Source organism: Silene latifolia, chromosome 7 (genome assembly GCF_048544455.1).
Source record: "Silene latifolia isolate original U9 population chromosome 7, ASM4854445v1, whole genome shotgun sequence".
NCBI lineage: Eukaryota > Viridiplantae > Streptophyta > Magnoliopsida > Caryophyllales > Caryophyllaceae > Silene > Silene latifolia.
Window position 1 is genome coordinate 31392823 of NC_133532.1, and position 72089 is coordinate 31464911.

General features: G+C 38.3%; 2 protein-coding genes and 1 non-coding gene across 3 annotated transcripts in view; 2 read left to right on the forward strand and 1 right to left on the reverse strand.

Annotated features, from left to right (window-relative positions):
- Positions 1–28909: 28909 nt before the first annotated feature.
- LOC141589928 (uncharacterized) lies at positions 28910–29702 on the reverse strand. Its single transcript, XM_074410548.1, has 3 exons — positions 29690–29702; positions 29203–29471; positions 28910–29119 (listed from the first exon to the last, which is right to left on the reverse strand). The coding sequence occupies exons 1-3, from the start codon at positions 29700–29702 to the stop codon at positions 28910–28912; spliced, it is 492 nt and encodes a 163-aa protein (XP_074266649.1).
- A 13273-nt stretch (positions 29703–42975) lies between these two features.
- Positions 42976–43082, forward strand: LOC141593595 (small nucleolar RNA R71). The gene has a single exon (XR_012521669.1). It is a non-coding gene; the product is annotated as a small nucleolar RNA R71 (small nucleolar RNA).
- A 28431-nt stretch (positions 43083–71513) lies between these two features.
- LOC141589929 (uncharacterized) overlaps positions 71514–72089 on the forward strand; it is a 2366-nt gene continuing 1790 nt past the window's right edge. The window contains exon 1 of the mRNA XM_074410549.1: positions 71514–72089. This exon is cut by the window's right edge and continues 185 nt beyond it. Coding sequence (XP_074266650.1) covers positions 71514–72089 — 576 coding nt within the window.

The window sequence follows — 72089 nt, forward strand, 5'->3', positions numbered from 1 at the left end:
GTTCTGATAGGGGCGTCCGGACCGGGTAAGGTGACCGATCTCTTTCGCCCGTTTCTCTTTATCTGGGACAAGGTAGACATCTTCAACATCGTCTCTCCAGATGCCGTTGATTTCAGGATATCGAAGGCACCTTGGAGGGGTATTCCTTGGTAAGTAGTTTTTGTGAGGGATATTCTTGTGAGGGTGATTTTTGTGGGGTTGATTATTGTGAGGTTGATTATTGTGAGGTGCATGCTAGAATGGTCGCGGGACTTTGGTGTGGGTAGTTTTGGGCGCTCGGGGGAGTTTCCCTCGGGCGTGGCGGTGGAGGATTGAAGATAAGTCGACGGTAGGCATCGTCAAGTCGGGTGATCCTTTCGGAGAGACTAACTATGGCTTCCTCAACCTGTTGGAACATAGTGAGCATAGTGACAGCACTGAACACAAATACCCCGTCCGAGGGATCTTTCTCCAAGGCATTCACCTCGTCATGAACTGGCAGGATGAGGTGAGAGCAGTCCAGAGTTGGCTCATCGTTGGAGATGGCGTGGATTCCCAGAGGGTTTATTTTTTTTGTTTGGCTTAGTCGGTGGGGGTAAAGGCAAATCTCCTTTCTCAATCATGTCTTGGATGATGTGTTTGAGTTTGAAGCAGGTTTCAGTATCATGCCCCTTCCCTTGATGGTACTGACAGTAGGCATTGGGGTTCCAAAAGCGGGATTTCTTAGCATCGGTCGGATCCGGGGTGGGTCCGATTGGTTGTAACTTTCCCTGGTCCATGAGCCTCTTCAAAGCACTTGCGTAAGTCGACCCTATATTGGTGAACACTCTCTGGGGGCGCTCAGCTCTCTTTGCAGATGGTTCAACGAGGTTGACCTCATCGATTTTGTTTGTCTGGCTGTAAGGGTGAGATCTGGTTGAGGTGGATCCTTAGTAGCCTCTGCCAGTAGTCTTGGCCAAGACACCCTTCCGGAGGTCATCTTCAATGCGCGTCCCCAGAATTTGCAGATCCTGGAAGGTCTTGATATTTTGATACCTCAGTAAGTTGGCATACACTGGATGGAGATTGTTGACGAACTTTTCCACCAAAGTTGATTCACTCGGTTTACTGACCAATTGAGTACTCACCCTCCTCCAACGGGTTAAGAACTCGGTGAACCCTTCCTTATCATTCTGGGTTAGAACCTCAAGAGTACGGGTATTGGCTTGGATTTCAACATTTTCAGCATATTGTTTGGCGAATTCAACTGCGACCTCATCCCAAGTAGTAAGGTTTTTCGGGTCAAGGGAGTTGTACCACTGGCGAGGGATTGGTTCCAAAGAGGATGGAAATATCCGGGTGAAAAGTTTATGTTTGACCCCTTTAATGGCCATGTAGTCTTTGAAGCCACGGATATGATTGAGCGGGTCCTCCACTCCTTTGAACTTCGGCACATCAGTTAGGGTAAAGTTGTCAGGCAATTGGTCCCCAACAGGTTTGAACCTTCGGTTGTTCTCAAGATGGATATTGTTACCCCGGGCTAGGAGCTGTTCTTCCAAGAGCTTTAGCCTCTTCTCAGTTTCAGCCAGAGGTGAAGCATTATCTTCTCCAGTTTCCTTGTTCTCCAGGGCGTCAATACGGGTCTCGACGCGATCCAGGGTGACCTTAAGAGCGGTAAACAGGCTGGCTAGCTGATCAGTCGTGACATCTTTGTTTTTATCATTGTTGTTGTTGTTGACAGACGAAGTTGAAGACGGGGCCATGGCTCTGAGGCAGAAAAACGGCTCACATTATAACTCAATCCGACACGGTTCAAAGACTGAACACAGACAACGCAAAAGACGAGATAAAGATCAGACTCAACAAGACGAGGGTTACCATGTGTGGTTCCTCGGTGCTGACTCGATTTATGACGTGACGGTGTTGACCGAACTTTTGACACGAGTCCAACATGACGGCGCGACGCCATTGGACGGGTCTCGTGATGAGACGACTCATAAGTAAAGACCCATAAGTACGTTTGCTTTGACTCGATAGACACAAGGCGGAATTGGAATGGTGGACTAAAGGTTTCGAAAATAGAAATTTTCAAAAAGATTTATTTGTCGCTTTAATGGACGGCTTCCGAAGATAGAGATCTCCACAAGTCGATCAGTTGAAAGGGTTGTCTTAAGTATATTTGCAAAAGACGATTTTGAGTTTGAATCGGCTTGGAAAACAGTGTATTGTTCCCCAAGACGGTTTTGAAGTTCAAAATTGTATGTTTTGAAAATCGGGTTTGAAATGTTTGAAGAGGTATCGGGGACGGTTCATGGTCCTCGGGATCTCGAAAGTTTCTCGAGAAAAGGGTGTGTGCTTTTCTCGGGTTTTGAAAGAGCCATTGTCGGCGCGAAACGGGTTAAAATCCGTGTCTAGACGCGGCGATTATAACGGCGTAAAAAGGTGATTTGAAATGGTTGTGAAAAACCGGGTTTGAAAATCGTCATTACGACGGCCTAGAAAGGCGTGTTGAAATGGTTATAAAAACCAGGTTTGAAAGTCGTCATTACGATGGCCTAGAAAGGCGTGTTGAAATGGTTGTAAAAACCGGGTTTAAAAATTGTCATTAGGACGGCCTAGAAAGGCGTGTTGAAATGGTTATAAAAACCGGGTTTGAAAATCGTCATTACGACGGCCTAGAAAGGCGTGTTGAAATGGTTATAAAAACCGGGTTTGAAAATCGTCATTACGATGGCCTAGAAAGGCGTGCAACGGTCGGCGAAAGACCGAGGTTTGAAACGGCCATTATAGCGGCGCAAAAAGGTGTTTTTGAAAGTTTGAAAATGACACGGAAGGACTTATGATCAAATAGCACATAAGCACTCACAGTTCATTATATTATGCATTATGCTGATACGGGTTTTGGCTTAGAAGGGTGGGTTACACACCAAGCAATCAAACCCCGATTTGCAAGAGGGATACCAATCCAAACAAAATGTGTAAGGAGGGTGCCCTAGCCTCGTGCTCGAAAGTGATGAAAGCTCTTTGACGAAACAGAAATGTGTAACGTCAATGGTATGCTTGACTCAATCGGGATTCGAAACGCGGGGATGAGAAAACTCACGCCGACGAGACGAGCCAATTGGTCGAAAAGGGTTAGGTTGTGGGCCCGGACAAGGAAACCCGACCGTGACCGTAATATCAATTAATGCATTCCAACCAAGACCTCGTTCGACTCTCACCATCTAGGGATCACGAAGACGTAAGTGTCCTAGGTCTCCCCAGCGGAGTCGCCAAACTGTGGACGTGGGCCACGTCTCGGACTGTGAATTTGGGGGCTACCTACCGGTCTGTAGTCGCGGGCCATCTGCACGCCAGGCCTAATCTGTGGACGTGCAGCGGTCTTTTGAAAGCCACGCTCGGCGGCGTAAAAATGCTTTCGACCGGATCCTTTTATATCGGTCGGTTTCGTCTCGATAAGGGTCTCGAAACGATTAGAGATGTTCGGAGTAGCCACCAAGCATTTGTGGGATGCCTGGAACCCGTTCGAATTACACTTTATACCTTGGTCAAATCGAAGCACAAAGAAGCGTTTGACATAGGTACTAAAGATAAGGAAATCGTCCCTCTTTAGCATCCTATCTCTAGAATGACTCTCGTATGCCCTGGATAAGGTCGTCCACTATCCAAAGTTTCTGAGTAAGAGGTGAAGGTATGTATTGGGAAGCCCTTTAATCAGACACCCAATCCCGCCCGCGATAGCGGCCTCTACTGATCGATCTTGGTTGGTTGAATGCAAAAGTTGATAAAACGGTTTAAATGCATGAATGCGCATCCAATAATTTAAACCTAACATGTGATAGCTTTCTAAGTCGGTTGATTTAATCCAAGTATCAAGTATAAGATGTCGAGTTGGATTAATGATTGATTTTCATGCAAGACGGAAATCAAACATCCATTTACCGTATTATGTTTAGGGTGCATAACATGATCCATTTGTCTTAGTAAGGCATTTTGCAAATACGATTTCGAATGAAAAAATAGTCATCTGATCCGTCATATATCCGGCCTAACCGGAGTCGGGATCGTCCTGGACTAATGCTGGAAAGGGAACAGGCCCTGTACCAGACGGCTACATGAGGCGCGAGCCAGCCGGCGGTGTAAAGGGGCCTCCCCTGGTTCTGAAAATGAGAGAGAAAAGGCCTGCTTGAGGCGCGGGTCAGCCTACGGTTATATGCCGTGTTCTGACCTTTTGAAAACATTATGAAACGTATTGAAAAATGGGTGTTTGAACCCGATTTGGTTTGAAAGGGTCGTTTAGACCGCATTTGTTGATTTGAAGAACTGGACTCGAATAATCACCATTGTTTTGATCATATTCGGTGTCGGGTTCGACTTGACAAACTTGACATGAATAATTTTGAAAATAATTATGAACTAATTGTTTTAAGTGCATTTGAATATAATTAGTCGATACTCATCATCGTACCCGGGTTAAAATCCGACATGGTATGTAGAACGAAGGATGACTTTGTGTTGGTGACTAATATGTTTATTTTGAAAATGTAAAGAAATGATGAAAGGCTTTAAAATACCTTTTAAATGTTATTAACCAAATATTATCACCGAAACACGGATTTAACCGTCATGGTATGAGGAACCAAGGGTGAAAAATGTTTTATGGTTAAAACAAATGAAATAAAATAAAAAGGGTTTGAAAATATTTGAAATGGTAAAAACCGATTACAAATATGAAAATGAATTAAAGGGAAATGACGAGAACAAACACGGTTGATCTCTGACCTGGACACCCCATTTAGGCGCGGGCAAGCCGGCGAACCAAGGGGCTTCTGTCTCAGGCCAAAAATTAGTTTTGGCTCGTTTATCCCATGTTTTGGTTCATGTTATGCACGTTTTAGCATGTTATAGTCATGAAACAAACGAAAACATGATAAAAGAAGGATTTTTACACCCTCATACTTACATGTTTGGTTATGGCGAGTGACCGACGTAATTGTAACAACTCGTTTGGTCGGAAAAGACACGGTTTAAAACCGTTTTGGTAAGTAAAAAGAGTATTTTAAGTTTAGTGACGGTGTAGTGGTCGAAGTGGTCGGTCAAGTGATTTAATGCACGATGACGGTACCAAACAATGTGTAAGGCTTGTATTTACAATCGGTAGGTCGTAAATACGCGTCGGATTGTGACTTAAGAAGTCGAGTCGAGAATTTAAAGGGAGAAAAGAGAGGGCAGACACTCGCGTAACTCTCAAATGGGGGGAATTTGAGGGGTATTTATAGGGAAATGAGTGGTTGTGTGAGTTTTGAGCGACGTGGCCACCTGGGCTGCTCAAAGAGGCGCGAACCACGTCGCGGGTCTTCGAGGTGAGTTGTCGCTTTCACACAAACGCAATCATGATTTGTTCTATCCTAGGTTTTTTAGTCATATGTTTGGTACTGGACCAAACATAAATCCGGGAAAACTTAAGGTAGAAGGTTTGAAATGTTTTATTTTTGGTGGTTGACTCGGTTTGACTCATTGTTGGAGTCGAGATTTGAATTTTTGAGTCGGTTTTTGGTCCGGTATCGGTTTTAACTCTAGCTAGTGTCATTGCGACCCCGTCGTCGTGAATTAAACACTCCAGGTATTTTTGAAATGTTTTGAAATGTTTTATTTTCGAAATCGTTTTAAGTTTTCCGACGTAAAGTTGTACACAAACAGTCGATCAAACGCCGCGATTCCAAAACATGTTATAGTCCGATAATCATCGGGTGTTTGTTGGAGTCTCAGCAGATACTGGGTATCTACACACGAATACACGGTCAACCACGAGGTTGAGTAGGATAAAATACATTAAAACAACCAATCTCTCACAACTGTCAATATTCCAATCTCAATTGTTCACATGTCACATCTCGACATCACCGTCCAAGTTATCCACCAGAGACTAAGCCTGGGGCAGTCCAAATACTCACACACGTTATCCACTAGAGACTAAGCCTGGGGCCTTCCAATTAATCACACACGTTATCCACCAGAGACTAAGCCTGGGGCAGTCCAATCACCAATCACGTTATCCACCAGAGACTAAGCCTAGGGCAGTCCAATTCTCATAAACCATTCCACAATATAATCGTATAAAATATACACAACTTCAACAATTAACAAAGTTAATCACTCAATTAGCTTAATTAAATAAGCAATCATACACCAATCATCCTTTCAATACATTCTCGTATTAAACACGCAAACAAGATATAGTTGAGTATATTATACTACGTGATAAGCAAATATTCCGTAAACAACGCTCCAAGCAAAGCTAAGCAATCCAACACGTAGAAACCCAATAAAATCATCTCAACAACTCCGTCACCTAATAAAATAATGATTTATCCAATATTAATTTTTATACTTTATTTATAGTTTATTATCAATTATACATTAATTATTTACTATTAATTATAACATTACGATACTCCGAAATCAGATTAAATTACAAAAACCCGAGTCACCCAATCAACTCGTGTTAACCCCGTTACAACACAAACCCACGTCATATATCAAACACCCCACAACTCAAACACCGTTATCTAACGTGTTCCACCATCCCCCTTTAACCCGACCATAACGACATTACTAGACCACCACTCACACTACCCAACTCCGTCATCACCAGCCTGCAACACCACGACCCCCTTACGACCTCCAAACACCACCCCAATCGTCCCCTACCACTAACAAACCCATGCCCTAACAACCACCACACTACCAATTATCGAAAACACGTCAACTAACTTTCTAACACCAACCCCACCACCTCTTGCCACCACCGTTGTCACCAATGACCCACGGTGGTTCCAGAGGTGGTCCATCCTTCCCCTCGACTCAACACTGCCACCACAACAGCCCCTGAAACCGCCAGCAACAACAACAATCAACACATCCCCTATTCTCCTGTATTTTCGCGAAACCCGACCACCACCACCACAAACCACCACTTTAAACCACCCTAACACCACTACAATGGACGACCCACCTCCATTAACCCAACCAACCTAGGTTCGACTCAAGCAAACCTCAACAAGGAGTGTAAATCCGGTTTTTAATGTGTAAACAACAACCCATAACCACCTTCGAAAACACGACCACCCACCCATAAAGCCACCGCCTTTGCCACCATTAACCACCCACATAAGTTTACCGAACACAAGGAACCACCCTACCTCAAACCCAGGTCAGTCAAGCCTCGATTTTGGTTCGAAACCGTATAAAACGTGTAAAACAACCTAAACAACCACCCATAAAAACCCCCTTGAAACACCCCTCTCTCGACCGTCAATGGCGGTCAACGGTGGGTCATGTCACTCCCTGGTGGTCTACGACCAAGTTCATAGTCTCGGGTCAGTCAACGGTTGTCTATTTAACGAGTTATAGCATAGCAAAGAGTATACATGAGGCGGTCTTACCTCGAGTTAATTAGCAATATTAATCTTGTGAGTATTGAATGTCGATCCCAATTTTCTCCCTTTTGTGAATTCTTCAGATTTATTATGAATTATAAGGTCTATAGTTTCATCTATTTATATAGGTAGCTTAAGGTTATAAGAAATTAATTACGAAATATATAATTTGCCATATTAGTAATATTATACAATTACTCGTATTACTACTATTATAAAATTACATACATATACTATTATTATCTTTATTTTACCACACGAGCAACTAGCACACGGTCCAATTAACAAATCCCGAATCATTCATTATTTTTATCAATAATTATCATCTCATTTGCAATTATTAATATAAATACCTTTTTTAATTAATTATTCGAATTACATGAATTATTCCTATAAATAATTATCAATTTACGGGGTATTACAGTCTTCCCCCCAAAAATGAACTTCGTCCCGAAGTTCGCCCAGGAATACTATAAAATTCTCTATAAACAATTACCTATTCTAACTTATGATCATTGCAGCATGATTAACCATTTATTATTATCAAGCTATATCCATTTATTAGAATGCATAACAAAATAAAGTTTTAACACGGAAATCTATCTCAAAATAAACTCAAAACATGAGGTGTCACATTCTACCCTCCTAAAAATAAACTTCGTCCCGAAGTTTCGGAACTACTACTACGCTGAGGAAAGATGGTCTAACATTTTAAACATTCTATACTTATAATCAAAACAAGGTGTAGTCAATTGTATCCTATCTTACCTCTCCTTTGGTTCCCTTATCATCACTCCTACATCTCGACTATCATAGTTTAAGAATTGATAAAACATTTATATTAAACTTTTGATAAAACTTGCGTTTTCAAAAATCAAAGCTAAGCTGTAACTTTCAAAAATCACCATTAAATAACCGTTATATTCCACGTTGAGTTTTTATACTTTACAGAAAATATAAGGAGTTTTAAAACCATGATAAAAATAATCAAACTGAAATCTCCCCCAACCATTTTATAAAGATTTTTACAATCCAGTTGGTCCAAACAAAAACCAATCATCAATTTGTCAAAAATTAGAGTCAACTTGTAAAAATCACTATTAATAATCAAAAATTTACCTTGTAACATGGCTTATCAATTTGAAAACATTTTTTAATCTTTTAACCAGTGGATTTGGAATTAAACAAAAATCTTAAGTACAAACTAAATGAGAAATTTTACAAAATCGTTTGTCGAAAATATAACTGTACAGGAACATTCTGACCACTCCTCACTAATATATTTATTTCTCCCAAACCAGAAAACTTTTAAACGTGAAACCAACGACAATGGAAAGTTAACTCACCAGGTTATCACTCATAAAATATTCAACCTTAGACAATAAACAGGGGTCAAATGCCAACTAAATCAATTAGGAGTAAAATCTGACAAATAAGGTTCAGCTCTAGTTTCTTTTTACTAGCTCACAAACCCTCATTAACACCCTCCTATTCTTGTATCAACACAACTTTATCATCAAACTTTCAAATACGACTAATATCTATTCTAAATCATTTCTATTAAAAGTTCAATTATTTTCATAATTCATTTTAAATAACATGGTTTCGGGATTCACATAACCGCATATTGCTAGACATGATACTAATATAATCATCCAATCAAATAATTAATACCTATTCGACAACTACTTTCATGCTCTTGATCATAACATTTCAACATATCAAATCATTATTTAATCCGTCCTACTTTCCTTAAAATCAAGGTTACGTCCCGTAACCTCGATCATCAACGAAAACAATATACATCCAAGGCAACGATAACTCCTAAGAAAATAAACAATATTCATTTTAAATTACCCCACTCTTCATTATCTCTCAAGGTAACCGGTTCAAAACTGTAAGGGCCATGGTACGAATTAAGGCTAACTTCTTAACCGCACTAATAGGGGCTCCTAACAGTTCCTACCGGGGGTTTATTTTATTAGACACAACCTATGTTCATTATTGTCCATTGGTTAGGCCTGAGGATCGTTTTGCTCTGATACCACTTTGTAACACCCTCATTTATCCGAGAGCCTTTAGCTAAACATTCCCAAGTAAATGAGAGCATTACCATCTCGGTTTCCCGAGGTAGTGAATAACAAAGTCCAACTCACCAAAGTACTTTAAATTAAAACTTAATGATTACATATTTATTACAACTTAACCAACTAAAACTTAATATAAAATACAATATAACTCGCAGCGGAAATGAATAAGGTGATATAATTATTCTATGTGATCTAGACTTCAATTATGGTCCAAGTCGAGCTCTCATCCCAATGCTCCCGAGTCAACTAATCTTTGGTACCTATCAAATCTGCTCCCCATTATGGTTCATCACAGGTGTTCACGAATACACGGTCAACCACGAGGTTGAGTAAGATAAAATACATTAAAACAACCAATCTCTCACAACTGTCAATATTCCAATCTCAATTGTTCACATGTCACATCTCGACATCACCTTCCAAGTTATCCACCAGAGACTAAGCCCGGGGCAGTCCAAATACTCACACACGTTATCCACCAGAGACTAAGTGTAACGCCCCGTAATTTCGGATCGTTAGTATATTTCGGAAATAATTTGTTAATCAAATAAAATTTGATATTCAAGTATTTAAAGTAAAAATAATTCAAAGAAATATAATTTTATTATATTTTGAAGAAAAGTATTTATTTTGATAGTTTCGAAATGTTTAAAAATAGTTTAAACCGTGTAAAACTTTTTATTTTGAAATAAGGGCGTATCGGGGGGAAAATGACAATTCTTTTGAACATCGGGTAAACGAATTTGAAAATGGGTCGTATGAGTATTCAATTTTCTTGTAATCTCGTGTTTAAAAACTTTGGTCTTGTCGGAATTTGCATTTGACCTACGGTTTTAATTATTATAGAAACGAGTCAAAACCGACTCGAAAAATCCCGACTCAAACCCGCTCTTTCCTTTCTTTCTCTCCTTTCCCGCGGACCACACCCCCTTCATTTCCCTTTTTTCTGATTTTCTTACCTTCATCTTCCTCTATCTTCAAAAAAAATAAGAAAAACACTATTTTTACCAAATCAAAGCTCAATTTCACCATAACTTTTGCGTTTCTTATCGGATTTTCACGAAATTTACATTTCCGGAATCCCCTCGTCGAGATCTACAACCTTGTATGTTTTAATTTCAGTTTTCTTGAAGTTGTTTTAAGACGAATTTTGGGTAAATCTCGGTATTTGTGCTTATTTGTGTGTTTTTATTGTTTATTTAGGTGAAGAATTGGAGGACGAGTTTGGGGACTCGTATATTGTCGAGGATAGCGGCTAGTGCTTGTTAGGGTTTGAGTTTTAAGGTGCTAATTGCTCTTTTTCTAGCTTAAGGTAACATATTTCGAGTTACTCGACGAAAGATCGTCACATGCTTTGTTGTTTTTGGATGTTTTGTGATTTTTGGTTTGAGTAGAAATTTTCACATGTTAAAATTTGATGCATGCATGCTTAATTTATGCCTTTTGTTAGTTTAAGTTAACAAAGTTGAATTGGGAACGATTAATTAGTGTTCAGACGATGTTATAATGAACAAAAATGGAAAATAGAGAGGTGTAGGGGGGCGGCAGCAGGCCCGGCAGCAGCCCGGCAGGCCCACGGCTGGCCCAAGGCTGGCTCGGGTCGGCCCGTTGCTTGTTTCGCGGTTTTCCATGCATTGTTCGTCATTTTAGGCTCAGTAATGATATAATTAGAATAAGTAATGTATGGGTAAACTTTTGAATTAAATCAAATTAGTAGTAAAAATTATGTTAAAGGTAAAAATTATATTTATTTTGGTAGTTGCTCATGTTAGTATAGGTTAGAAAATGCAATTGTAAAGATTAGGCTCAGAATGAATTATATAGCGATAATTGTAATGTTTTGTTGATTGTCAAAATCGAGCCTTAGTCCCTTTGATCGATGCGATGTCGAGTTAATGGAGTGATTGGTCACCGCAATTTAACCCGTACTGTCGCAGTGGTCAGGGTTGCGGGTAAAAATTCGGTTGAATGAATTAGATAATCGGCCTTTTTCTTGCTTTAGGCCATTTATTATATCTCTATTTCACATGTGTAGTTAGTTGAATTTAAGTAGTTTCTTATATTGTAAAAACGGCCCTAGATTCCCCGAAGCCTTTAATATGGTTAATATTGTTAGAATTGGAAATTGGTATTGAGGATTTGTTGGTTTATCTATTTGAATAGACATTTATATAGCCTTTCACATGATAGAATGTTAGCATTTAGGTTGGTAAGTTGGATTTTTTGTCCTCTTATGGTTAAGTGGGTGTCTTACTTGTCTTGTGTGGTGTGGGCTAAAGTATTCAAGCTGGGACTAGCTGGGACTAGGTCCTAGGTGAGTATTTCGGCCTTCATCATAGATAGGTCTTTATAGTCTTTGACGAGTATATGTTCACTGCTTGATAGCCTTTGTGTTCCTGACTAGTGGATTTATATCCAAGTTGGGGCATGACCTCGTTACTTATTTTGATAGTAAGTGGTCAGCTTAAGTACTAGCCAACCCTTTGGGGGACTCCTTAGGGTACTCACTTTGTTTTAGAAAAATTGTGGGTCTTGGGTGCGGTGGTGTGTATCCGCATGTCTAGGTCTGCGCAGATTTTAGGCTAGGGTTGTGTTGTGTCTTGGCCATGTTTTATTAATATTAACCGCTGAGCCAAGATACCGGTTCGATTACCTTCCCTACCTCGTGGTATAGACTCGAGATTCTGAGTGACTATTGACGGTACTAAGAACTTATGCCTGTCTTTGATATATTGCCCTTTCTTGTTTGATGATTCTATGAATCATAGAAGGTGAGATGCAAGCCGGCTATGGTTGATAGAGTTTGAATTACAATTTGTATATGTTTCACATGATAGTTTAAATTGGTCAATTTAGTATTCATATGTTATAATACTTGGAAATTAGATTAATTATCATATTGTTTACATGTTTTACTACATGTTACATTAATTATGACGATTCGTGTACAGGAGGACTCGAAGTTACTCCCCACCTGAATTGTGGCTTTCGTGTTTGTATAAAATGCGATTGTGAGTTGTTGATGCTTTGTTGGGGTCACAGACGAGCTAGTGAGCATAAGGAACCTTGGACCTAGTTTTGGCTATTCTATTAGTAAACCTTTTAACTTTTGGTTTTGTATATAATTTGAAGGGACATATGTCTCCCTTTTCTATTTTGGGTTGTATCATTATGTATTTTCTTACCTTTAGCGGTGTTAAGTAAATTAGATTGTTAGCAATTGCAGGTTTTGGCACCCGCCTATTGGGAATGTTGGAGATGTTGTGATTGGTTTAGAAATTTTTTTGAAATTACAGGTTTTTATATAGTTGGACCAATTACAAACATATCCTACCAGTTTTTCCGTAGAATTTACGCCTTTATTTATCGTTAATTTTAAGGGTGTCACACTAAGCCTGGGGCCTTCCAATTAATCACACACTTTATCCACCAGAGACTAAGCCTGGGGCAGTCCAATCACCACTCACGTTATCCACCAGAGACTAAGCCTGGGGCAGTCCAATTCTCATAAACCATTCCACAATATAATCGTATAAAATATAAACAACTCCAACAATTAACAAAGTTAATCACTCAATTAGCTTAATTAAATAAGCAATCATACACCAATCATCCTTTCAATACATTCTCGTATTAAACACGCAAACCAGATTTAGTTGAGTAGATTATCCTGCCTGATAAGCAAATATTCCGTATACAACGCTCCAAGCAAAGCAAAGCAATCCAACACATAGAAACCCAATCAAATCGTCTCAACAACTCCGTCACCTAATAAAATAATGATTTATCCAATATTAATTTTTGTACCTTATTTATAGTTTATTATCCATTATACATTAATTATTTACTATTAATTATAACATTACGATACTCCAAAACCCGATTAAATTACAAAAACCCGAGTCACCAAATCAACTCGTGTTAACCCCGTTACAACACAAACCCACGTCATATATCAAACACCCCACAACTCAAACACCGTTATCAAACGTGTTCCACCATCCCCCTTTAACCCGACCATAACAACATTACTAGACCACCACTCACACTACCCAACTCCGTCATCACCAGCCTGCAACACCACGACCCCCTTACGACCTCCAAACACCACCCCAATCGTCCCCTACCACTCACAAACCCATGCCCTAACAACCACCACACTACCAATTACCGAAAACCCGTCAACTAACTTTGTATCACCAACCCCACCACCTCTGGCCACTACCATTATCACCAATGACCCATGGTGGTTCCAGGGGTTGTCCATCCTTCCCCTCGACTCAACACCGCCACCACAACAGCCCCTGAAACCGCCAGCAACAACAACAATCAACACTTCCCCTATTCTCCTCTGTTTTCGCGATACCCGATCACCACCACCACAAACCACCACCTTAAACCACCCTAACACCACTACAATAGACGACCCACCTCCATGAACCCAACCAACCTAGGTTCGACTCAAGCAAACCACAACAAGGAGTGTAAATCCGGTTTTTAATGTGTAAACAACAACCCATAACCACCTTCGAAAATACGACAACCAACCCATAAAGCCACCGCCTTTGCCACCCTTAACCACCCATATAAGTTTACCCAACACAAGGAACCACCCTACCTCAAACCCAGGTCAGTCAAGCCTCGATTTTGGTTCGAAACCGTATAAAACGTGTAAAACAACCTAAACAACCACCCATAAAAACCCCCTTCAAACACTCCTCTCTCGACGGTCAATGGCGGTCAACGGTGGGTCATGTCACTCCCTGGTGGTCTACGGCCAAGTTCATGGTATCGGGTTAGTCAACGGTTGTTTATTTAACGAGTTATAGCATAGCAAAGAGTATACATGAGACGGTCTTACCTCGAGTTAATTAGCAATATTAATCTTTTGAATATTGAATGTCGATCCCAATTTTCTCCCTTTTGTGAATTCTTCAGATTTATTATGAATTATAAGGTCTATAGTTTCATCTATTTATATAGGTAGCTTAAGATTATAAGAAATTAATTAGGAAATATGTAATTTGCCATATTAGTAATATTATACAATTACTCTTATTACTACTATTATACAATTACTTACAAATACTATTATTATCTTTATTTTACCACACGAGCAACTAGCACACGGTCCAATTAACAAATCCCGAATCATTTATTATTTTTATCATTATTTATCGTCTCATTTGCAATTATTAATATAAATACCTTTTTTAATTAATTATTCGAATTACATAAATTATTCCTATAAATAATTATCAATTTACGGGGTATTAGACCCACACCACCCGACACTACCGCCACCATCCAACACCCGCCTATGCTGCCTCACGGTTTTTTTTTGTTTAATTTTTTTTTTGTGATCTCCATTTTCAGATCTACTTTTAATATTTTGACTTTTTTTTATTTGTTTAATTTTTTATTTGGTGGTGGGGGCTACCGACAGTGGTAGTGGTGGTGAGTTGGACCGATGTTAGTGTTGGGCCGGGATAGAGGGACGTTGGGTGGTGGTGTTAATTTTTTTTCATATTTAGTATTTCTACATCGTCTTGTTTTATAATTTTTAAAATCTCGTGTTGTTTAAATTCGTTTTTTGGATCTAGTTATGAAAATAAAAATTGTGATCTAGAAATTATGAAAATAAAAATCGTGTTGTGTGCTCAAAACTTTCCATTATTATTACTATTTGTTTTATTTGTTTTGTTTGTCAAAGGTTCAGATCTACTTTTTAATTTTTTTTTTATTTATGTTTTTTGTGTGTTTTTCAGATTTGGTGTTATTATGAGTATAGTGTGATGTTTAAGTTTTAGATTTTGTTTTTATTTTTGAGTGTTGAGAGTCTCTTTTTTAGATCTTTCTTTTTATATATATTTTTTTTGTTGTATAAAATCTCTTGTTATAAATTCGTCTTGTTATGGTGTATAAAGTTAAAGTTACAGTTTTCTCTATTAAAGTTATATTTTTCTCTATTAAAGTTACATTTTTGTCTACTATTAAAGTTTCGGTTTTCTCTATTAAAGTTACACTTTTCATTGTTAAAGTTACATTTTTTTCTATTATTAAAGTTACACTTATCTCTATTAAACTTACAGTTTTTTATATTAAAGTTACATTTTTCTCTATTATAGTTACACTTATATCTATTAAAGTTACAGTTCTTTCTATTAAAGTTACACTTTTCTCCATTAAAATTACTCTTATCTCCATTAAAATTACATTTATCTCTATTATTAAAGTTTCAATTTTCTCTATTAAAGTTATACTTTTCTCTATTAAAGTAACACTTTTTGTTGTTAAAGTTACAGTTTTCTCTATTATTAAAGTTACACTTATCTCTATTAAAGTTACACTTATCTCCATTAAAGTTACACTTATCTCTATTAAGGTTACCCTCTCAATGACTAAAGTTATACTCTCAATGGACTAAAGTTACATTTTTAATATGGACTAAAGTTATACCCTCAAAGGACTAAAGTTACACTCCCAATGGAGTAAAGTTACACTTTTAATATGGACTAAAGATACACTCTCAATGGACTAAAGTTACACTTTTAATATGGACTAAAGATACACTCTCAATGCACAAAAGTTACACTTCCAAAAAATTAAAGTTACACTTTTCTTTGTTAAAATTACACTCGTAAAAGATTAAAGTTACAATACGTTGTGTTAAATTACAAAAATTCAAAATATTATTCGTCAAAATAACTCGAAAAAAGTCTAAAATTACACTCATAAAACGCAAAATTGTCGTAAATTTGCTTTAAAATTACAAATTTCAAAATAATATCAGTCAAAACCGCTTTGTAGTTTAAAGTTACACTTTTTTTCGTTAAAATTACACTCGTAGAAGTCTAAAGTTATATTTGTAAAATAGTAAAAATGTCATAAACTTTGTATAAGTTTTGAAGCATAAGAATACAAAAGGTAGAGTTAAGTGTGTATGATAATGAATTAGTGAATGTATAATTAAAGTTAGAGAGAGAAAGTGGGATTAATTAATGTAAAGGAAACTAATTAGTGTTAATTGTGTTTCTTGTCTTCAATCTCTACCATCCATCATGCATGATCTAGGGGGTGTGATGAGAACTTAGGGACTCAAAGTTTTTGGTGGACTCATAAGAACCCCAGTCTCTCTCTCTCTCTCTCTCTCTCTCTCCCCCCCCCCCTCTCTCTCTCTCTCTCTCTCTCTCTCTCTCTCTCTCTCTCTCTCTCTCTCTCTCGAGAGAGAGAGAGAGAGAGAGAGAGAGAGAGAGAGAGAGAGAGAGGTTCAATTGAGTCCCTAATATCAATAGAGTCCTTATGTCTTTATAAGGGCTCTTGGATGAATGAGATCAATGGTTGATATTAGAAGGTGAGGTAAGGTCTCTGGGCTACAAAAAAAAAGGAAAAAGCTAATATCATGAGAGAGCTTGCATGCTAGTACTATTGTTCTTCCTTATGCCTGTGTGATTTCCTCTTCTAACTTCTTCTAACCTACTCTTTCACTTTCTCTCATTCCTTCTTTCTTACACTTCCTTACCTCTCCATGATTTTCTTCTCAATTTCCGCCCAAAATCCCAAAAAATTTCCAGAAAAAATCTAAAAGATCAATATTTAGCAACAAAAAAAAATCACACTAACACAATCTTTACATATATTCGTAAAAAAAACGGATACGATAATGGCAGAAAAGCATATTGTAGAAGACAACAATGGTATTCTTTTACTTTTTCTTGTTTATTCGTACTTAATATTTTAGAGCTCTGACATGTTGTTATATTATCAAGATGTAGATAATTTTTTAATGAGTTTTCCAATTCACTCATCTTTATCACATTTTAGGGCATAGTATCGTTGTTATGCCATGAACAAAGCGTTAAATATCAATGAAAAATAATTTTATTTGCCACTGTAGTTTTAGTTACAGCTTTAAAGTAAAAATTTGGATTATAAAAGTGTAACTTTGAATTATAAAAGTATAACTTTGATGCCGTGCAAGTGAAACTTGAATATCATGGAATGGGTAACTTAATGTTTTTTCATGTTTAATTTTGAAAGTGTAACTTTCATATGATAGAAAGTGTAACTATTGATATTATACAAGTGTAACTCTATGGTGTTTTAATACTATTAATATTAAATAACTGTAACTTTGGTGTTTTTAAATAAGTCTAACTCTGAGTTTTTATAAGTATAACTATGACATTACAGAACTGTAACTTTGGTGTTTGAATATATTGTAATTTCTTAAATTTCCATGTGTAATTTTGAACCTGAAACTTTGATGTGATAGAAAGTGTAACTCTGATATAAGTGTAACTCTGACTTTATGGAAGTGTAACTCTGACATTGAAGAAGTGTAACTCTGATATAAGTGTAAGTTTGAACTTATATAAGTACAACTGTGACTTTACAGAACTGTAACTTTGGTGTTTTGAAATAGTGTAATTCCTGAAATTTCCATGTGTAATTTTAAAAGTGAATATTTGATGTGATAGAAAGTGTAACTCTGATATAAGTGTAACTTTAGCTTCTATAACTATAACTGTGACATTATAAAAGTGTAACTCTGATATAAGTGTAACTCTGACCTTGAAGAAGTATAACTCTAATATAAGTGTAAGTCTGAGGTTGTATAAGTATAGATGTGACCTTACAGAACTGTAACTTTGGTGTTTTGAAATAGTGTAATTTCTGAAATTTCCATGTGTAATTTTGAAAGTGAATATTTGATGTCATAAAAAGTGTAACTCTGATATAAGTGTAACTCTGACCTTACAGAAGTGTAAATCTGACCTTGAAGAAGTGTAACTCTGATATATGTGTACGTCTGAGCTTGTATAAGTGTATTTCTGAAAATTTCATGTAACTCTGAAAAATACAAAATTTCATGTCTAATTTTGTTGACCTTGTAGAAGTGTAACACTGATATAAGTATAACTCTGACTTTGAAGAAGTGTAACTCTGACCTTAAAGAAGTGTAACTCTTTAATAAGTGTAACTCTGACCTTGTATAAGTGTGACTTTAACCTTACAGAACTGTAACTTTGATATTTTTAATTTTGAATACAATGCAGGGACGAAGCCAAATGAGAATGACTTGTGTAGGGAAGTTGAAAAAAAGTTTAAGCCATACGTTGGGCAGGAGTTTTTGGAAATTGAGGATGTGGTTGCATTTTATAAGATATATGCGCTTGCATGTGGGTTTGATGTGCAGAGGTACACCACGAAGAAGTGGCGGGATGGACAGATAAAGTCAAAGCTGTTGGTTTGTAATCGTGAGGAGTTCAATCCTAAAAGCAAAAAAGTACATCCAGAAGGTGTTGGAGAGAGTTTATCTAGAAGAACAACAGTCAGAAGGGTGGGATGTAGAGCAAGGATTAAGTTATTCACGAAAAAATAGTCTGTTTAATAAGGGTCCCAACCACGACTGATGTGACTCCTATCTACGCACATTTAGTCCTCTAACTAGCAGTAGTATTAGGGTTGTTTCTTGTCTTTAGCCTCCTTCTATGCATCTTCTATGAGGTTTGGTGTCCTTTGTAGGAGAAGAGCGCTAACATGACTAGATGGAGTGAAGCAGAGCTAAATTGATAACATTTAATGACCAAGCACCAAAGAGAAGATCAATACTAAAGGCCTAAGTCAATAAAACAAGTAATTGGGCAATGACTAAGGATCCCCGACCACGACCCATGAAAGATCCCCACGGATTGGAAGGTAGCCATTACAAGAGGAAGTTGCTTGGAACCAAACCTAGAGTTTCTTGTTTGGCTCTGAAATTATTCTAGATGAAACGGCGTCGAAAATTCAAGTGGTCTAGGCTTTTGAATCACTCCAATAGGAGTCCGGATAAGGAAATGACGTTCGTTTTACCATCCGAGCTCAAATAGACAAGCTGGGCGTCGGGACGCCCGACCTGAGCATGAGGTCGCCCGACCTAAGACCCAGGACGATCGACCTGAGGAGAAGTCGGCAGGAAGGTTTCTCTGCAATGGGGAGTCATGGGGCTTCTCCTAGGACTTGCAAGGCTCTAATCCTCTTTCAAGGGGTTTAATCGTCATTTAAGCCCTTAGTTAACCTAATCCTTGTACTACTATATATATCCCTCTTGTATTTAGAGGAGATTAAGCCCTCTTAGTAGAGGCAAAGCTCTCATTAGGAGTAGATTAGAATAGATTAGTCTTTAATCTTTCCACAAAATTGCACTTTAATCTTTCCTTAATTATTGTCCAAGATTTCTTATTGGGTAATTGAAGACTACTGGGTTATTATTAGAGAATTGGCAAATCTTCATCAATCAATTAAGTTTTCTTCTATTATTCTTTGCTTATTATTTGGATCATTCTTAAGTTGGTATAATCTCTTTTACCTTTTGCTTAATTAATTATTGCTTTACTCATTCACCATGTTTAACCTTGTTAATATGATTGACACCCTTATTAGCATGTTTACCATGACCATGTGTGAGTAGTCTCCTAGCTAGGGTTAATGGGGGATTAGGGGAACTATAACATGGGGGTAGATTCATACTTAATCTAATATGTTATCATAAGATTGCTTGCTTGTTGTAGTGTTAACCTATGCACATGTTATGCTTGATAAAATGCTTGACTATGAAACCTTGCATATATACATCTCTTATCTATTCAACAAGACTTGTAAGATATAAATTAACTCGAGTCTTGTTAGACCATGCATAGAAGTGAATAGGAAGAAAGTAAGTCGACTTGTAGGTGTTGTACAGTCTTGACCGACTCGGCTCCGGGACCCTAATCTTCCTATGAATCGTAAGACATAAACTAACTCGATTCCACTACAACCATAATTTTCTTGCCACACCCTAGTATTGTTTATCACTTGTTTACATCTTTTGATTTATTGCTTATTCTACTTTATTGCTATCATTAGATTAGACTCAACAACTTCAAACCCCAACAAATTGTGACACTAGCATAAATTGAGATAGATAGACTTAGAACCCAAAGCACACCGTCACGTGGATCGACCTCGACTTAACCACTAACTAGTTGTTTGTTGAGATTATAAATTATGTTTGATGGATTAACGACAACATCAAAATGGCGTCGTTTCCGGGGACGGCGTTTTGTGATTAAGTTCTTATTTGTTTGTCTATTTTAATTTTGCTTTAACCTTGAGGAACTTGTTCCTCAAGGTCGTTCTTACCGTTTTTGTGTAGTTTCTTTAGTTGTAGTTGTTTCCTTGTCTTAGTTATGATGGCTCAAGACTTGACATATGGAGTTTGTGGTTGAGCTTTTGAGTATGACTATGGGTATGGGGAGTTTGAAGAGCAAGTCAACACAAACCTACCTTATACCTCATACAATGAAATTCTTAACTACTACGTCAACTTTCCCCACCAAAATCACCACATCCAATATCCACAACAACCACCCTCCCAATACCCACTTTACAACCAATTCCAATTGCCACAATACAACCAATCTCACACCCATCCACAACAAGAACATGAAGCCAACTTTGACATTTAAAATATGGTTCTCCTAATGATGTGAAATCAACAAAAATTCTTCAAACAAATGCTAGAAGAGAGCCAGAATAGAAACAATGTTCTTCAAAGCATTGTTCCACAAGGTGAGGAGTTGGCAATTCGAATTGCCCAAATGAAGGCAACCCAAGCAACAACCCAACCAAACACTCCCCACCAATCTTTGAGCATTGACCATGAATGTGAATTTGGGGTAATGACCTTTGATGAAGAAGATGTAAAGTGGGAAGAGCCAATCTCCTTGAACTCTTGTGAGTATGAAAGTGTGGTATTTGATGAACAAGACATGAGGTTGAGTAAGCCAAATACTCTTAGCCTTTGTGAGTATGAGGGTGTGTCATTTGATGTGAAGGTTTAGGTGTTGGAGAAAGTGTTAATGAAGAGGAGTGAAGCCCCTATCTATGATTCATATGGAGATAGCGATGGTGACAAGCCTATGGAAGAGGATTATGCGGAATATGTGTCTTGCAATAACTTATGGAATGAAGAAGAGGAATGGAGTTATGAGATTGCCTCACTTGAGGAGCCCATCTTTGAGAAGTTTGAGGCATGCTTCCATGGAGAAGATGAATGTCTCTTTCCTATTGACTATGAAGACCTTTTCGCACCCACCATGGAACCTATGATTGTTGGAGATCATATGGTAAACCTTCTCTAAGAGGTCAAATTGTCATATAAAAGGTACTTGGTGGAAAAGCTCAAGAACAAAGTTACGAATGAACATTGTGGAGACTTGGCACCCACATTCTCAATTCCTAAGCTAGCCCGTCATCAATGTTATGAGAATTCTCCTTCTATTCTTGAAGGATTGATAAATCCAAATGCTATCATCATCTCCATATTTGAGGGGGACGGGAGAGAATGGAAGCCTCCTGATAAGAATTCTAAGTTTGCTAGTTACAAGAATTAGGAAGGCCATCATGACAAAGCAAAGGAGAAAGGGAAAAAGTTTAAAGAGAGGCTCTTCATGAATTGGCCATACTCTATCTTGAAATTGTTCAAAACCTACTCATGCTTACTTGAGGACCATTCACAAGCCTTTGATCAACTATTGAGAGCATTGAGCTCCATGGATAATGGAATTTGCCATTTGACTTAGTTTGGTGGAGTCCTATCTCAAACCACCATTTGTAATATACTTTCATTTAGTATAATCTTGCATGCATTCATCGTATGAGAGATGAAAACGAGGGGTCTCATATTTTGTTTGAGCATTTCATAAGGAAATTGATGAAAATGAGAAGATAGGAAATGCAAAGAAATGAAGAAAATGAAGGATTCGTGCTTTGGGCCAATTCTTGCATCAATCCGTGGGGACCGAGGCCAACTCATGCGACTTGAAATCAAAGGAAAGAAAAAAATTCTTCCTGCCTGAGAATCCGGGCGGATTCCTATGAAAACGGGTGTCCCAAGCCTCTACTCGAGCGGATCAGAATTAAGTCGAGCGGGTTGACCCTGAAACTCATTTCTTTTCTCTCATTTGGCTCGTGACATGGCTATATATGAATCCTATCTACCATCTTCATCTTCTAAAATATACAAACCATTGAGATCGTGATTGTAAGAACCCTTTCTTTCCCTATCTCTCATGTATTATAGTTGCATTTATGTAGTTACCTCATGATTAAACCCCCTTCTTCCTATATTAGCAATGGTGTTTAAAATCGGTTTGGGGAGGTTAAACCATGAAGTAACATATATCTTAGTTGATCATTTAGAATAAACTTATATTTGTAAAATATTTCATATCACCCTTGCATATTAGTTAGTTCATATAGTATAGTTTGCATTGTAATATATCTCACACCATTCATGTAGTTAGGTGCATATAGACTTGAGTTCATGCATAGTCACTAATGACCCAACCTCATTTCTCCTACACTAGAAATAGTGCTTAAATCGGTTTGGGGAGGTTTGATCATAGGTGACCATAGCTTAATAGAGAACATGCATCATATAGTGTAGTTTGGATTGCATTCATTTGTTATATATGTCATATAGAATTGCATTTAGTTAGAGCATCATCATTCATATCATATCATTGCATTTGTACTTCAATTTCCATAAATCTTTAAAAATCCAAAAACATGTATTTCTTTTTCATTCCTACTCCTACATATAGCTGTTCATGGGTCATCCCGCCCATTAGGCCCGCTCGTTCAGCCCACTTATTACGTGGGCTTGGACAAGTATTTTTTACCTGAAAAATTAAAAAGGTGAGCCAAGCCCAGCCCGCTAAGTTAAATGGGCGGGTATGGACAACAAGAAAATCCCATGGGCGGCCCATTAGGCCCGTTTACTATTTAAATTCTTTACTTTTTCTCTAAAAAAAAGTCATTTTCAAAGAAAATTGTATCAATTTTATATGGATGTGAAACACTAAAATAATACGTAAACTATAAAGGTTAAAAGATAACGAAAATATTTATATATTGGGTACCCTTATATATTTTAATTAATAAAATCTAAATTGAAGTTTTGTGTTACGGCCCATTAGCCCATGGGCCGCCCGACTTTTGACTAAAGGGCGGGCAAGGGCAAGGATCATTAGCCCATAATTAAGGCCCGACCCGCCCACTAAGGTCTCAAAGGGTAACTTTTTCCTTCACAACCCGGCCCATGTCCGGCCCAAGCCCGCATTTGAACAGCTCTATCATACATGTACATTGAGGACAATGTTTAAAATAAAGTGGAGGATGAGAATTTATATTCCAAAAATGCATAAAAATTGAAATTTTTTGAAAAATACCAAAAATATGTTCTTTAATTTCATAAAAACAAAATCAATAAAAGTTTGAAAATTAAAAAAATTCGAAAAACATTTTCTTTCCTTTGTAGTGTAGAATTGTATATATTGTATATATTTGTTTGTTTGTTTGTCACTCTTATCACATTGGGTCGACTACGCCACATTCGAGGCACGAAGGAAATAGAAGACCGCATGGTATGATTTTTCCAAATCTCCTTCCTCCTTTTTATATGTTAATGACAATGTGGCTATAATTTTGATTGATGCGGTATGAACCAATGTGTTGCTAAAAGTTTGCATCTAGATTATATGGCATTTTAGTTGATAGAAGCATATGCATTAGAGTTGTATATATGTTAGTTGCATCATGGCATGTAGTTTGCATGGTTAGGAAAATTTTGCGAAAATGCCTATTTGGGAAGCTTGACAAGTGTGTATATAAGGCCCTTGTAGAAATTTTTTCTCCTTGAGACTTTGTTTGCTAGAATACCCTCAAGACACCCTAGATAGGATGTGTCAGACTAGTATCTTTTGACCCATGGACTAAGACCTAGTCAAGAATACCTTGTGGTGTGATAACTTCTTGGCTACCGTTTATTCCTAGGTGACCTTTGATGTCATGCAACCGTTCTTTCACTCCTATCGTCAATATTTTGTCAACAAAAAGGGAATGGGCACAAAAATGTCAAATTGAGTTCAAACTATCAATGTCGAATGTTTGCAAATTGCATCAATGAAAAGAGGAGCAAAAATAGACTCATATGCTTTAATAGAAGTACCCTTGCTATAAATGGGGTTACTTTGAAAAATGTTCAAAATTGCAAAATTTGAAAAATTGCCAAGTATCAAAATGCCAAACATAAAAAATGGCAAGAAATGTTCTTCAATGTCAAAAGTCACAAGAAATTGGGGGGAAAAACAAATCAAAAAGCAAACTACCATCATGAAACTCAAAACCATCTTGATCCCTTTTATCCATTTATCCTATTTTGTTGCATGGTGGAAAGGGGACGACCCTTCTTCTTGTCTAGGCAAGAGGGGGAATTCCGTGATCCTATAGTGCTTCTAAGACCATAAGGACTCTACTCTTGACAAAAGCATTTAGCGATTGTGGACGAAAGTGGCCTAGTTTGACACAACTTGGAGGTGATTTATTGGTATCCTCTTAGGCTTAGTAACTTGGAGAAATAATAACTATAATGGACTGTGTTCCCTTAAATTGCTTCTCTCTTAGATGATTTCCGCCACTTAGATGAGGAAAGTGGCTATTTTTTGTAGATGCATCCATTACTTGTTTTGTATGCTTAATGCTTGGAAGTATCACCATTTTGGAAAGCCCCACCTTGCCTAGCAAGAAGGCATCTTACCTCATGAATGTATTGTTGTATGTTGAAGGGGCGGAATGAGACCAGCTAATTGTCTCACATCGGCTATATTATTAGGATAGTTTAAATAAAAGTCTAGTTCTAGTCACCTCTTTACTCGGGAAGAGCAAAGGTTCGGTTTGGGGATATTTGATGTGACTCCTATTTATGCACATTTAGTCTCCTAACTAGCCTAGTTTCTATGGTTTTTAGTATTTATTAGGGTTGTTTCTTGTCTTTAGCCTCCTTCTATGCATATTCGATGAGGTTTGGTGTCCTTTGCAGGAGAAGAGCGCTAACTTGACTAGATGGAGTGAAGCGGAGCTAAATTGATAGCATTTAACGAACAAGTACCATGGAGGAGACAAATACTAAAGGCCTAAGTTAATAAAACAAGTAATTGGGCAATGACTAAGGATCCCCACGACCCATGAAGGATCTCCACGGATTGGAAAGTAGCCATTACAAGAGGAAATTGCTTGGAACCAAACTAAGATTTGCTTGTTTCGCTCTGAAAATAAGCTAGATGAAACAGCGTTGAAAAATCAAGTGGTCTAGGATTTTGAATCACTCCAATAGGAGTCTGGATGAGGAAATAACGCCCGTTTTACAATCCGAGCTCAAATAGACAAGCTGAGCGTCGGGACACCCGACTTGAGCATGAGGTCGTCCGACCTAAAACCTAGGACGCCCGACCTGAGCAGAAGTCGCCAGGATCGTTAGGCGGGAAGGTTTCTTCACAATGGGGAGTCGTGGGGCTCCTCCTAGGACTTGCAAGGCTCTAATCCTATTTCAAGGGGTTTAATCGTCATTTAAGCCCTTAGTTAACCTAATCCTTGTACTACTATATATACCCCTCTTGTATTTAGAGGAGATTAAGCCCTCTTAGTATAGACAAAGCTCTCAATAGGAGTAGATTAGTCTTTAATCTTTCCACAAAATTGCACTTTTATCTTTCCTTAATTATTGTCCAAGATTTCTTATTGGGTAATTGAAGACTATTGGGTTATTATTGGAGAATTGGCAACTCTTCATCAATCAATCAAGTTTTCTTCTATTATTCTTTACTTATTATTTGGATCATCCTTAAGTTGGTATAATCTCTTGTACCCTTTGCTTAATTAATTATTGCTTTACTCATTCACCTTGTTAGCCATGTTAATATGATTCACACCCTTATTAGCATGTTTACCATGACCACGAGTGAGTAGTCTCCTAGCTAGGGTTAATGGGGGATTAGGGGAACTATAATATATGGGTAGATTCATACATAATCTAATATGTTGTCATAAGATTGCTTGCTTATTGTAGTGTTAACCTATGCACTTGTTATACTTGATAAAATGCTTGACTATGAAACCTTGCATATATACATCTCCTTTCTATTCAACAAGACTTGTAAGATATAAAGTAACTCGAGTCTTGTTAGACCATGCATAGAAGTGAATAGGAAGAAAGTAAGTCGATTTATAGGTGTTGTACAGTCTTGACCGACTCGGCTCCGGGACCCAAATCTTCCTATAAATCGTAAGACATAAACTAACTCGATTCCATTACAACAATAATTTGCTTGCAACTATGTAAACATATTTTTATGATCACCACCATGAATTCCCTATAAACCCATGACATCCTAGTATTGTTTATCACTTGTTTACATCTTTTAATTTATTGCTTGTTCTACTTTATTTCTTTCATTAGTTTATGCTCAAGAACTTCAAACCCCAACAAATTGTGACACTAGCATAAATTGAGATAGATAGACTTAGAACCCAAAGCACACCGTCCTGTGGATCGACCTCGACTTAACCACTAACTAGTTGTTTTTTGAGATTATAAATGTGTTTGAGAGCGTACAACGACACGCTTATCAACGACTTTGTCTTAGTTAGGGATAAGGAATTTCAAAAGTTATCGCGCAACATAATTGATTTATCATAAAATGATAATCATATATAACTCTAGGGTTAGTCTTTTATACCTGCCTGCTAGTATTTGAATATTGATCGGAAAAATTAAAAACAATTTTAAATTTTAGTTTTTTTTGTTCATAGCTGAAGATTGGAGCAACGAGGACGTACAAAATGATCAAGGAAAACATTAATGGCTTTGAGATTATTGGAGCTAGCTTAAATCATTTTAAGAACTTTCATCGAGATGTTAAATGTTTCATTCATGAACGGGACGCTCAGTTGTTTGTGGACCTTTTTAAAGAGATGGCTGGAAACCAGGAAGGGTTCTACTTTGACTATGATGTCGACAGTAATGAACATAACTGAATTGATCGACGACTGTAGTCAACCCCTTTGCTGTCCATTTCCGTGGTGACACCACTCATCGCATCCTTCACATTAATTCGTTCTGTATCAATTGAATAACCGAAATTGAAGTCCAGATCTACTAAATTATAATAAAGATATTTAAAAAGTAATAATACCGGCGAGTCCCTCGTAATATTTCGAAAATGACGCGTACCTAGGTCGCCGGAGATTTGTCGACGATGACATAAGTGTGGTGGCTGTTGACGGCAGATAAGGTGGTGATTGAGGTAGTCGATGTCGGAAATTTATCGGCGTCAGAGGTTCACCATCGGAGGTGGTGACGAATGAATGTATAAGTGAAGGGTATTATGTGAGTATTTATTTAATGGGGCATGTGAGCTACGTACGTAGGTATTATGCATTTGTATACTTGGGGGAAGTGTTAGTCAATTACGTGAGGGGTAATTAGTACGTTCTCACCGTTCTCACGGAGTGTTCGTTCTCACCGGTTCTTAACTATATATATATATATGTATGTATATATATATATATATATATATGTATGTATATATATATTTATATGTATGTATATATATATTTATATGTATGTATATATATATATATGTATATATATATATATATATATATATATATATATATATATATATATTTATATATATACATACATATATATATATGTATATATATACATAATATCTGGGTTATTATAAATAAACTCTAATTAGAGGTACTCAAAAGCCTTCCTGATATCCACCTTTATAAGACATCTAAGGTTGAGATATTTTCTACTATAGCCCTTCACTAGTGATTGAGACAACATAATATTCTCATGAATATTCCTACCATGAACAAATGCAGCCTATTCGGGTCCAATGAGATAAGGGAGTATCTGCTGCAGTCTACTGGTGAGTATTTTGGAAATAGGCTTATAAAAGGTGGTACAACATGAGATCGGCCTGTAATCTAAAACAGATGCAGTGACATTCTTTTTTGGAATGAGGGTAATAAGAGTGGCATTTACCTGTTTGTTCATTTTCCCATATGCAAAGAAAGAAAGGACAGCTTTCCAGTAACCATCACCCACCATATCCCAGCTATGCTTTAAAAAACCCTGAAGAAAACCCATCTGAATTTGGGCTTTTATCAGAGTCAATTGCAAAGAGAGCCTTCCCGATCTCCTCTCTAGTAACAGGCTTGACTAGGTCATCAAGATCAGTAGTCATCACACAATTGCTTTTCTGAAGGAAACTAGTATCAAGAGGGGAGACATTAGTAATTATGCCCAAAAAGCTCTCGTAATACTCAACAAATCCATCAGCTACATTATTCAATCCAATTATTTCCTGCTCATTGCTTGTCTTTAATATGGCCTATAATTTGTTGTTGTTTTCTTTCTTGAATTTTGGCATAAAAAAACTTAGAAGAACAGTCATTATGTTTGATGTTTGCAACATTTGCTTTCTGTTTGAGGATGAAGCTTTCTACTTTTTTAAGCTTACAATAATGTTGAAGAAGCTATTTTTCTTTAGCAAATAGTGCTGCAGAAAGAGGCTGGGATTGCAACTCTTGTTGGCAATTCTGAAGCTCCTGCTTGAGAGTGATCAGCTTTTTTGTGATGCCATTATAATTTTCCTCATGGAGCTTCCTGAGGGCTTTCTTGACATTTTTAAGCTTTTTAAACCGCTTGAAAGTATTAGATCCAGAAACAGAAAGGTGCCATGCTTCCTGAACAAGTTTATCATATTTAGGATCTTCCATCCAACAGTTAATAAAGCTAAAAGTGGGATGTTTTTTTTATCCTCAAAAACAGTGACAACCACTAGTGAAAGATCTGAGGCCCCTAACGCTAAGAAATTAGCAGAACTTGCAGGATACATAGTCAGCCAAGAGGAGTTCCCTAGAGCTCTATCCAATTTAGACCAGACACTTGTCCTAGTCTCCTGTTTGTTAGTCCACGAGAGTTCACAAGCAGAGCTAGGTAGGTCCTTCAATTCACAATTAAAGAGACAAGTATTAAACACCAGAATGTCAGCTAGTATAGGAGCTGTGTCACTGATTCTTTCACTGATATCCCTAACTGCATTAAAATCCCTCAAAATGATCCACTTATCAACAAAGAGTTTTAGTTGAACAAGGTGTTTCTAAAAATCATCTCTAGCCCTAGCATCATTGCTAGCATAGACCATAGTCACATAGAACTTATGCCATGTAACATGATGCAGTACTTCACAATGTATAAACTGGGCATGAGCCATCAGAAGAGTAATAATGACAATTGAATGTTGCCAAAGTAACCAAATCTTGCCATTGGTTTTTTTATTATTATTTAAAAAAAAGACGCAAACTTTTATTAATGAATCAAAATTTTACAAGAAATTCGTGGGCAGTTTAAGAGAGAGAAACTAGAGAGAAAAAGCTCTGAAATCATAGCATATAAGTTAGGGTTCATGACTGCCATGAAAATCATCACCAATCGATTTTCTCCCTTAATTTTTGCAACTAAATCTCATCCTAAAAACAGTTATGAGTCAGCTAGAACTAGTACGTCTAAAAATAATGGTAAAGCAGGTAATTTTCAGAGACCCTCGACGGCGGAAGCACGTAAGATGAAGTCCCTCAGGGAGATGCATGAAATACCGGTATTGGACTTGAGCGAGGCTTCTGGAGCACCGAGTGATGAAGGGTGGTTACTTCGGCGTGATGGGAGGGATGTTCTAATCCTTCAGACGATTGAAGAGGAGGAAGAGGTTGAGGATATTCTCCAATTCACATCAAATGACATCAAACTTGAGGTAGCCTTCTGGAATAACTCTGTGTTCTGTTACATTTTGGGTGCTAACCCACCATGGGAGGTTATTGAGAGCTATGTTTATCGTGTATGAGGGGAATTTGGCATTGATAGGGTTTCTTTCCTTGATAATAGGATGTTTATTGTCAAATTTACTAAATATAAAAACATGGTGGCTTTATTAAAAGCTGGGTATTATTTGTTTGACAATAAACCAGTTGTTATTAAGCCTTGGGTCTTGGATATGGAGTTTGTTAAAGAAAAGGTTGAAGTTGTTCCTGTATGGATTAGATTGACTGGTATTCCCTTCAAATTTTGGGGGGATTGCTTGTCTAAAATAGCAGGGCTTGTTGGAAAATTTGTTCAAAAAGATAAGGATACTTATGATAAGGTGAGGCTTAGTTATGCTCATGTTTTGGTTGAACTGAAAATGGATCAGAAGTTACCTGAAACTGTGAAATTCTTGGATGATTGTAGTGATCTGGTTCAGGTGAAAGTTGATTACGAGTGGAGACCAATTTTCTGTGCAAGTTGCAAAGGAATGGTGGATGATGCTTCTCAGTGTAAAAAACGAAAGAAACCTATAGCTAAGAAGAAAGGCCAGGTCCCTGTATTGCATAGTAAGCCTCAGCAGACACAGGTTTGGAGGCATGTCACCAAATCTGTTCCTGAGTCTGCTATTAGTGTGGACTCTCCTGTGTTTACACCTGCTATGTTTCCTCCTCTGGCCAGTGCAAGGTCTACAGTTAAAACTACACCTGCTAAGCAGATTATGAGACTAAATAGGCAAGAGGGATGGTGGGGGTAAGGTTATCTGGTAAGTTTGGCCAATACACTTTTATGGATGCTTTTAATAACTTGTTACTCCTAAGGGGAGGGTGATAGAGAGTGGAAAGGACCCCCTGGGACATCTAATCATGCATAGTGCTGGATTTTGGAATGTAAGGGTCTAAATGACCTGAATAAGCAGAAGGTGGTGAAATGGTTTATGCACAATAATGGGGGTGGGTTTGTTTGGTCTATTAGAAACTAAGATCAAACCAAGTAATTTGCTTAAAAAAGATACCTCTATTTGTGATGGTTGGAGTGTCACCACTAACTGCAGTTGGCATAAGGGTGGAAGGATATGGATTATGTGGAAACCTACTTGTTTTGAGCTTAAATTTTTGGCTTATGATGCACAATATAATCATATGTTAGTCACTTCCAGAATATATGGGAAATAGTTTTACCTCACAATGATCTATGCTTTTAATGGTCTATATGAGAGGGTGAGCTTATGGAACTTCTTGAAGGATGTGGCTCAATCTTGTACTGAACCTTGGCTATGGATGAGAGATTTTAATACTATGCTTTCTCCTATAGAAAGATTGGGTGGTACAACTACTGATGCTGAAATGGAGCACTTTCAAGAGTGTGTATCCTTATGTTGTATGGAGGATCTATCTGCTATTGGTGCCTTGTTCACCTGGTCAAATAAACCGGAACCAGTGGATAGGGTTTATAGTAGTCTGGATAGAGCTATGAGGAATCAAGAGTGGTTGGAAATTTTTGGTGACTATGTGCCTCACTTTTACCCAGAGGGACTTTTTGATCATTGCCCTTGTACTCTGGTGGATAGAAAGATTAATCTAGGGGGAAAAAGGAGCTTTAAATACTTTAATATGTGGGGCTCTGCTGAAAACTTTAAAATGGATGTAAGTAGTGTGTAAAGGAACTAAAATGTTTGCTGTGGTTAAGAAGTTGAAAGCTTTGAAGCCTATCCTTAAGCAGTTGAATAAATTTTGCTTCTCTGACATTGAGAATAGTACTAGTATTGGTGTTACAGTTTTAGAGAGCTGATGTGACTCATATTTGAGCACATTTAATCCCCGAATTAACCTCGTTCTTATGCCTTATAGCACTTATTTGGGTCATTTACTATCTTTAGTTTCCCATTTTGCATATTCTTTGAGGTTTTGTCTCCTTGGTAGGAAAAGATTGCTAACCTTGCATTTATTAGGCTAAATGGAGCTAAATTGATCGCATCTATTGAACAAGCATCAAAGAGAAGACTAACACTAAAGGCCTAAGTAGATAATAAAGTGAAATAGGCAATGATGAAAGGATCCTTGCATCCCCGACATGATCCTTGCTGATTGTTAAGGAGGAAAAGAAGAGAAGCAGTCTGTCCTGGAATACGACCGGATCGAGCACGATCCGGGCGTCCCAGAACACCAGGATCTAGGCGTCTTGTGCCCAAGTCGAGCGGCCTGCAGCACCATGATCCGAGCGTCTTCCCAGGATCCGAGCGGATCACAAGTCAGAAGAGCCCGTGCCTTACCACGGGACGAGCGGATCGAGGCAGGACTAGTAAGAAGATCCACTCATTTCCTTCGGGAGTAGCATTTCCTCAACTTTTCTTAGGGTCTTAATAGTCATTTAAGCCCTTAGTAACCCTAATCCTTGTACCTAATCTTTAGTATAAATAGCCCTTTGTACTACCTAGATTAGCATCCATCCTTAATCAAGTTTTAATCCTCTCTTAATCTCATCCTAATACTCTCAAATTAGTTTTAATTTAGTTGTAATACATTCCTCAATATCAATCACATCTTAATCTTTCCTTAATTTCTTTATTGTTCTTCCTTTATTTTGGGTAATTAGAAGATTATTTGGGTTTATTTAGAGGATTGACAACCTTCCATCAATCATCAAGTACTTCTATTATTCTTTGCTTTATTATTTGGAATCATCTTCGTAGGTATAATTCTCTCTTAATCTTGTTTAATTATTGTTAATCACATTCATTTATTCATCATGTTTTGCTTGGTTGGTATGATTGACAACCTTATTAGCATGCTAAACTTGATAATGAGTGAGTAGTTTCCTTAGCTAGGGTTAATGGGGAATTAGGGGAAACAAACATAGGGATTGATTCATGCTTAAATTAATATGTCTTCATAATTAATTTGCTTGCTTGTTGTAGTTTCAACTTATGCACATGTTATATTTGATGAAATGCGAGCCTATGAATCCGCATTTTTTTATCCATCACCTATCTTTTCAATGAGGCTTGTAAGATTATACACCAACTCGAGCCTCATTAGACCATGCATATAGTTAGATAGGAAGGATTAAGTCGACTTGTAGGTGTTGTACAATCTAATCGATTCGGCTCCGGGACCCAAACCTTCGTAGGGATTGTAAGATATACACTAACTCGATCCCATCACAACAATAAGTGCTTGCATCTAGTTGAGAACATGTTTGTCTGATCAACTCCCATGAATCCGCTATGAACCCATGACATCTTAGTGCCTTTAATCAATTATTTACATCCTCTTTTTAATTACCTTGCTTGTTTTCATTGCTTTACTTTTATCTTGTTAATTAGTTTCGACCAATTTCATCTCAATCCAAATTGTGACACCCTAAGACACAACCATTTGCAATTGAGAATCCTACATCAATACCCGTCCCTTGGGATCCGACCTTTACTTACCTCTTTACTAAGAGTAGTTTGTGAAGTTATAAATATTGTTTGGTTGGTAGCTTTTGACGACGAGTTTTAATACACACTAAAAATGGCGCCATTGCCGAGGACGGTGTTAACTTGATTTGATTTTCATTAATTTTTTTTAGTTGTGTCTTTCTTTACCTTGAGGAATTCAAACTCCTCAAGGTTGTTCTAATTGTTTTCGAGTTGTTTGATATTTTGCATGACTAGGATATCACAAGGTAATCCATTACCTATTGATCTTGAAATTGAAAGGACCTTAACCAACAATAAAAGAGTTGCTAGAGGAACTTCAAGAGTTGTAGGTATTGGTGAGATTGTGGACATTCAACCAAATAACATTGAGTTTACCAACCCTTTTGCAAGAGAAGCAGTGGACAACCCAATACAAAATCCACCACAAAATCAACCCACAATGCCAAAATTTTCATCACATTCCGTACCAACCGAGGAGAACCTACCAAATGGTACTACTACACCACCATATTTAACCGGTAATTTCATTGCCAAATCCGCATTTATACAATTAGTTGAAAGAAGTCAATTTGGAGGGATGCCTATTGAAGATCCTCATTCACATATGGAGACTTTTTGTGACAATTGTGATGCGATTTCTCAAACCGGAGTTACTCAAGATCAAATCCGATGGATATTATATCCTTTTTCTTTGATTGGTACCGCAAAGCAATTGTTGAAGAGCCTAGACAAGGCTACCCTTGGTATTACCTCATTGATGCGATCCCGCTAAGTGTTCACAAATTAAGATGTGGTCGTTGGGTCACGGTCGAATCAAAACACAATTTATAGCTTCACAAACAACTCTACAATTAGTAAAGAGGCAAGTAAAGGTCGGATCCCAAGGGACGGGTATTGAAATGAGATTTCTATTGCAACTAGTGGTGTCTAAGGGGTGTCATAAATTGGGTTGATGTAGAAGGTCACTAAACTAAAATAGCAAAGAAAATAAACAAGCAAGATGAATTAAAGGGGTGTAAACAATTGATTAAAGGCAGTAGGGTGTCATGGGATCATAGGGGAATCATGGGATATGATCATACAAACATGTTCTCAAATTATAAGCAAGCAATTATTGTTGTGATGGATTGAGTTGGGTTATATCTTACAATCCTAGGAAAGTTTGGGTCCCGGAGCCGAATCGATTAGATTGTACAACACCTACAAGTTGACTTAATCTTCCCTACTCAACAACATGCATGGTCTAATGAGACTCGAGTTGGGTTATGTCTTACAAGTCTCATTGAAAGGATAGAAGATGATAGTAAATGCAAGGATTCATAGGCTTAGCATTTCATCAAATATAACATGTGCATGAGTTGAGATCAAAACAAGCAAGCAAATAAAACATGAAAGCATATTAGATTAAGCATGAATCATTCCCCATGTTGGTTTCCCTAATCACCCATTAACCCTAGCTAAGAGACTACTCACTCATTATCATGTTGATCATGCTAGCAAGGTTGTCAATCATACCAACAATATGAAACATGATGAATAAATGAAAGTAATTAACAATAATTAAAAAGGGATTAAGAGATTATACCTACTAATGATTCCAATAATAAAGCAAAGATAAAAGAAGTACTTGAATGCTTGATTGAGAGGTTGTCAATCTCCCAACAATAACCCAAATAATCTTCAATTACCCAAAATAAAGGATGAACAAAAGAGAGATTAAAGAACTAAAACTTGGATTAAAACTTGATTAATACTTGATTACAATATTAAAGAGAGATTTGATTGATATTAACTATACTAATTATTGATAAGAAGAACATGCTCCTCTAATTAGACTAATGGGGTATTTATAGTGGAAATTAGGGAGGATGCATTATGGTTAACTAAGGGCTAAACTAGTAATTACACTTTTTAGATTGAGCAAGGAGGAGCCGGTATTTTCCGAGAGAAGGGCTTCTTTCTTCGTAGCTTGGAGAAGACAATCCGTCTTTGTCTTTGGAATCCGGGCGGAATAGGGTCGGGACGGGCGGATTCTGGCGTTGGAATCCGAACGGATTCAGGGGAATCCGGACGGATTGTGGAGGGGGAATCCGAGCGGAATAGGGCTAAGCCGCTCGGATTGTGCTGCTGCGGGACGGACGGATTGGTGACAATCCGCTCGGATTGTCAGTCAGCAACAAATCTTCTTCTTTTTTTCCCTTTTCTTCATAAATTCCTTGGGGATTTCCTTGGGGACTCAAAGATCCTTTCTCAACTTTGCTCTTCTACTATAATATGTACAAAGGCCTTCTAATCTTGTCTCTCCTTGATGCTTGGTCATTGAATTCGATCAATTTAGTCACGTTTTGCCATGAAAATGCAAGATTCTTACTCCTTTCCTACCAAGGGATCAAAATCTCAAAGAATATGCAAAACAAAGAACTAAAGATAAGAAATGACCCAAATAGGCACTAAAAAGCATGGGAACAAGGCTAATTCGGGGGCTAAATATGCGCCAATTATGGTCACATCAAATATCCCCAAACCGAACCTTTGCTCGTCCCGAGTAAAGAGGTGACAAAGACTATGACCAATACTAACCTATCCTAATAATATAGCCGATATGAGACAATTAGCGGGTCTCACTCCGCCTCTTCAACTCACAACAAGACAACCATGAGGTAGGATGCCTTCTTGCAAGGCAAGGTGGGTCTTGCCAAAATGGCGACACATCCAAACATTAAGCACATAAAATCACATAAAGGATGCATCTACAAAAAGAATAGCCACTCCCTCATCAAGTGGCGGAGGCACTAAAGAGGAACAAATTTAAGAGCATGTAATCCTTCACAAATACTAGTTCAACAAATTACTAAGTCTAAGAGGATGGCACTAAATCACCTCCAAATGGTGTTAAACTAGACTACTTTCGTCCTCAATTTCCAAATGCTTTCGTCAAGAGCGATCGGATGGTGGTGGAATGATGATCCCTATGATGCTAGTAGCATATGACATGACAAGTCTCGAATTCTTTACAAAAGTAAAGGTCATGGATCGTCCCAAACTCGACCAAGTGGCTTGACAAAAGGCTTTTTGGGAATGAAATGCTCAAATCTTTATTCACAATGGGTGGATATGACTAGTATTCAAAATTGTCCTCATTTCACTTTCACATTTCAAAAATTTAAGATGGGGTTTGTCCCTTCCGGGCTAGTGTCCTTTGCTTTCGCCAATCGCTTATTAGGCAACCGGTTAACCTCTAGACAATAGCTTTTCGGGGTGATAGTCACTCTGTCTCTGGGCGGCCGAATTCACAACCGTATGGGGGCCCAATTCAATGGATCCCGCACCAAAGCACATCGAAGTGGTACGCCTCCATCAAAAAAACTTAAATTTCTCAACAATTCATAACATTTGAGGTTTCCTTGGCATTACATTACTTCCACATGACAAAATTTCTTTGAAATGAGCACTTCAAGCTTATTGATAGAAAATATTTTTGGGTTGCCTTACCACAAGGTCAAACAAGGTCACCTAGAGAAGTTAACCAAGTCCACATCGCATCACGGGGTTGGATAGGTGACTCACATGCAAACCCTTGACTAGGCCTTGGGTCATGGGTCAAAAGACACTAGTATGACACTATCTAGGGTGTCTTACAACCATTCTAGTAGGCAAAGTCTTAAGTTGAACAAGTATTTATAATGGCTTAGTTGCTCTTGTCAAAGTTCCTAAATAGGCATTTTTCAAAACATTTCTAACATGCAACTACATGCCATGATGCAACTAATATAGACATCCTAATGCAAGTGATTCTATCAACTAATATGACATATAAACTAAATGCAAGTCCTAAATTCACATTGTTATACCGCATCAATCAAAATAAAGCCACATAGTCATTAACATAAAGAGGAAAAAGGAGATTGGAAAGATCATACCATGCGGTCTTCAATATCCTCATGTCTCGGATGTGGCGTAGTCAATCAATGTGAACAAGGATAGAACAAACACAATATATACAAGACACTATATACAAGATTACAAAAGGAAATAAACATGTTTTTGGGTTTTCAATTTTCAAATTTTTATGATTTTTGAGATTTTTCAATTTTTTGGATTTTTGAATAAAACTTAAATGTTAGAATTCCCATCCCCACACTAATATGGGCATTGTCCTCAATGGCCAAAATGATGGAAATTATGCAAAGATGATGCATGATTTCTATACTAAATGCAATCTACACTAAGCTACACTACATGATGCATGGTTTTTGTTATGACGGAGAGGATAATTTAGATTACCTCTCGTTGTGTATGCATTAACTTCCCCAAACTGAGTGAGACACTATTGCTAATGTCCAAGGATGGGTGTAGTTCATGCACACACTATGCTATGCATGAAACTAATTTGTCATTTTGGATTTTGAAAATGGGAACAATAAAATGAGAACACCTCAATGGTACCAAGGTGTGAGTCCTCTAATGGGGCTAGGACTACTCCAACAATGATCAAAATTAAATAAAATACAAGGAGAGAAATAGACAAACCAAGAGAGGGTAGGAGTCTCCAAGGCTTGCTAATCTTCCATCATGCTATCACCATCACTTCCCTCATTAGAAGTGGTCACATTGCCACTTCCCTTGTTATTTGCTTCTTCACTTTCTTCCTCATCTTCCTCATCATCATCTTCACCATCCTTTTCTTCTTCACTTGCTTCTTCCTCAATATTATCATCAACTTCTTCATCATTTCCAACAACCTCATTGTCACCCAAAACGACCCTAGATGCACCCGGAAATAGGACTTCTCTATCCGCCCAACTAGGCAAAGGACAAGATGGATCAAGTAGTCCTTGCCTAGCTAAATGTAGGAGGGGTGGATATTGAGCCAAGTAGGTATTTTTCCGATCTTCATAGGCTTGCTTGTGCATTGCTTGCATGAGAAGAGTCACATAGTCTTTCCCAACTTCAACTCCTTCCGGCTTGAACTCTTCATACTTAAAGGGGTAAGGTGGTATGACAATGGAAGAGGAGGGCATTTCAAGATCACCCTTTTGTTGTTGAATGATATACTCGGCCTCTTTGGAAAGGGGAAGTAGATAATTGGTCCGGTGGACGCTTAGACGACAAATCTTTGAAGGCAAGGTGAACGATCTAGCTTCACTAGTGAGCCATCCATACTTACTGTCAAGAGGGTTATGGGCAACCCACTTGAACTTGTGAATCATAGTATGCATATCAACAAGATGGCCACCCTCCTTTGCTTTGTACTTGTTATCCTTATTGAAGTTAGGATCAAAGTGCTTGGCTAGGATAGTGACTAGGCCGCCATTGACAATAACGGTCGTGCCCTTCTTTCCACAATCAATGTTGAGCCATCTATCTACCAAGAGCCTCAAAGAATTGTAAGGCTTGGTGTGTACTCTTCCGATATTCAAAGCCGATTCAAGGAGAATAAAATCAAGTCTTGTGAAATGGTTGGTATCTTTCCTAGCAATTATGGTGTTACCCACGACCTTGTGCCACACTCTTATGCCCGGATGGTGGACCAAAAGAGCACGACTCGCATGAAAATCCTCAAATTTCTTCCCGGAGATTGCCTCCCAAAGAGGTTCGGGGTCATACTTTCCATAACTCTTAAAATAACTCGGTTCATCACTAAGACCCAAAATTTCACTCAATTCCCTAAAGGTAATGCGTCTACTAACATTAGCTAGACGAAACTCGAGATTCTCCCTATTCTCAACTTTGGTGACTTTCAAGGAACTTAAAAATTCCAAGGTAAGGGAGGGGTATGTGAATTCCCTTGTTTCAAGCAATTTCTTCAACCCCATGGCATTGAAAAAGGCTCTAGTTTGCTCAAGAACACCCAATTTTTCTAAGGTATCTTCACATATGAATTTGGTGGATTGTAATGACTTCATAGCAAACTTGATAAAGGTATTTCTATGGGTATCGGAAATAAAAGTTACCTCCGGATAATGCAAAAGTTGATCAATTACCGGAGTAGAAGGTGTTGTTGCTCCCATAGAAGGTGGTTGTTGTTGTTGCACTTCCAAGTTTGGTGTTGCTACCACCATAGCTAATGCTTTCTTTGTTTGAAGAGCCTTTTGCCTTTGTGAGAGTGCCTTAGCCTTTGGTGCCTTTGTTGCTCCCTTAGTCCTTGCCATTGATGAACTAACCAAGAAAAGAATGAAAAATCTTCAATTTGTAGTATGCCCAAATCGATTTGAAGGTGAAAGGCTTTGCCTTTATGAAATCAAAAATCGACTCAAAGGTTGAAGATTTTGTGCTTGGTTTTGATTTTTGTTGAAGAAGAAGTGATTGATTTGTTGTTGGAAGGATGGTTTGATTTGTATTTGGTGAATGTTGTTGAGGGTTTTTTTTTGTGATGGAGAGGATGAGGGTTTTGATGTTGTGGGTAGTGTTTATGAATGAATGAATGAATGAATGAAGGTGGGAGGGGTTTTAAAGAGACCGAAATTTTCGAATCTGCAGGGGCAATCCGTGCGGATTCTGCCTAATCCGTGCGGATTCTGCTCTTTCTGGACTTTGCAAAACTCGCCTAAAGACGGGCGGATTCAGTAGAAGACGCTCGGATTTGCTGAACACGGGACGGGCGGATTTGCTTAAAGACGGACGGATTTGATCCGTAAAATTTTGCTTGTTTTCCTCACCGCAAAGACGGACGTCTTTTCGACAAGACGGGCGGATTCTACAAGACGGGCGGATTGCTTCTCAGACGCCCGGATTGATCACGATCAAGAATTTTTTTCAAAATTCAGCTCGATTCCAGACGGGCGTCTTTTCGCAAAGACGCTCGGATTACTGAAGACGGGCGGATTCTCAGGAATCCGCTCGGATTCTTCCCCTGTGTACACGGATTCAGTTCCATCCGTGCACAATGCATTTCCCTTACCATTCTTCCATTCTTTCTTCAAGTCTTGTGTTCGTCATTGTGGGGGCACTACTAAGGCATGGATAGCCTAGGCAATTGCCATCCCCACACTAAGCTAAAAGCACTACACATCAATTGAAATTGTTAGTCCCTCCCTCACTTCTCTCAAACATGACAATTATTTTGATCAAAGTAAATAAAAATCCAAAGATGACAAAAAAAAATGCAATACAAGAATTGAAATGTAAGTTAGGGAGTTAGAAATATTTACAAGTGGTGGTTTAGGGAGGACTCCACAAAACTCTCATTCTTGATGAGATGTCAAGGGGGCATGTCCAAGGCGTTGTTGATGTTGCTCAACACCTCGAAAAAGTAATCGAAGGCTTGTTCATTATCATGGTAGAGGTTCTCAATAGACCTTGGCCCTTGTTGTTGGTCTTGATCGATGGCATTACCAATGTAGGGATTAAAAATCCCTTCAAATTTGTCGTCCCAAAGACCACAAACTTCATTAAGTTGATCATTGAAAATCTCTTGCTTAGATGGAGACGACTCTCCCAATTTCTTCTCTTGGCCAATGAGGCCATCCTCTTCTTCCTTGGTTGATTTTGATGAGCTTTGCAAGCTCTCCTTGTCACAATTCACTTGCTCTTTGAATGGAGCATCTTTAATTTTCTTCTTCCATTGGAGTTCCGATTTCTTCCTTTCATCCTTTCGGCTATAATGATCAATCATGAAACATGGTTCATGCAAATGAGGAGCTCTCATAGTCTTGTCAAGATTAAAAGTTATGCTTTCATATCCCACTTCTAGAGTGAGCTCACCATGTTTCACATCAATCACCGCACCCGCGGTGTGTCGGAAAGGTCTTCCTAGGATGATTGGAATGTTGGAATCTTCCTCCATATCAACAATGACAAAGTCCACCGGGATGAAAAACTTCCCAATTCGCACGGGGACATCTTCCCATATCCCTAATGGTGTCTTCGTCGATCTATCGGCCATTTGGAGTGTGATATTGGTGCATTTAAGCTCTCCCATCCCCAACCTTTTACTCACCGAGTACGGCATGACACTCACACTAGCCCCTAGATCACATAAGGCTTTGTTGATCGTTGTGTCGCCAATGGTACATGGTATTGAGAAGCTTCCCGGATCCTTTAACTTTGGAGGTGAACTCTCTTGAAGTATTGCACTACTCACCTTAGTGAAGGCGATAGTCTCAAGCTTCCGGATCGACTTCTTCTTTGTGAGGATATCTTTCATGTATTTCGCATAGGCCGGCACGTGATTGATTAATTCCGTGAAAGGAATTGAGACTTCCAAATTCTTCACAATTTCCATGAATTTTCCAAGTTGATCATCAAATTTGGGCTTGGCTTGACGACTTGGAAAAGGGATTCTAATCACAATGGGCTCCTTCTCCTTGGCCTTGTCTTCATTTTTCTTTGAACTTTCTTCTTTTGACGATTCTCCATCTTTGGAGTTTTGCACAATTTCTTCCTTTTCACTAGCTTCCACAACTTCATCCTCAACTTGCTTCTTCGGTGCTTCATACCTTGTACCACTTCTTAAGTGAATGGCACTAACCGTTTCATGTCTAGGGGGATTAATTTGAGGTGGTAATTGCCCCTTTTGTCTTTGTGAGCTTGAAGATGCTAGTTGAGTCAATTGTGTTTCCAACATCTTGGTGTGAGCTAGAATGTTCTTGATGGTGGTTTCCTTTGCTTGGCTATCTTTTTGCATTTGAGTGAAAATTTCTTGTTGATTCTTTTGCATTTGGAGGACCGCTTTTTGGACATCAAAACCTTGGTCATTTTGGTGATTGTATGGATTTTGATTTTGGTAACCTTGGTTTTGATTGTAAAAGGGTCTTTGATTTTGGTTTCTCATGGGTGGTGGAGTGTATGTTGTTTGAGGGTTTTGAACATTTTGGCTTTTGTATGAGAGATTTGGATGGAATTTGGTGTTTTCATTGTAAAAGTTGGAATAAGGGGTACCACTCGTATGCTTGGAAAGCATTCACTTGTTCATTTGTTCCCCTACATTCACCTTGGTCATGTCCCAAAGTTCCACAATTCTCACATATCCCACTTGGGATTGATGAGGATGCCGTCATGGCATTAACATGATGCTTTGATGATTTTGAGTTTTCCTCAAGTCTAGCCATAGCTTGTTCAAACTTCAAGTTGATTGTGTCAATGTGAGCACTAAGTTGAGCACCCAATTGAGTAACGGAGTCCACTTCATGCTTTCCTCCTCTAGTAGCCTTGCGAGGTCTACTATATTGTGAGTTATGGACCGTCATTTCCTCAATCTTGTTCCATGTTTGATTGTCATCAACTTCGGTGAACATTCCATTTGATCCCATATTGAGAATGTTCCTATAATCTTCATATAAACCATTCCAAAATTGTTGCACCAAAAACCATTCGCTAAGTCCATGGTGAGGACATGAGCGACAAATTCCCTTGAACCGCTCCCAAGCTTCATACAAAGACTCTTCATCCCTTTGCTTAAAACCCGTAATTTGAGCTCTTAGCATGTTAGTCTTTTCCGGTGGGTAGAATTTTTTGTAGAAAGCTAGAGCCAACTTCTTCCATGAATCTATTCCAAGGGTGGCCTTATCAAGGCCCTTCAACCATTGCTTCGCGGTGCCGATTAAGGAAAAAGGAAATAAAACCCATCTAATTTGGTCTTGAGTCACGCCCGTTTGAGAGATTGCATCACAATAGTCGCAAAAGGTTTCCATATGAGAATGTGGGTCCTCACTAGGCATCCCCCCGAATTGACTCCTCTCAACTAATTGGATGAAGGCGGACGTGACAATAAAATTTCCGGTTAGATGTTGTGGTGTAGGAGTACCATTTGGTAGATTCTCCTCGGTGGGTACGGAGTGTGACGAGAATTTAGGCATTGTAGGTGGATTTTGTGGGGTATTGTGTAATAGGTTCTCTTCTCCTTCTATTGCGAAAGGATTGACAAACTCACTAGTGGGTTGAACAACTTCACTAATACCTCTTAAATTCCTCCTAACAAGTCTCCTATTGTTCGTCAAGGTTCTTTCGATTTCACGGTCAAAAGGTAACAAATCACCTTGTAACCTTCTAGACATGCAAAATATCAAACAACTCGAAAACAATTAGAACAAACCTTGAGGAGTTTTACTTCCTCAAGGCGAAGAAAGACACAACTAATAACAATAAAAAGAAATCTAAATCAAACAAACACCGTCCCCGGCAACGGCGCCATTTTTTATGCGATCCCGCTAAGTGTTCACAAATTAAGATGTGGTCGTTGGGTCACGGTCGAATCAAAACACAATTTATAGCTTCACAAACAACTCTACAATTAGTAAAGAGGCAAGTAAAGGTCGGATCCCAAGGGACGGGTATTGAAATGAGATTTCTATTGCAACTAGTGGTGTCTAAGGGGTGTCACAAATTGGGTTGATGTAGAAGGTCACTAAACTAAAATAGCAATGAAAATAAACAAGCAAGATGAATTAAAGGGGTGTAAACAATTGATTAAAGGCAGTAGGGTGTCATGGGATCATAGGGGAATCATGGGATGTGATCATACAAACATGTTCTCAAATTATAAGCAAGCAATTATTGTTGTGATGGATTGAGTTGGGTTATATCTTACAATTCTAGGAAAGTTTGGGTCCCGGAGCCGAATCGATTAGATTGTACAACACCTACAAGTTGACTTAATCTTCCCTACTCAACAACATGCATGGTCTAATGAGACTCGAGTTGGGTTATGTCTTACAAGTCTCATTGAAAGGATAGAAGATGATAGTAAATGCAAGGATTCATAGGCTTAGCATTTCATCAAATATAACATGTGCATGAGTTGAGATCAAAACAAGCAAGCAAATAAAACATGAAAGCATATTAGATTAAGCATGAATCATTCCCCATGTTGGTTTCCCCTAATCACCCATTAACCCTAGCTAAGAGACTACTCACTCATTATCATGTTGATCATGCTAGCAAGGTTGTCAATCATACCAACAATATGAAACATGATGAATAAATGAAAGTAATAAACAATAATTAAAAAGGGATTAAGAGATTATACCTACTAATGATTCCAATAATAAAGCAAAGATAAAAGAAGTACTTGAATGCTTGATTGAGAAGTTGTCAATCTCCCAACAATAACCCAAATAATCTTCAATTACCCAAAATAAAGGATGAACAAAAAAGAGATTAAAGAACTAAAACTTGGATTAATACTTGATTAATACTTGATTACAATATTAAAGAGAGATTTGATTGATATTAACTATACTAATTATTGATAAGAAGAACATGCTCCTCTAATTAGACTAATGGGGTATTTATAGTGGAAATTAGGGAGGATGCATTAGGGTTAACTAAGGGCTAAACTAGTAATTACACTTTTTAGATTGAGCAAGGAGGAGCCGGTATTTTCCGAGAGAAGGGCTTCTTTCTTAGTAGCTTGGAGAAGACAATCCGTCTTTGTCTTTGGAATCCAAGGCGGAATAGGGTCGGGACGGGCGGATTCTGGCGTTGGAATCCGAGCGGATTCAGGGGAATCCGGACGGATTGTGGAGGGGGAATCCGAGCGGAATAGGGCTAAGCCGCTCGGATTGTGCTGCTGCGGGACGGACGGATTGGTGACAATCCGCTCGGATTGTCAGTCAGCAACAAATCTTCTTCTTTTCTTCCCTTTTCTTCATAAATTCCTTGGGGATTTCCTTGGGGACTCAAGGATCCTTTCTCAACTTTGCTCTTCTACTATAATATGTACAAAGGCCTTCTAATCTTGTCTCTCCTTGATGCTTGGTCATTGAATTCGATCAATTTAGTCTCGTTTTGCCATGAAAATGCAAGATTCTTACTCCTTTCCTACCAAGGGATCAAAATCTCAAAGAATATGCAAAACAAAGAACTAAAGATAAGAAATGACCCAAATAGGCACTAAAAAGCATGGGAACAAGGCTAATTCGGGGGCTAAATATGCGCCAATTATGGTCACATCACTCATGGAAGAAGTTGGCACTTGCTTTCTACAAGAAATTCTATCCTCCGGATAAGACCAATATGTTGAGAGCCCAAATCACCGGGTTCAAGCAAAGAGATGAGGAATCATTGTATGAAGCATGAGAGAGATTTAAGGACACTTGTCATTCTTTTCCATACCATGGACTTAGCGAGTGGCTCCTTGTGCAATAATTTTGGAATGGTTTATATGAAGATTCCCGCAATATTCTCAATATGGGATCCAATGGAATGTTCACCGAAGTTGATGACAATCAAACATGGGCCAAAATCAAAGAGATGGCGGTTCATAATTCACAATATAGTAGGCCTCGAAAGGCTACTAGAGGAGGAAAGCATGAGGTAGATTCCATCACACAATTGGGTGCTCAACTAAGTGCTCAAATTGATACCATCAATTTGATATTTGAGAAGGCCATGGCTAAGCTTTATGAAGCTTCCAAATCACCCAAACAACATGTTAATGCTATGGTGGCATCATCCTCAATTCCAAGTGGAGTATGTAAGAGTTGTGGAACTTTGGGACATGACCAAAGTGAATGTAGGGGAACAAGTGAATGCTTTCTAAGCATACAAGAGTGGCCCCCCTTATTCCAACTATTACAATGAGAATACCAAATTCCATACAAATCTTTCATACAAGAGCCAAAATGTTCAAAACCCTAAACCAACATACACCCCTCCTCCAATGAGAAATCAAGCTCAAAGACCCTTTTACAACCAAAGCCAAGGTTATCAAAATCAACCTTCTTACAATCAATCCAATGACCAAGGCTTTGATGTTCAAAAAGCGGTCCTCCAAATGCAAAAAAACCAACAAGAATTTTTCACCCAAATCCAAAAATATAGCCAAGCCAAAGACATCACCATCAACAACATACTAGCCCACACCAAGATGTTGGAAACCTAAATGTCTCAATTAGCATCTTCTAGCTCTCAAAGACAAAAAGGGCAATTACCACCTCAAAGTAATCCCCCAAGACATGAATCGGTTAGTGCCATCCATTTGAGGAGTGGTACAAGGTATGAAGGGCCAAAGAAGCCAATTGATGAAGATATTGTGGATGCTAGTGACAAGTAAAGAGTTGTGGAGATCTCTAAGGAAGAAGAACCCACCACCAATGAAGTTTCAAAGAAGAAGAATGAAGAGAAGGCTAAGGAAAAAGAACCTATTGTGATTAGACTTCCATTCCCAAGTTGTCAAGCTAAGCCTAAGTTTGATGAACAACTTGGAAAGTTCATGGAGATTGTGAAGAACTTAGAAGTCTCAATCCCATTCACGGAATTGATTAATCATGTTCCGGCCTATGCAAAGTACATGAAAGACATTCTTATCAAAAAGAAATCCATCTGGAAGCTAGAGACTATTGCATTCACTAAAGTGAGTAGTGCTATTCTTTAAGGAAGTTCCCCTCCAAAACTCAAATACCCGGGAACTTTCTCCATTCCATACACCATTGGCGACACTACAATCAACAAAGCATTATGTGACCTTGGAGCAAGTATAAGTGTCATGCCATACTCGGTATGCAAGAGGCTAGGAATGGGAGAGATCAAGTGCACCAACATTACGCTTCAAATGGCAGATCGATCAACAAAGATACCTTTAGGGGTATAGGAGAATGTCCCCGTAAGAACTGGCAAGTTCTTCATCCCGGTAGACTTTGTCATTGTAGACATGGAGGAGGATTCCAACATTACTATCATTTTAGGAAGACCTTTCTTGAACACCGTGGGAGCGGTGATTGATGTGAAACATGGAGAGCTTACACTTGAAGTAGGGGATGAGACAATCACTTTCAACCTTGACAAAACGATGAGAGCTCCCCGACTACATAAGCCGTGTTTCATGATCGATTATTATAGCCGAGAAAGTGATAGGAAGAAGTTGGCATCTCAAAGCAAACAACAAGCTATGGGTAAAGAATCACCACCCATATGGAAGAAGAAAGTGGATAATCCTCAAGATTCTCTTTCCGGAGCAAAAGAAAATTTCAACAACAATGAGAGATTAAATAGCTCAACCATGACAAGAAAAGAAGAAGGCCTCATTGACCATGACAACAAGAAAGACGAGTTTCTTTCATCAACTCATGACATTAATGGGGAGCAAGCTAATGAAGTATGTTGTCTATGGGATGACGAATTTGAAGGATTAGTCAATCCCTACATTGGCAATGCTATGACCTTAGACAAAGGCTTTGTTGATCCTTGTCGTCACTTTGACATGGGTCACCATCATGAAGAACACAATATGGAAGGGTCTATGCAAGATCTTTATAATGACAATGAACAAGCCTTTGACTACTTCTACAAGGTGTTGAGCAACATCAACAACACCTTGGCTATGCCCCCTTGACATCTTATTCAAGAATGAGAGTTTGGTGGAGTCCTCCCTAAACCACCGTTTTTAAATATTCTAACCCTTAACTTGCATTTTACTTCTTGTATTGCATTTTTGTCATTCCCTTGGATTTACATTCTTTTTATACTTTGATCAAGATTTTCATCATCAGAGCAAGTGAGGGAGGTATTTTAATGTGTTTTGATGTGTAGTGTTTGATCTAGTGTGGGGATAACAATCTCCTAGGCTAACCGAGCCTTTATAGTGCACCCGCAACAATGGACAAAGGAATGAAGAAAGAATGATATGGGAAATGAAGAACTCGTGGTGCAGGAGAAGATCCGAGCATCCCAGGACGGAATCCGCTCGTGCTGGCTATGATCCGAGCGTCCTGGCTCTAGGACGTGGGTCTTGGGAGTGCTGAAATTGAAAAGTTTGGTCTGTTTAAAAAATCTAAGCAGATTACACAGAAGACGCCCGTCCTTGTCCCTGAGCCGCTCGTCTCAAGAGAAATCCGCGCGTCCTGGCTACTACGAAAGTTATCATTCCACGCTGTTTAAAAATCCAAGCGTCCCCAGGAGAAGACGAGCATCCTCAGCAAAATCCGCCCGTCTCCGGCAGAATCCGCACATCCCAGCACGAGTTAGAAATACCAGACTACACTGACTGAGGATCCGAGCATCCCCACTCAAAGACGCTCGTCTCCTGCTGCTAATTGGCTATAACATGGGTTACCTCCTTCCTTCCCCAATTCATTTCTATCTTATACAAACACAAACACACGCCCTTTCTCCATCAAAACCCTCAATCCCCTCATCAACAAAACAGAAATTCCTCAACCAAATTCACCAAATTAAAAACAAATCTTCCTCAAAAGAGGAAGAAGTGCAAAGTTCAAGTGATGATGAAGATGGTGAAGCCTCCGAGTCCATGGAGGTAGATGATGATGATGATAATGAGGAAGATGATGATAACAATGATAGTAATGAGGATTTCACAATGAGCGACAATTGAGGATTGACAAGCTTTTGGAGGATGCCACAACCCATTGTGAGTTTCCTACACCTCCTTTTAGCTTTGTCTCTATATCATTTTAATTTAGTATTGATCATTGGTTTTGATTCCTAGCAACACTTAGAGGACTCCCACCTCGGTTCTGTTGAGGTGTCTTATTTTGTTCCCACTTTTGAAAATCCAAAATGACAAACTAGTTTCATGCATTACATACTTGTGCATGAACTCCTCCATCTTTACGTTAGAAATAGTGCCATACTTGGTTTGGGGAAGTTCAAGCACAAGCATTGGGAGTTAATCTAAATTAGCTCTCCAACCAATAAATTCATGCATCATATAGTGTAGCTTAGAATGCATCACTTCTGTATATGTCATATAGTTTGCATATTAGTGTAGAAATCATGCATTCACATTTAGCTTGCATTATTTCCTATCGGTTTGGCCATTAAGGACAATGCCCATACTAGTGTGGGGATGGAGAATTCTAACTTGACTTTTAAATCAAAAATGATAAAAATTGAAAAAATTCGAAAAATACAAAAACATGTTCCTTTATTTTTATAAACATAAAAACCATAAAAAAATTGAAAAATTGAAAAACCAAAAACATGTTCATTCCTTTATAGTGTAATTTTGTATATTTTGTATATACTTGTTTGTTTGTTTGTCCTTCTATAACATTGATCGACTACGCCACATCCGAGGCATGAGGATTATGAAGACCGCATGGTATGATCTGTGACACCCTCACTTATCGCGGAATAGTAAACATGTAATTCTAGAATAAAACTGCATGGATATGTTTGTAATAGGTTCAATTGGGTAAAAACCTGTAATTTTAAAACCTGAACCTGTTATAAAGATATCCAAATTGGAAGGTGTCAAACATACAAGGTCTAACTAGAAGTGTCATAACATAACCATCGCTAAAGTCGCAAATAGCAAATTATACAACCAAATGTAAAGAGGGAGACATATGTCCCTAAAATGTATGTGACATAAAAAGTGTTTAAAGGTCACACTAAAATAAAGCCAGTCTAGGTTCCAAGGTTACTTTGCTCGCTAGCTCGTCCGTGTACCCCATATATGCATCACCTACCTATCATTCGCATTTTATACAAATACGAAAGCCACAGTCAGTGGTGAGTAACTCCGAGTTCTCCCAGCCACGAAATGTCATAATTAATATAACATGTAAACATAAGAATATGAATACGAATCACACAATGCCTTAGCATATAGATGCTAGACAATCATGCTTATCATGTGAACAACAATATAACAACACATAGTCCTAGCATGTGAATACTAGACCGACTCATACTACACTATCATGTGAATCACAAACATCCAGGAATCCAAACTCTATCAACCATAGCCGGCTTGCATCTCACCTTCTATGATTCATAGAATCACCATACAAGAAAGGGCAATATATCAAAGACAGGCATAAGTTCTTAGCACCGTCAATAGTCACTCTGTAACTCGAGTCTATACCACGAGGTAGGGAAGGTAATCGAACCGGTATCTTGGCTCAGAGGTTCTATCAAAACATGGCCAAGACACAACACAACCCTAGTACTAAATCTGCGCAGACCTAGACATGCGGATACACACCACCGCACCCAAGACCCACAATTTTTCTAAAACAAAGTGAGTACCCTAAGGAGTCCACCAAAGGGTTGGCTAGTACTTAAGCTGACCACTTACTCTCAAAATAAGTAACGAGGTCATGCCCCAACTTGGATATAAACCCACCAAGAAAGGAACACAGAGGCTATTAAGCAGTGAACATACACTCGTCAAAGACTATAATGACCTATCTATGATGAAGGCCGAAATACTCACCTAGGACCTAGTCCCAGCTAGTCCCAGCTTGAATACTTAGCCCACACCACACAAGACAAGTAGGATACCCAATTAACCATAAGAGGGGCAAAGAGTCCAACTTACCAACATAAATGCTAACATTCTATCATGTGAAAGGCTATATAAATGTCTATTCAGCAGACAAACCAACCATATCCTCAATGTCATCAATAACCAAATTATAGCTAACCATCAATATCATAGTCCATGAGAATAAACTACAATGGCTAAAGGCAAACAAGACTCAAGCATAAGGCATCCAAAGCATCCAACAACCAACATGTGAAATGATAATTACAAATATCAAGGCATAACATAAAACCTCCAATAACAACCAATCTTACCTCAAAGACAAACCCTCGACCCGAGTCCCGCGATGGATCATCGGTCAAATCGAGGCTGACTGGTTTAAACCTAGCTTGACCAAACTCGTTCGGTCAATCTGGCCCAGCTCAGAGTCTTGGCCTACTTTGGCCCAAATCACAAATTTTATCGCAATATTATTCTCATGCTATTTCCAAATTTCTATCATGTGAAAAACGAAAGTAATACATTAACAAATTATAGACACGGCTCTAAAATTATTATGACAACCTCAAACTCGGACTAACCACCAACTACACATGGCCTCAAACTCGTGACTTAGCTAGGCCACTGCCTAGGCCACGGCCAGGCCACTGCTAAGCTACAGCCAGGCCACTAGGAGCCCGACACGACCACCACCCGACTACCCATAGCCACCCTTCACCCTACTTCATAACCTGACCCAAAAATCAGTCCAAAACAGAACCCAAAAGATGCCTAAGTTCGACCCCAACTCCAGTCCTCAAATGCAAAGTGAAACCCACGATGACAGCTCTCGTCCCTGCCCAAAACAGAGTACCAATCGTCCCCTTAAGACTCCATTCTCGCGCCTAAAAACAGTCCTTGTAGGGTAATATCCGTATAAGACCCTTTAAATTTAGGACTATAACGTAAATTTAACATGTGAAATATGGTCATAAACGAAATAGAACAATGAAACGATAAAGATAAAGAATCAACCTCGGGTCCTTTGATGCACGGCGTAAAGAACAGAAATCAACAGAGATTCCCTCCTAATTATTGCACCCAAGACCGTCCGAGAAATGCCCTTGTGCTAGAACGTGTTCTCCGATTGCCTTGCAATATTGGGAAAACGTGATGTGAGTTTTTCTCGAGATGTGAGATCTCGGTTTCAGAGAAAACTGAATCTCCAAAACCCTAGTTTTTCTGTAAATGAAAATCGCTAGGTCAAAAGGAGAGGGAGTCTCTCCTTTTGTTTGGTTCGGCTGGACCGAGGGTATGCATGGGGAAGTGGGCTTCCACTTCCTCTTAATTTTTACCTCGTGGACTGGCTCGAAAATTGCTAAATGTATATGACGCGGTTTATTATAAATCGTCATCGGTTATCGGCTATTAAAACATCAACTAATAACACGGGTTAGTTGAAGTATTAATACATGTCCGACAAAGACGATATTGTATAATTAAATTCAATATACATTAATCAAATATAAAACGCTTATATTTAATTTTACGAATTTAATGGTTAATTCGCTTTTAGCCCATAATATTTAATCCGTATTAAATATAATATCTCAACATCACATTTTGACTAATTACTAGTCAAATAACTCGGACTAACTGGTTAGTCAAATTTGGCATCTACATGACTGTATTTTCATACCGTCACATCTCTCGAACGTATCCTATAGGTGTGACTTTTAGGGATCAGTTGATCACCGCCATCTGTATGACAATAACGTCAAACTTATCTAGCAAGCCAACCGTTATTGATAAACGTGGATCAACTGATAATAATACCAAAAGTATGCCCTTTGATCCTTTTAGAGGTTTATAAGTCCTTGCACTAACCGTTAAGGACACTAACCCCAACAAGCTCCCACTTGTCCGTACAAGTGTATGTGCAATGACGTTATCCGCACTAACTGGAGGACACAGCCCCAACAAACTCCCACTTGTCCGTACAAGTGTATGTGCGATAACCGATTCTCATATTCATTTAAAATTTCTCCCACTCAATGTAAAACAATTTGCAGATCCGGATCCACAAAGGTCGTATTTTACAATCGATCTGTATCTAGAGTGGTTTCCCCGACTAGAGAGTAACTTAACTGATAAAACGAATCCGTATCCGAGCATGGCCATGCATTTCGATTCTGACTCCTCGAGTGGCCCCGAGAAATATCGAGTACCGATAAAGGCTGAATATTTCCTTCAACTCGAACTCCTTCCGATCTAAGCACGCATGAAATGACCAGAAAAAATCTACTTGGCCCCCTGTTACGGATGACCGTGAGAAAGAAACCAAAGTCACCCAAAATCTGCCTTAGTCTCAAGAGACAGTCGATAGTCAAAAGAATCGACTCTTAGGATCACCATGGAGGTCCTATCCACGACCGGGCACCGAATGTTATAAAACATTTAGGACTCCACGTCGATGTCACAATTGTGTCCTACGAAATATCCGTATAAATCGCCTCTGTGATTGGTCAGTCAACCGGTTGACTTATGGCTCGTTGAACCCACCATCAACCAACGTCACAAAATAATTGCCGAGTTATCAGCTCATGTGGGCAATTAAGGACCTGAAAAATATAATGTTCGTTCGATTCACTTTGTGGTGTTCAAAATTTGTCGTACAAATCCACATGAAAAACAAAATATATATATAAAATATCAAAACGATGATGTCGTATAGAGTACAAGAGAGAATGAATCTGATCCATAAAAGAGTACTACAACTTAGGAGCACGTTTAATTCCCATGGAATTAACATGCCCTTCATGCTTATCTTGTCGTAATGCTTTAGTGAGAGGATCTGCTATGTTATCATCTGTAGCAATCTTTTCTATCACTACTTCCTTTTGCTCCACGTAATCTCGGATTAGATGAGCTTTCCGTTGTACATGTCTAGATTTGTTGCTAGACTTTGGCTCCTTAGCTTGGAAGATGGCACCACTATTGTCGCAATAGATGGTGATCGGGTCATTCGAACTAGGCACTACAGAGAGCCCATGTAAGAATTGACGCATCCATATCGCTTCCTTTGTAGCTTCAGATGCGGCATAGTACTCGGACTCAGTCGTAGAATCTGCTGTAACAGTTTGTTTGGAACTCTTCCAGCGAACTGCAGCGCCATTAAGAGTAAAAACGAATCCAGACTGAGATTTCGAGTCATCTCGATCCGTTTGGAAGCTAGCATCTGCGTAACCGGTTGCGCATAGCTTTTGTTCGCCTCCATAAGTCAATTCCCAATCTTTAGTCCTCCGTAGGTACTTAAGAATGTTCTTGACAGCCAGCCAATGTGGTTCACCTGGATCTTTGTTGGAATCGAATTGTCATACTCAATGCATATGCCACGTCCGGACGTGTGCATATCATGGCATACATGATTGATCCTATAGCCGAAGCATAAGGAATCCGTGTCATGCGCTCTTTCTCTTCGGTGTCTCTCGGTGCCCGAGACTTGCTCAAATACACCCCGGAGCCATAGGAAGGAACCCCTTCTTGGAGTTAGTCATCTTTGAATCTCTCTAGGACTTTGTCTATGTAAGACTCCTGACTGAGAGATAGCATCCGTCGTGATCTATCTCGATAGATACGGATGCCCAGAATTCTTTGTGCCTCTCCCAGATCTTTCATCTGGAAATGGTTTTTCAACCATACTTTCACCGAAATTAAGAGAGGTATGTCATTTCCAATCAGGAGTATGTCATCAACATACAATATTAGGAAGACAATCTTGCTCCCACTCGACTTGATATAAAGACATGGTTCCTCGACCGATCGAGTAAATCCATTTTCTTTAATCACTTGGTCGAAGCGATGATTCCAACTCCGAGATGCTTGCTTAAGTCCATAAATGGAACGCTTAAGTTTGCACACTTTCTTAGGATGTAAAGGATCGATGAAACCTTCGGGTTGTACCATGTACAACTCTTCCTCCAAAAATCCGTTTAAGAAGGCGGTTTTCACATCCATTTGCCAAATTTCATAGTCATGAAAAGCGGCAATCGCTAAGATAATCCGAATGGAACGCAGCATGACTACGGGTGCGAAAATTTCATCGTAGTGCAAGCCTGGCACTTGGGTGAAACCTTTAGCAACTAGTCGTGCTTTATAGATATCTTGTTGACCTTCCACGAAATGCTTTATCTTGTAAAGCCATTTGCATTGAAGGGGACGAACCTTAGCAGGTAAGTCAACAAGATCCCATACGTTGTTCTCATACATAGAGTCCATCTCGGATTGCATGGCCTCAAGCCATAGCTTTGAGTCGAAACTAGTCATGGCACCTTTATAGGTTGCGGGTTCACTACTCGTTAAGAGTAGAATGTCATCTATGTCATGTTCCTCGACCATACCAATGTATCTCGCCATGCGGAGGAATAGAGACTCTTCCCGACCTCCTAGGTTCCTCGGGAATATTCACGCGGCCGGAATTGAAGGAACAGGTTCCTCCAATGGTTGCTCGGTGTTTGGTTCTGGAATCTCCGACAGGTCGAAGGTTCTATCACTCTTTGCATTCTCGAGAAATTCCTTCTCTAAGAATGTCGCACTAGCCGCAACAAAAACACGTTGTTCGGTTGGCGAATAGAAGTAATGACCAAGTGTTCCTTTAGGATAACCTATAAAGTATGTCTTGACCGATCGCGGGCCGAGCTTATCTTCAGGTCTCCACTTGACATAAGCCTCGCAGCCCCAAACCCGTATAAAGGACAAGTTAGGGATCGTTCCCTTCCATAGTTCATATGGAGTCTTGTCAATGACTTTAGACGGACTTGGTTAAGTATTAGAGCAGTGACATAAGAGCATAACCCCATAACGAGTCGGCAACACGGTGTGACTCATCATGGATCGAATCATATCAAGTAGTGTTCGATTTCTCCGTTCGGACACACCATTCAACTGAGGTGTTCCAGGTGGAGTTAACTGTAGGGCAATCCCACAGTCCTTTAGGTGTTGATCAAACTCGTGAGAAAGATACTCGCCACCACGATCCGAACGCAGTGTTTTAATCTTCCTACCTAATAGGTTCTGTACCCTATTCTGGTATTCCTTGAATTTCTCAAAGGATTCACTTTTGTGCTTCATTAAGTAGACATAGCCATATCTACTTAAATCGTCCGTGAAAGTGATGAAATACCTATAGCCTTCTCGTGCGGTGATTGACATAGGACCACATACATCCGTGTGTATGAGTCCTAATAGGTCGCAGCCGCGCATTCCAACACCTTTGAAGGAAATCCGAGTCATCTTACCGATGAGACATGATTCACACGTGCCAAATGATTGAAAATCAAAGGCCGAGATAGCTCCATTTTTGATGAGCTGTTTTACGCGTTTCTCATTAATGTGTCCCATACGGCGATTGCCATAGATACATTTGATCTTTGTCACCAACCTTTACCTTTTTATTCATTACGTGTAATATTTCGGTGGTCTGATCTAAAACATAAATTCCGTTCATGGAGACTGCCTTGCCATAAATCATATCGTGTAAAGAGAAAATGCAAGTATTATTCTCTATTACAAATGAAAAACCAAGTTTGTCAAGTGCAGAAACTGAAATAATGTTTTTCGAAAGACTGGGTACATAATAGCAATCATATAATGATAACTCAAATCCGCTAGGAAGCTGGATCACATATGTTCCCCTCGAGACGGCAGCCACTCTTGCTCCATTCCCGACACGCAGGTCAACCTCACCCTTTACGAGAGGTTCGAGATTTCGGAGGCCCTGCACATGATTACACGGATGAGAACCACAACCAGTATCAAGTACCCAAGTTCCGTAACTTGCGTGGTTAATCTCAATCATATGAATAAAAGTAGAAGAAGAAGACATACCAACGGGTTTAACGCGACCGCTTTTATGTCCTCATGATAAACAGGACATGTGCGTCTCCAATGCCCAGTCTTGTGGCAGTGATGGCATTCCATGTTTTCATTCTTGCTCTTTGTCGTGCCTGATGAGGTGCTCGACTCACCAGGCCCACTCTTACCTGAACCCGACTTCTTGAACTTCGCCTTACCTCTCGCTAGGTTTGCACGAGCTTTGCCCTTACCCTTTCCCTTGTTTGTCACAACGAGAACATCCTGTTTCATGCTCCCACTGAACTTCATGTCCTTCTCGGTCTGTACGAGGAGGGAGTGCAGTTCATGGGGAGTTTTCTTGAAATCATTCATATAGTAATTCGCTCTAAATTGCGAATAACCATCGTGGAGTGAGTGAAGTATGCGGTCGATCACAATGTTCTCGCTGATCTTACAATCAAAGGTCTCCAGCTTCTCGACATTCTCAATCATCTTTGAGAATGTGTGGGCTAACAGAGTTGTCCCTTTCGGAGTCTCGCATCAAAGAAGCGAGTGGTATGCTCATAGGTCACGATTCTCGGTGCTTTCGAGAATTCCTTGGTGAGCGTGGTGAAAATCTTGTTTGCACCATGGGCTATGAAGCGTTTCTGCAAATTGGGTTCCATTGCAAAAATGAGTACATTTTTAATCTCACCCGCTTCCATACAGAAATCATTAAACTTGGTGATTTCAGCAGCTCTAGCCGTGGGACCTGGGTTTGCCGGGATGGGCTCCAAGAGATATTTGAGCTTCCGTCGCAGCGGCAGCATTCCGTAATGCCGCCTCCCGTCCGCGAAGTTTGATCCATCATTCTTGATCGAGTAGACCGATTCATCCGATTCATGAAGATCCGAAGCCGGGACTCACGGTCCAATGTGGCACTTGGCATTGGGTTATCAGTAGAACCAGCCATTTGATATTAGCAGTTTAAAAGTTCGTGATCTACACTGAAAAGAAAGAAAAACAAAACGAAATAAGCAACTCATCGAGGTGATTTAAGTCTATTTTAAAATTCATTTTAAACATGTAGACTCTCGCACTTGCATAATTGATCTCCCTCAAGAATGATACAAGTGATCCCAAGATTCAATTTCAGTAAATTGATAAGCCAACTGTTTAGCTAATTCTTCCGTAAGAACTCTTGGTCGATAGATTTCCGTAAATCCTATCTATAGTCCACCACAGTCACAGGATCGTACGAGTGACCATAGTGTTGAGATAAAATAGGTCAATCGGTTCCAACTTACCCGACGTAGAAGGGGTCATATTATGCCTACCGACGAAGAAGGGACTCATTGGAGTTTGACCTATAAAGGCCGTTCTCAATTTTTGTTTATACGAGGAAGATCCCATCAACTAAATTATAATTCATATTAAGTGAACGAATAACTAGCGTCTGCGTGAATGAATTAATTTGGGTGATGGCTTATAATGAATCGTGTGACATACGAATGTCAAAGAAAACTAACTCGTGACCTCTATATGTGTCAGTTTTCATGCAATTATTAGGTGGTTTGGTTTTTAGGCGGAATATGATGCATACTATCGTTACGGAAAAATAAATAAAAGAATGCAATACGTAAATAAAAATTCCTAGTGTGGCCTATCCTAGTAAAATAAAACATAAAACAACTTTGGAATCCACCGTTGGACCCGAGAAGCTTGTCTTGATGTTCCATCTTGATCCAAGTAGCGGGAGTGAGCATCCGGTCTCTATCTTTGGTCTTCTCAAAAATTACAATTTAAAATTACAAATATAAACCTATTTACATTCTAATTAAAAACTGTAATTAAAAGAAATAAAATGGAGATACGAGATCTCAAAATACAACCAAGACCGTGTTCCATCATTACGGTAACACGTTCTACTAAGGCCACACTAAGTTACAACCGTTTGCAAAAATAAATAAATACGTAATAAAAGGCATTCAAGGCATTCAACAAAACGATAATTAAATGCATCAACTAAAAACAAATTCATTCGTGACATAATTCTGTAATTATGTTAAATTTATCCAAACCACCTTTTAATGATTAAAATTCATGTGATAAAACTGCTTCTATCAATTTAATTTTAATCTAATACAGTCCGTTACTTTAAATACGCTTTAAAATAACTTAATGGTACGTGTGTGAACCGTTTCACAATCATAGCGAGTGTACAATATCCGTATAAAGTACATAATAAGGCCAAAAGAAAATTTAAAGCAAAAAGAATAAATTTTCAAAGCTGCCAAAACAAAATCCCTCGATCCAGGGACATAAGTGCTCGATCGAGGAACAAAAAGGGCTCGATCGACTGAACTGCAAGTCGATCGAGAGGATGGCCAATCAGAAAGTGCTCGATCGACTAAACTGGTGGTCGATCGAGTACTTTTATCAGCAAATCTGCTCGATCGAGTACGAGGACAACTCGATCGAGCAGAGGGGTTTAGAAGGGGGTCGATCCGACAAGCAGGGACTCGATCGAACAAAAACAAGACAGAAAAAGCTCTCGATCGAGTAAAAACATGCTCGATCGAGGACAAAAATTTCTGGAAAATACAAAACCCTCGTGAAAAACAGTTTTGACGAAACAAAACAAACGCAATTTTGATCAAAACTGCATCAAAACAATTTTACAATTTGACAAAACTTGACATATTGTTATAATCTCCGTATAAAACAACAATATGCATAAAACAAATTGAAAAACAAGATGAAATAACCGTGTAAAACATGTCACGGTTTCAAAAAAAAATATCAGCCGTGTATACATGGCACGGTTTTCGAGACAAAACAATCGTTTCAAAATCGTTTTTTATGAAAAATCACAATGAAAATTTACGTGGCCTCGCTCTCATACCACTTGTAGGGTAATATCCGTATAAGACCCTTTAAATTTAGGACTATAACGTAAATTTAACATGTGAAATATGGTCATAAACGAAATAGAACAATGAAACGATAAAGATAAAGAATCAACCTCGGGTCCTTTGATGCACGGCGTAAAGAACAGAAATCAACAGAGATTCCCTCCTAATTGTTGCACCCAAGACCGTCCGAGAAATGCCCTTGTGCTAGAACGTGTTCTCCGATTGCCTTGCAATATTGGGAGAACGTGATGTGAGTTTTTCTCGAGATGTGAGATCTCGGTTTCAGAGAAAACTGAATCTCCAAAACCCTAGTTTTTCTGTAAATGAAAATCGCTAGGTCAAAAGGAGAGGGAGTCTCTCCTTTTGTTTGGTTCGGCTGGACCGAGGGTATGCATGGGGAAGTGGGCTTCCACTTCCTCTTAATTTTTACCTCGTGGACTGGCTCGAAAATTGCTAAATGTATATGACGCGGTTTATTATAAATCGTCATCGGTTATCGGCTATTAAAACATCAACTAATAACACGGGTTAGTTGAAGTATTAATACATGTCCGACAAAGACGATATTGTATAATTAAATTCAATATACATTAATCAAATATAAAACGCTTATATTTAATTTTACGAATTAATCTGGTTAATTTAATTAGCCCATAATATTTAATCCGTATTAAATATAATATCTCAACATCACATTTTGACTAATTACTAGTCAAATAACTCGGACTAACTGGTTAGTCAAATTTGGCATCTACATGACTGTATTTTCATACCGTCACATCTCTCGAACGTATCCTATAGGTGTGACTTTTAGGGATCAGTTGATCACCGCCATCTGTATGACAATAACGTCAAACTTATCTAGCAAGCCAACCGTTATTGATAAACGTGGATCAACTGATAATAATACCAAAAGTATGCCCTTTGATCCTTTTAGAGGTTTATAAGTCCTTGCACTAACTGTTAAGGACACCAACCCCAACAAGCTCCCACTTGTCCGTACAAGTGTATGTGCAATGACGTTATCCGCACTAACTGGAGGACACAGCCCCAACAGTCCTAGCTGAGCCAACTAAGTCAGCATTTAAAACAGTTTTAGAGCGGAAATCCACAAGTATAAAGCAACTCAAAAACAGTCCCTAAAGACTACAAAAATCGCCCCAACACAGAGTCCAAATCAGTCCAAAACAATCCCTACATGTCAGTATACACCGTCTCAACTATAAAACACACCAATTATCACCCAAAACAATCCATACATGTCAGCATACACCGTCTTAAATATACCACTTACTAACTAGCATCCCAAATGATCCCTAGAGGTCAGTATACACCGTCTCAATCATCTCCACATATCAGTATACACCGTCTCAACTATACAACTGACTAATTAACATCCATAAGGATCCCTATATATAATTATACACCGTCTTAATTATAAAACAGACTACCCAGCATTCGAAATAAACATATTTTACACGTAATATTGAGTAACCTATCATTATTACCTTTTTCCGATTGAACTAATCATTTATGATTAACAAATCTTCTACCAGACCGTCTATCTCAGCACCTACAACCGTCTTATAATAAATAAAGCTGAAAATATAAATTGGGTTTGTAAAAATACGTAACTAAAATGAATTTTACTTACATCGGAATGACGAGAACGACGAAAGGAGCGCTATGGAACAAAAATAGTTGAAAACGGATGACAAACGGAGTGACGATATCGATTTTGAAGATCCAAAAATTGAAACAGGAGAAAAAAAATATGAAGAAAGAAGAAACGAGAAGAAGAAAGAGACGTGGAAGTGGGGGAGCAGCTTGCCTGCCTGCTATTTATTATACGTATCTTTCTTCATCGTTAAGTAATCTCGCTCGTTTTTAAAACCGTCTCGAGTTAAACTAAACTGATTTAAGTAAAGGTTTTCGAGATAAAACATACTCAATAATAAATAAATTTAATGAATGAAAATAAAATAAACTCAGCTAGTTAACGGAAATAATACGATATCAGCTTGAATCGGAATTATTAGCGATTTTTACGAAACTAACGGATATTAATAAAAATTGCTAATTTAGTGAAATAAGCTCAAAATAGCTAATTGAACGGTTTTGTTCCCAAAATCCATCTCGGGTTCACTTAAAACAACTTTCATAAGGACTCGTAAAGAAACGGAAATTATTAAATAAATAAACTCGAACTAACTTCAATAAACTCGAACTAACTTTAAATAAACATATTAATGATTATTAAAATTAACGTATCGAATTATGATGAAATTAATTAATTAGCTAAGCATATATAAATAAATCGTTAAATGATGTAATTAAAATCAAAATAGCAATTAAAAGAATTTTATCCAACTTAATAAAATACGGGGTGTTACAATCACCCCATCTTTTAAAAAGTTTCGTCCTCGAAACTTGAAAGTATAAATGAAAGGTTATAAAAATAAAACTGAAATTGGAATCGGTAACCAAAACATTTAAAAGGTCACTTATCGTAAGAATCAAAATTCTTTCAAAAGTTTCAAATAAAAATTTCCGACAGAACCAGATTCTCATCAAAGGAACAGAAGTGCTCTCGTTACGTATTTAAGAACATCACATTCCAAATCAAAGATAAGGTCAAAAGGCAAATCATTTGTATAAATCAAAAATCAAAATACCTTCAAAAACATTAATGAAGAGTTTTCAAAAATATAAGTCTCATTCATGGAACGGAAATGCTCTTGTCGCGCACACAAGAACGTTAACTTTCCAAGTCAGAGACAAATTTAGAACAAATACTATTCGCCGACAAGCGTAGAACAAGTTATCAAACGTTTCCAATAACTAGTTCTAACATCCGATCAACGTTAAAATCAAAATAAGAGAAAGGTAATCTACTCAAATATTCTTTTGCAAAAAGCCAAAATAGAAATAAAGGTTTCACTTTTAAACTAAAAGGGGAGTTAAATTCCTGAAATATAATATTAAACTTTGACAAAGGCATCATGATTAGATCAAAGTGAATAGAAATTGGATAAAATTTACAAAAATCTCATGTTTAGCAACTCAAAACCATGATAAAGAAGTCTATACTCAAAGAACAATTAGAGAATTAAATCGAATTTTCATTTTTAAATCCTTAAAAATAGGTTAGGTTTGCAGAAGTGACATAAACTTTTAAGAATGAATCGAAACTGGTAGCTTGAAAGTTTAGAAGTTGTACAAAAAGGAAAGTAACTTAGATAGCATAAAAACAAAGTATGTTAAGAGAGCTCAAACTTAACCAACAAGATAGCTATAATGAATTTCATAAGGTAAAAATTGAAGTCAAATTTACAAGGTTGTCAAAGATAGAGTTTCACAAGATACGAGTGTCAAACTTAAAGGAGGAGCAAGATGAAGCGAGGAAATGAGGTATGAACGGTAACGCTTATGATCAAGGAGAAAGGGAAATTAGACAACAAGGAAACGCCAGATACTCAAATCTCAAACAACAAAGTCATCACTCCCAAGGGTTTCCTCAAATATTCCACAAGGTTCTCATTTCAAAACAAGGTAGTAACATACCAACCCCAAAATCTGAAAAATCAATTGAATCTCAAGTTTCTCTATCCTTTTACTTATCAAGGATTCCCAAAAGCGGAACTACACTCAGCTACACTCAGCTACGACATCATCCCATCATCTCAAGTACTTAATGCGACCTCAAGGTCTATAAAACTATAGGGTTAACAAATTCTTCTCAATACTAAGACTCTCTCAACTCAAAAACTCTCAAGAGCCAACTAATACCAAATCACATCACCAATCCATTATGGTCATCAACATCCCAAGGAGTATTCTTTCAAATTTGACATCCTAACACTTACTTACCATCAAATTCCCAAGAAACAAGGTCTTAATTGTAACAACACTTCATCACCTCAAAGTTCATAAAACCATAAATTGAAACTATGTTCTTTAACCTAACAATTGGTGTCAACCATACCGTTACCCTTTCTAGTTATTAAAACAAGTGCTGAAACTTCCCAATAATGTAGCTTACTCTCACTCTCATACCATACCTCAAATAGTAATCAATATCACTCACTAAAACCAACTAATAATCCCACCATTAGCTTTTCTCATATGGTCATACACATTATCAAACTCTCATGTCCAAAGTGATTATGGAAGCCAATCACAACTCGACTTACCTAGTCAATCCTATATCCTCAAACCCACCATTCAGTTTCATCCATTTTAAGTCAAGTACTAAGCACTAGTATCCCAAACATAAACAACAATGCCATGTTCCATAACCTTAGTAACCAATGCAACTCACACTTGACACACAAAATCCACCAATCCAACGTACTCACTTTATCAAGGATCTATAGGTATAAGAATCATCAAGTATGTCTCATCACACTACCTAAGTCTTTCCAACATCAAATCCTCTCAAAACCAGGAAAGGTTCAAGCACAAACAATCCCTTCAAAGGTCATAATTTCCAACCAAGGTCAACATTTCTCGAAAGAAAGAGTACTATCAAAAAGGCGTTATGGGAGGATAAGCAAGGAACAAAGAACAAGTTAGAAGTACAAGAGTAGCTTTTAAAGTAAAACAGAAGGGAGTTTAGAAGGAGGTTAAGCACCAAGAGATTAAGAATAAGGCAAGGTACATAAAGAATGAGAAACATCTTCAAGGAAGTAGAAGCATTCTTCAAATGTTGAACAAATCTTCAATCCTCAGCAATAGGCACTAAATCTTGATCTTCGTAAAATATAAGTGTCCTTTCAATGGAACGGAGATACTCTTGGCGATCACTCAAGAACATCAATATTCCAATTCAAAGACATAAAAAATACATTTTTACACCAACAAATGATAAAACTAATTATCAGACGTCTCCAATAATAAGCTTTAACACTAATTGACGTTAAAACCAGTGAAAAACATTAAAATATTTTCAAAACCTTTAGTTCAAATTTTTTTTTTATAATAAGGGTAATAACTCCATTAGCTATAGATAAGCTCACGGTCATTGATCCAAGAACGCAACAATTATTAAATGACAATCAACAAACAGGTTAGTACCTAACAAAGAGCAAACACAAAGAGACTACAACATAAGGTCCTAAGTCTACCCATCTTACCCATCTCTCAAGTTTATTATTTTAAGGTCAAGTTATTTATATTGGGGTGCACAAACGTGCGTCGGGAGCAAATATGCTCTGATACCAACTGTGACACCCTCACTTATCGCGGAAAAGTAAACACGTAATTCTAGAATAAAACTGCATGGATATGTTTGTAATAGGTTCAATTGGGTAAAAACCTGTAATTTTAAAACCTGAACCTGTTATAAAGATATCCAAATTGGAAGGTGTCAAACATACAAGGTCTAACTAGAAGTGTCATAACATAACCATCGCTAAAGTCGCAAATAGCAAATTATACAACCAAATGTAAAGAGGGAGACATATGTCCCTAAAATGTATGTGACATAAAAAGTGTTTAAGGGTCACACTAAAATAAAGCCAGTCTAGGTTCCAAGGTTACTTTGCTCGCTAGCTCGTCCGTGTACCCCATATATGCATCACCTACCTGTCATTCGCATTTTATACAAATACGAAAGCCACAGTCAGTGGGGAGTAACTCGAGTTCTCCCGACCCACGAAATGTCATAATTAATATAACATGTAAACATAAGAATATGAATACGAATCACACAATGCCTTAGCATATAGATGCTAGACAATCATGCTTATCATGTGAACAACAATATAACAACACATAGTCCTAGCATGTGAATACTAGACCGACTCATACTACACTATCATGTGAATCACATAACATCCAGGAATCCAAACTCTATCAACCATAGCTGGCTTGCATCTCACCTTCTATGATTCATAGAATCACCATACAAGAAAGGGCAATATATCAAAGACAGGCATAAGTTCTTAGCACCGTCAATAGTCACTTTGTAACTCGAGTCATTACCACGAGGTAGGGAAGGTAATCGAACCGGTATCTTGGCTCAGAGGTTCTATCAAAACATGGCCAAGACACAACACAACCCTAGTACTAAATCTGCGCAGACCTAGACATGCGGATACACACCACCGCACCCAAGACCCACAATTTTTCTAAAACAAAGTGAGTACCCTAAGGAGTCCACCAAAGGGTTGGCTAGTACTTAAGCTGACCACTTACTCTCAAAATAAGTAACGAGGTCATGCCCCAACTTGGATATAAACCCACCAAGAAAGGAACACAGAGGCTATTAAGCAGTGAACATACACTCGTCAAAGACTATAATGACCTATCTATGATGAAGGCCGAAATACTCACCTAGGACCTAGTCCCAGCTAGTCCCAGCTTGAATACTTTAGCCCACACCACACAAGACAAGTAGGATACCCAATTAACCATAACAGGGGCAAAGAGTCCAACTTACCAACATAAATGCTAACATTCTATCATGTGAAAGGCCATATAAATGTCTATTCAGCAGACAAACCAACCATATCCTCAATGTCATCAATAACCAAATTATAGCTAACCATCAATATCATAGTCCATGAGAATAAACTACAATGGCTAAAGGCAAACAAGACTCAAGCATAAGGCATCCAAAGCATCCAACAACCAACATGTGAAATGATAATTACAAATATCAAGGCATAACATAAAACCTCCAATAACAACCAATCTTACCTCAAAGACAAACCCTCGACCCGAGTCCCGCGACGGGTCATCTGTCAAATCGAGGCTGACTGGTTTAAACCTAGCTTGACCAAATTCGTTCGGTCAATCTGGCCCAGCTCAGAGTCTTGGCCTACTTTTGCCCAAATCACAAATTTTATCGCAATATTATTCTCATGCTATTTCCAAATTTCTATCATGTGAAAAACGAAAGTAATACATTATCAATCACCTAAACACTTATCAAACAACAAACACAACATCAACTACTAATGTGACATTAATTCGTCGAGTAACTTGGAATAGTTACCTTAAGCTAGCAAAGAGACAAGCAATAAACTTGAGAAAGCTTCTAAACCCAAAATTACTCTTCATCTTCAACCACATATGAGCCACCTAAAATAATTATGTGAAAGGACGATATTAACGAATTATCTTTATATAAAAATATGAGACGGAAATTAATTTAATTATATTTTAAATAAACCAAACTAGCGTCAAAACAAATTATAGACACGGCTCTAAAATTATTATGACAACCTCAAACTCGGACTAACCACCAACTACACATGGCCTCAAACTCGTGACTTAGCTAGGCCACTGCCTAGGCCACGGCCAGGCCACTGCTAAGCTACAGCCAGGCCACTAGGAGCCCGACACGACCACCACCCGACTACCCATAGCCACCCTTCACCCTACTTCATAACCTGACCCAAAAATCAGTCCAAAACAGAACCCAAAAGATGCCTAAGTTCGACCCCAACTCCAGTCCTCAAATGCAAAGTGAAACCCACGATGACAGCTCTCGTCCCTGCCCAAAACAGAGTACCAATCGTCCCCTTAAGACTCCATTCTCGCGCCTAAAAACAGTCCTAGCTGAGCCAACTAAGTCAGCATTTAAAACGGTTTTAGAGCGGAAATCCACAAGTATAAAGCAACTCAAAAACAGTCCCTAAAGACAACAAAAATCGCCCCAACACAGAGTCCAAAACAATCCCTACATGTCAGTATACACCGTCTCAACTATAAAACACACCAATTATCACCCAAAACAATCCATACATGTCAGCATACACCGTCTTAAATATACCACTTACTAACTAGCATCCCAAATGATCGCTAGAGGTCAGTATACACCGTCTCAATCATCTCCACATATCAATATACACCGTCTCAACTATACAACTGACTAATTAACATCCATAAGGATCCCTATATATAATTATACACCGTCTTAATTATAAAACAGACTACCCAGCATTCGAAATAAACATATTTTACACGTAATATTGAGTAACCTATCATTATTACCTTTTTCCGATTGAACTAATCATTTATGACTAACAAATCTTCTACCAGACCGTCTATCTCAGCACCTACAACCGTCTTATAATAAATAAAGCTGAAAATATAAATTGGGTTTGTAAAAATAGTAACGAAAATGAATTTTACTTACATCGGAATGACGAGAACGACGAAAGGAGCGCTATGGAACAAAAATAGTTGAAAACGGATGACAAACGGAGTGACGATATCGATTTTGAAGATCCAAAAACTGAAACAGGGGAAAAAAATATGAAGAAAGAAGAAACGAGAAGAAGAAAGAGACGTGGAAGTGGGGGAGCAGCTTGCCTGCCTGCTATTTATTATACGTATCTTTCTTCATCGTTAAGTAATCTCGCTCGTTTTTAAAACCGTCTCGAGTTAAACTAAACCGATTTAAGTAAAGGTTTTCGAGATAAAACATACTCAATAATAAATAAATTTAATGAATGAAAATAAAATAAACTCAGCTAGTTAACGGAAATAATACGATATCAGCTTGAATCGGAATTATTAGCGATTTTTACGAAACTAACGGATATTAATAAAAATTGCTAATTTAGTGAAATAAGCTCAAAATAGCTAATTGGACGGTTTTGTTCCCAAAATCCATCTCGGGTTCACTTAAAACAACTTTCATAAGGACTCGTAAAGAAACGGAAATTATTAAATAAATAAACTCGAACTAACTTCAATAAACTCGAACTAACTTTAAATAAACTTATTAATGATTATTAAAATTAACGTATCGAATTATGATGAAATTAATTAATTAGCTAAGCATATATATATAAATCGTTAAATGATGTAATTAAAATCAAAATAGCAATTAAAAGAATTTTATCCAACTTAATAAAATACGGGGTGTTACATGATCTTTCCAATCTCCTTTTTCCTCTCTATGTTAATGACTATGTGGCTTTATTTTGATTGATGCGGTACAAACCAATGTGATTGTAGGAGTTGCATTTAGCTTATGTGGCATACTAGTTGGTATAAGCATATGCATTAGGTTGTATAAATGTTAGTTGCATCATGGCATGTAGTTGCATTTTAGGAAAAATTTTGTGAAAATGTCTATTTGGGAAGCTTGACAAGTGTATATAAGGTCCTTGTAGATATTTTTTCTTCTTAAGACTTTGCTCATTAGAATTCTTCTAAAACACCCTAGGATATGTCATGCTAGTATCCTTTGACCCATGGATTAAGACCTAGTCAAGAGTACCTTGTGGTGTGATAACTCCTTGGCTACCATTTACTCCAAGGTGACCCTTGAAACCATGCAACCATCCTCCACCTCTATCACATTTTGTCAACAAAAAGGAAATGGGCACAAAAATTATCAAAATTTGAGTTCAAGAATTGAAATGAAAAACAAGAAGTTAGCAATTTGCATCAAAGAAAAGAGGAGTACAAAAATAAGAATTTCTATGCTTCAAATATAAGCACCCTCGTTACAAATGGGGTGGCTTTGAAAATGTTCAAAAGAAAAATGTAAAACGTTGAAAATTGTCAAGTATTGAAATGTCAAACATCAAAGAAATGTCAAAAAGAAAGTGTTCTCAAATGTCAAATGCCACAAGAAATTGGGGAGGAAAAACAACAACAAAATCAAACTCCCATATGAAACTCAAAACATATTGATCCCTTTATCCATCGAATCCACTTTTATGCATGGTAGATAGGGGATGACCCTTCTTCTTGTCTAGGCAAGAAGGGGAATTCCGCGATCCTCCAGTGTTTCTAACATCATAGGGAGACTACTCTTGACAAAAGCATTTAACGATTGAGGACAAAAGGTATCCTAGCTTGACACAACTTGGAGGTGATTTATTGGTATCTTTCTAGGCTTAGTAATTTGAAGAAACCGTATCTAAGATGGAATGTGTACCCTTAGATTGCTTCCCCTTTAGATAATTTCTGCCACTTAGATGAGGAAAGTGGCTATTCATTTTTGTAGATGCATCCATTACTTGCTTTTGTGTGCTTAATGCTTGGATGTATCGCCATTTTGGTATGCCCCACCTCGCCTTGCAAGAAGTCATCCTACCTCATGGTTGTCTTGTTGTGAGTTGAAGGGGCGGAGTGAGACCCGCTAATTGTCTTGTATCGGCTATATTAGTAGGTTAGTTTAAATAAAGGTCCTAGTTTTAAGTCACTTCTTTACTCGGGACGGGCAAAGGTTCGGTTTGGGATGTTTGATGTGACACATATTTGAGCACATTTAGTCCCCGAATTAACCTTGTTCTTTTGCTTTATAGCACTTATTTGGGTCATTTACTATCTTTAGTTTCCCATTTTGCATATTCTTTGAGGTTTTGTCTCCTTGGTAAGAAAGGATTGCTAACCTTACATTTATGAGGCGAAATTGAGCTAAATTGATCGCATCTAATGACCAAGCATTAAAGCGAAGACTAACACTAAAGGCCTAAGTAGATAATAAAGTGAAATGGGCAATGATGAAAGGATCCTTACATCCCCGACATGATCCTTGCGGATTGTTAAGGAGGAAAAGAAGAGAAGCAGTCTGTCCAGGAATCTGAGCGGATCGAGCACGGTCCGGGCGTCCCAGAACACCAGGATCCGGGCGTCTTGTGCCAAAGACGAGTGGCTTGCAGCACCATGATCCGAGCGTCTTCCCTAGGATCCGAGCAGATCACAAGTCAGAAGAGCCCGTGCCTTACCACGGGATGAGTGGATCGAGGCAGACTAGCAAGAGGATCCGCTCATTTCCTTCGGGAGTAGCATTTCCTCAAATTTTCTTAGGGTCTTAATAGTCATTCAAGCCCTTAGTTACCCTAATCCTTGTACCTAATCTTTAGTATAAATACCCCTTTATACTACCTAGATTAGCATCCATCCTTAATCAAGTTGTAATCCTCTCTTAATCTCATCCTAATACTCTCAAATTAGTTTTAATTTAGTCGTAATACATTCCTCAATATCAATCACATCTTAATCTTTCCTTAATTTCTTTATTGTTATTCCTTTATTTTGGATAATTAGAAGATTATTTGGGTTTATTTTGAGGATTGACAACCTTCCATCAATCATCAAGTACTTCTATTATTCTTTGCTTTATTATTTGGAATCATCTTCATAGGTATAAATCTCTCTTAATCTTGTTTAATTATTGTTAATCACTTTCATTTTATTTATCATGTTTTGCTTTGTTAGTATGATTGACAACCTTATTAGCATGCTATACTTGATAATGAGTAAGTAGTTTCCTTAGCTAGGGTTAATGGGGTATTAGGGGAAACAAACATGGGGATTGATTCATGCTTAATTTAATATGTCTTCATAATTAATTTGCTTGCTTGTTGTGATTTTGACTTATGCACATGTTTTGTTTGATGAAATGCGAGCCTATGAATCCTTGCATTTTTTTATCCATCGCCTATCTTTTCAATGAGGCTTGTAAGCTTATACACCAACTCGAGCCTCATTAGACCATGCATATAGTTGGATAGGAAGGATTAAGTCGACTTGTAGGTGTTGTACAATCTAATCGATTCGGTTCCGGGACCCAAACCTTCTTAGGGATTGTAAGATATACACTAAATCGATCCCATCACAACAATAAGTGCTTGCATCTAGTTGAGAACATGTTTGTATGATCAACTCCCATGAATCCCCTTTGAACCCATGACACCCTAGTACCTTTAATCAATTATTTACATCCTTTTTTTAATTACCTTGCTTGTTTTAATTGCTTTACTTTTATCTTGTTAATTAGTTTAGACCAATTTCATCTCAACCCAAATTGTGACACCCTAAGACACAACCATTTGCAATTGAGAATCCTACATCAATATCCGTCCCTTGGGATCCGACCTTTACTTACCTCTTTACTAAGAGTAGTTTGTGAAGTTATAAATATTGTTTTGGTTGGTAGCTTTTGACGACGAGTTTTAATACACACCAAGAGCATACAGAAGGAGCTGATGGATAAACCAGGAGATACTGATCCGATACAGCAGGAGATGGAGTTATCTGCTGAATTAAGAGAGTTTATCAGTGCTAGAGATAGCTTTTTGACTCAAAAAGCTAAGATCCAGTGGCCTATTGAGGGTGATCTGAATACATCCTACTTTTATCATGTTATTAAGAAGAGAAATATGCTGAATAAAGTGTTTCAAATTGAGGACCATAGAGGTATGGTATGCACTAAAGAGGGTAGTATCCAAACTACCTTTCTGAATTATTACCAAGAATTATTAGGGACGCGGACTGATATTGACTGTGTTAATCAAGCAGTAGTTAGAAGGGGTATTTGTTATTCTGATGAGCACTGGGTAATACTTGCTAGGCCTGTCACTATAGCAGAAGTCAAACAGAGTATTTTTAGCATTCCAAAGAATAAATCCCCTGGGCCAAATGGCTATAATAGTCAGTTTTATAGAGATGCTTGGGATGTTATTGGTGATGAGATTTGTGCTGCCATCATGAATTTCTTTGATACTGGTCAATTGTTGGCCCAAGTGAACACTACTGTAGTCACATTAATTCCAAAAGTTGAA

Excerpts from the sequence above, each read along its gene's own strand:
- LOC141589928 (XM_074410548.1), bottom strand. Across the intron at positions 29,120-29,202 it reads TTTCACTAGTGGTTGTCACT|GAAGCATGGCACCTTTCTGT; the intron begins GTTTTTGAGGAT and ends AAACTTGTTCAG.